General features: G+C 40.4%; 5 protein-coding genes and 1 long non-coding RNA gene across 13 annotated transcripts; 5 read left to right on the forward strand and 1 right to left on the reverse strand.

Moving 5' to 3' along the window:
* The first annotated feature begins 2,821 nt into the window (after positions 1-2,821).
* LOC106588382 (proteasome subunit beta type-7) lies at positions 2,822-7,294 on the forward strand. Its single transcript, XM_014177299.3, has 8 exons — positions 2,822-3,052; positions 4,869-4,962; positions 5,067-5,164; positions 5,331-5,471; positions 5,718-5,833; positions 6,077-6,135; positions 6,215-6,366; positions 6,487-7,294. Exons 1-8 carry the CDS (start codon positions 2,988-2,990, stop codon positions 6,596-6,598), a joined length of 837 nt encoding a protein of 278 aa, XP_014032774.2. The 5' UTR covers positions 2,822-2,987; the 3' UTR covers positions 6,599-7,294.
* LOC106588388 (uncharacterized) lies at positions 4,974-17,748 on the reverse strand. The gene is made up of 3 exons (XR_001324650.3): positions 17,491-17,748; positions 6,191-6,347; positions 4,974-5,491 (listed from the first exon to the last, which is right to left on the reverse strand). It is a non-coding gene; the product is annotated as an uncharacterized LOC106588388 (long non-coding RNA).
* LOC106588385 (histone H3-like centromeric protein A) lies at positions 7,375-15,284 on the forward strand. Of its 4 annotated transcripts, none has more exons than XM_014177302.3 (6): positions 7,375-7,473; positions 9,480-9,518; positions 9,737-9,917; positions 11,535-11,665; positions 12,144-12,218; positions 14,679-15,284. In XM_014177302.3, exons 3-6 carry the CDS (start codon positions 9,785-9,787, stop codon positions 14,805-14,807), a joined length of 468 nt encoding a protein of 155 aa, XP_014032777.1. In that variant the 5' UTR covers positions 7,375-7,473; positions 9,480-9,518; positions 9,737-9,784; the 3' UTR covers positions 14,808-15,284. The 4 variants fall into 4 exon arrangements, with proteins under 4 accessions (XP_014032777.1, XP_014032779.1, XP_014032780.1 ...); XM_014177304.3 differs by having other exon boundaries at positions 7,394-7,473; positions 9,776-9,917; XM_014177305.3 differs by lacking the exon at positions 7,375-7,473 and adding an exon at positions 7,485-7,719 and having other exon boundaries at positions 9,776-9,917.
* A 2,463-nt stretch (positions 17,749-20,211) lies between the features above and the next one.
* On the forward strand, positions 20,212-21,022 carry qrfp (pyroglutamylated RFamide peptide). The gene has a single exon (XM_045709640.2). It carries the CDS (start codon positions 20,247-20,249, stop codon positions 20,721-20,723), a length of 477 nt encoding a protein of 158 aa, XP_045565596.2. The 5' UTR covers positions 20,212-20,246; the 3' UTR covers positions 20,724-21,022.
* A 2,975-nt stretch (positions 21,023-23,997) lies between these two features.
* LOC106588378 (major histocompatibility complex class I-related protein 1) lies at positions 23,998-37,952 on the forward strand. Its single transcript, XM_014177293.3, has 9 exons — positions 23,998-24,224; positions 28,814-29,086; positions 29,217-29,510; positions 29,612-29,896; positions 30,094-30,213; positions 30,369-30,392; positions 32,565-32,600; positions 32,778-32,855; positions 33,453-37,952. Exons 1-9 carry the CDS (start codon positions 24,155-24,157, stop codon positions 33,458-33,460), a joined length of 1,188 nt encoding a protein of 395 aa, XP_014032768.3. The 5' UTR covers positions 23,998-24,154; the 3' UTR covers positions 33,461-37,952.
* Positions 37,953-41,826: 3,874 nt separating this feature from the next.
* On the forward strand, positions 41,827-49,360 carry LOC106588377 (class I histocompatibility antigen, F10 alpha chain). Of its 5 annotated transcripts, XM_082970024.1 has the most exons (12): positions 41,827-42,133; positions 42,840-43,115; positions 43,244-43,537; positions 43,900-44,184; positions 44,386-44,502; positions 44,790-44,843; positions 45,849-45,881; positions 45,989-46,039; positions 46,832-46,870; positions 47,803-47,835; positions 47,943-47,993; positions 48,948-49,360. In XM_082970024.1, exons 1-12 carry the CDS (start codon positions 42,064-42,066, stop codon positions 48,959-48,961), a joined length of 1,317 nt encoding a protein of 438 aa, XP_082826150.1. In that variant the 5' UTR covers positions 41,827-42,063; the 3' UTR covers positions 48,962-49,360. The 5 variants fall into 5 exon arrangements, with proteins under 5 accessions (XP_082826150.1, XP_082826151.1, XP_082826152.1 ...); XM_082970025.1 differs by lacking the exon at positions 47,803-47,835; XM_082970026.1 differs by lacking the exon at positions 46,832-46,870.
* The last annotated feature ends 18,960 nt before the right edge of the window (positions 49,361-68,320 follow it).

A 68,320-nucleotide genomic window follows, 5' to 3' on the forward strand; every position in this document is an offset into this window, starting at 1 on the left:
CCATTCTGACTCCTGAGATGTGGATGCCGAGAAACTGAAGCTTTCCGTCTCCGCTGGCCCAGTTGATGAGGATGGGGCGTGCCCAGCCTGATTCCTCCTGAAGTCCACAATCGGCTCCTTTTTGTTTTGCTGATGTTGAGGGAGAGGTTGTTTATGCCGTCACTGCCTACCTCTCTGTAGGCTCTAACATTGCTGGTAATCAGGACTACTACTGTTGTGGTGTTAACTTGGAGTTGGAACTGCGAGGCCACGCAGTCGTGGCTACACAGGAGGGGACTGAGGATGCCCCCTTGTGGGGGCCCCCGGTGTTGATGATCCGTGTGGAGGTGATGTTGCCTACCTTCACCACCTGGGGGTGGTCCATCAGGAAGTCCAGGACAGTTGTATATGGAGGGGTTCAGGGCTGTGAGCATAGTGGGTACTATGGTATTGACGACTGAGCTGTAGTTGAACAATATCCTCACATATGCTTTCCTTTTGTCCAGGTGGGTGAGGGCAGTGTAATGGCGATTGCGCCGTCCGTGGAGCTGTCGGGGCGGTAGGTGTACTGGAGGTAATGTGGTCTTTAGCTAGCCTTTTGATGCACAGGCAGCCCAATTCAGATTTGTTTTATTAATTGGTCGTTTGACCAATCAGATCAGCTCTGAAAAAGATCTGATGTGATTGGTCAAGACCAATAGTGGGAAATAGTGGGATCAGAATTTGGCTGCCTGTCTAAACGCAGCAAGAGGGACACAATTTTCCATTTGACCAGTGGTGGGGTACTGTCCTGGCCACACATAAATCAGAAACCACACCCTAGCTACACGTATACCTGCCATGTCTACAAGTCTCCTGAAATGAGGCTTTCAACTTGGTGGCAGACTTCTCCCTGCCGAGGATGTTTCTCATGTGTTTCTGCTACCAAAGCAGGAGACCTGACATCCATCCATCCCTGTGCAACATGAAGACAGAGAAAATATAAAAAAGTTCCCTTTAGCCTACATATAATTATGTTGAGAAAGTGTTGCATTTCAAACTAATATTAAACATACAGTACATTTACACAGACATTGTCACTTCCATAACATGCCCCACACTCCAAACTGGTACCTCACAAATAGCCTAGGCTATGCCATTGATACCATGACCGTAGATGGCATGTTAACTTTTTTAATCACGCTATAGACATGCATATAAAATGTAGTAGGCTTATTCACACTCCACCCCTTTTTCATTGCTGCTTTCATTTTGTTCTATAATTAACACCTTTGGAAAATGAACAGCTGCAGAATTGGTACAAACAGCAGGTTGTGAACCTATTTTAGGCCGCCTATCTGGTATCCTTGTGACATCCCTAACCCATGGACCCCAAACCGTCTGCACGCGTGCGCCATCGTGCATAAATGTATTTTGTCCCCAACACCAAACGCGATCACGACACGCAGGTTAAAATATCAAAACAAACTCAACCAATTATATAAATTTGGGGACAGGTCGAAAAGCATTAAACATTTATGGCAATTTAGCTAGCTTGCACTTGCTAGCTAATTTGTCCTTTTTAGCTAGCTTGCTGTTGCTAGCTAATTTGTCCTGGGATATAAACACTGAGTTATTTTACCTGAAATGCACAAGGTCCTCTACTTTGCCAATTAATCCACACATAAAACGGTCAACCGAATCGTTTCTAGTCATCTCTCCTCCTTCCAGGCCTTTTCTTCTCTTGGCTTTATATTGCGGTTGGCAACTTTCATAAATTAGGTGGTGATTGGCATCTAAACTTTCATAGTATTACCACTACGACTGGCAACAAAGTTCATCTTTCAATCACCCACGTGGGTATAACCAATGAGATGTCACGTGGGTACCTGCTTCTATAAACCAATGATATGGGAGAGGCAGGACTTGCAGCGCGATCTGCGCATTCGTTGGCAGTGTGGGTGCAATAATTGAACATAGATTTCTAAATTTATTTGCAGAGAATGGTGTTGTCAGGGAAATAGAAGTCAGAAATAGAAGTGACACAGATCGCACTGCAAGTCCTGCCTCTCCCATCTCCTTATTGGTTTATAGAAGCAGGTACCCACGTGCCATCATTGGTTATACCCAGTGGTTGACTGAGACGAACGAGGTCAGTGGCGGTAATGCACCTAATTTATGAAAGTTGCCAATCGCAATATAAAGCCATGAGAAGAAAAAGCCTGGAAGGAGGAGATATGACTAGAAACGTTTCGGTTGACTGTTTTATGTGTGGATTAATTGTCAGAGTAGAGGACCTTGTGCATTTCAGGTAAAATAACAACTCAATGTTTATATCCCAGAACAAATTAGCTAGCTAAAAAGGACAAATTAGCTAGCAAGTGCAAGCTAACTAGTTAAATAACCATATGTGTTTAATGCTTTTCGACCTGTCCCCAAATTAATGTCATTGGTTCAGAATTTGTTTTGATATTTTAACCTGCGTTTCGGTGATCGCGTTTTGTGTAGGGGCGCAAAATAATTGTATGCACGATGGCGCACGCGCGCAGCCGGTTTGGGTTCCGTGTTACCATTTTTCAGTTAATGGAGTAGGGACACCCAAGGATCCCATTCCTATCAACCAGCCATTGAGAATCCATTTTGTTCTGTTTTGACAAGATGGGATACAGTTTCAGATTGGACTTTTTGCAGCAAGTTAGAATTTACGTAGCAGGTTAGGAGGATTAGGTTAGAAGGCTTAGCTCAAATTAAAAACAAATCAACTTTTGAAGTTAATTTGACAAGCTGTAACCCTTCTAGCCATGACAATGTTGTGCTCCCTGTCCTATACTGTATTTTGATTCGTCTGAGGCGGTGTTAAAATTGAAAGTGAAAGTTCACCCCACGAAACGCTGACACATCCAACCGAGACAGTTTACCGTGTAAGCGTTTAACAAAGTAAAAGGGGTTGAAAAGTAAAGTGCAGTAGGCTCTCTCCTTTCACCTGAGGGTTCTCGAGTTGTGGATTCGTTCGCCCATCTTGATTGAAGATGCTCCATAATTCTCGACCTCCCCAACCTCAAAGCGCTGGTTTTTCCTTTGAGAACACTCGCAGGTGAGTTAATTTCTTAGTGGTCCACAGGGTAATTTGAGAAACATTTACTGCAATTCATTTTTTATGTATTGTGACTTGAGGTGGATGTCAGGGGTTCGAGTTAAGACCATAACATTGATCGAGACCCAATTTGCGCACAATTAAAGGGCAACTCCACCACTTTTCAACCTAATTTTCATTCTCTGCACAATACCAATGTCAACCAGAGGCTTTTGGGAGGAACTATACGAGGACTGGCTGATTGTAATGGCATTAAACATATGGCAACCACGTTTGACTCCGTTCCATTTTTTTCCATTCCACCAACTACAATGAGCCCACCCTCCTATAGTCCAAAGGAGGCTGGTTGGAGGAGCTAACATGTGTGAAAAGGGCACATTTTCTTTTTTGTAGTAAGAAATATATAAAGTTATACCAGATGACATCAAAAGTTAAAACATTTTCAAACAATGAGATTCACGGGGATGTGGAAAGCAAGAAAATACCTTCCCTTGTTGCAGGTTTTGAAAATCACTTTACTTTTAATCCTACCCTGTGATTAAACAATTTTCTAGCCTTTAACTTTTTAACCACAGATCATAGAAACAGTTTATACAAGCATTTCACTACACCTACAATAACATCTGCTAAATATGTGTGACCAATAACTTTTTTTTTTTAGACAGGTTTTGTGCTGGAGATGATTGAGGTTAAAAAGTGACAGAATTTTCCTTTTAATTTTCTGAATTTTATTCAATTTGTCTGGTTGTGTAAAATTGTGAACATACCGAAAAATAATGAACAACATTGCAGTTTAAAACAGGATAATCACTGTAGGCCTACATTGTTACCATGTAAATAGTTTTAGAGACAGTAGAGGAAGATTTCCTGAATTTCTGGTTTTAGTAGGCTTATGTTTATAGCCTGACAGTTTTTTTGGGGGGGCCTGATATCGTTTTTTGGGGGGGGGCAAAACTTACCGATATCTGCCAATACTGTTTTACAGTGGGGAAATAAAAGTGTAATTTTTCCACACTGAATGCTCATAAATTGCCATCCAAAAGAGTCCAATAACTATGCTTCACATTTTGATTTCATACATTGTGACAATGACACATGAGAATGCCCATAAGTGTTCAGATCAGCATGAGATTTACTTTTTTCATCCAATGAATTGAATGTCTTATTGGTGGCGTTATCGGCTGATACGGTAGTGTTATGGCCAATATCGGCAGATATCTAAAAATCTAATTGTATTTGTCACGTGCTGAAGACAACAGGTGTAGACCTTACCTTGAAATGCTTACTTAAAAGCCCTTAACCAACAAATTAAGAAAAAGTCATATTTACTACAAGTTTTAAAGTAACACAAAATAACCAGGCTATATACAGGGGGTACCGAGTCAATGTGCAGGGGTTAACAGGTTAGTCGAGGTAATTGAGCCAATATGTACATGTAGGTAGGGGTAAAGTGACTATGCATAGATAAAACAGCAAGTAGCAGTAGCGTAAAAAAAAAAAAAGGGAGGGGGGGGTTGCAAATAGTACAGCCATTTGATTAACTGTTTGATATTCTTATGGCTTGGGGGCAGAAGCTGTTAAGGAGCCTTTTGGACCTAGACTTGGCGCTAAGGTACCGCTTGCCGTGTGGTAGCAGAGAATTCTGAGTAGGGTGGCTGGAGTCTTTGACAAATTTTTAGGGCCTTCCTCTGACTTGTATAGAGGTGCTGGTGGCAGGAAGCATGGCCCCAGTGATCGGCCGGGCTCTGCTTAGGCCAACACAAAGCCAGCTTCTCTAAATATACCCAACATTGCATAATAAGTTCTCAATTTGCAGGAATGCTGTGTTGGAGGGGAATTTGTCAGAGCTTGGTTACAGTTCTCCTAAGGCAAGGAAGACTGGAACCACCATCGCTGGCATAGTATTCAAGGTGAGAATCAGTCATTATATATTTTCTGTTTACTGTGATGTAGTGGTCTCAGGATTGAGCTCAGCACAAAGTATGATTATAGTTTGCGTTTCCTCCTGCCACAGGATGGGGTGATACTTGGAGCTGACACAAGAGCCACTGATGACATGGTGGTAGCTGACAAGAATTGCATGAAGATCCACTACATTGCTCCCAACATCTAGTAAGTGCCACAAAGAATACACCTTGTACAGTATAATAGTGTAGCTTGTATAACCCATATGTAGTTGAGCATCAGCCCCTGTACAATGGTATGCACAGACTGGGGCTTTTGTTGATGTCTATTTGAACCACCATGTTTCACCCACTAATCTCAATTTTTATTGTAGCTGTTGTGGAGCAGGTGTGGCTGCAGATGCTGAAGTCACCACTCAGATAATGTCATCCAATGTGGAGCTGCACTCACTCAGCACAGGACGTCCTCCCCTTGTTGTCATGGTTACCCGACAACTGAAACAGATGCTCTTCAGGTGAGAGAGCATGAGTGAGTCTGTGACGATGGGAAAATAAGACATCTACAGTGGCCATTCTCATAACATTGTTTGCATGCTGACAATCTAGTTACTTTCCAGACCATAATAGAAAACTGCCACAATAGTGCCTTCATCAATATCAAATCCCGCATTTGATTACAATTTTATCACAAACATTGATGATGCTATTACATTGTAGCTCTCTACACCTAAATTGTGGCTTCTGCCATGCTTCCATTCCAGGTACCAGGGACATATTGGCTCCTCTCTGATTGTTGGAGGTGTGGATGTGACTGGCGCTCACCTCTACAGTGTCTACCCACACGGCTCCTATGACAAACTACCATTCCTTACTATGGGTATTGATCTCCATTTGTTTATCTAGTCAATGCTTGACTTTATCAGCGATGGAGACTTTTTTTTTTGCACCATGTCCTTGTGTTTCAGTCCAGCATAATCAGATGGATGCCTGTCTTGTTTGTCTTTGGTAATCATCTGCCATCAAATAATTAATCTGGGCCGTGGGAAGAGCTTCTAATGGTAAGTTGTATTGAATATTGAAACATTAGAAAAAGGTAACAGTACTGCCGTTGTATTTGCAGGTTCAGGAGCAGGTGCAGCTATTTCTATCTTTGAAGACAGATACAGACCAAACATGGAGGTGAGATGCAGTTATTTTTCATTGAACAGTTAATTTCATCCAATGTATTGCTCACCTGTCTTATCTGTCTCTTGCTCAGCTGGAAGAGGCTAAAAAGCTGGTGCGGGATGCCATTGCTGCTGGGATTTTCTGTGACTTGGGCTCTGGCAGTAACGTGGACCTGTGTGTCATCACTCAGGCAGGGGTTCAGTACCTTAGGAGCTATGACCAACCTGCCCAGAAGGGGAAAAAGTGAGCCATACAAGTTTCTACTGGGCTACAACCAACACAAATGTGTGATTATTACTTGATTATTCATAATGGGAATTACAATATACTGTAAATATTTCCTTTCTCTTTGCCCATTTCCAGAGAAGGACAGTACAAGTACAAGCCTGGCACCACTGCAGTTTTAACAAAGACCGTCACACCCCTGCCTCTGGACGTCGTTGATGAATCAATTCAGCTTATGGACGCTCAGTAAAATCTATGCTGCTGCAGGCGTTATCAAATCCACATGAATTCCAAAACTCATTAGTAAAAATGTCTACTTTAATTCTAAATCCTGACCGGTACTTACTACCAAAATACAACTAATGCATTTAGATGTTTTTATTAAACCTATTAGGACAGGGCTGCCCAACCTTCTTCCTGGAGATCTACAGTCCTGTGGGTTTTCAGTCCAATCCTACTTTAACAAGCCTGATTCTGCTAATTAGCTGCTCAACAAGACCTTAATTAGCTGAATCAGATATGCTAAATTAGGGTTGGACTGAACCTACAGGACAGATCTCCAGGAAGAGAGTTGGGCAGCCCTGCTTCTACCAGAACATGCATGCAATAGTACAGCACAGTCACTATGATAACTCCACACCTGAATCTGTTGAATATGCCTGTATAATTGTTCTTACACCAGCCTGCCCAGAGCTGCTGCCCAGAGCTACAACTGAGCTGCCCAGAGTTACAAAGCTACTTTGTTATATTACTAGAGTATGACATACTACTGCTAGATATGCTGTTACTAGTGTAACAAAGATTTTTATAGCCAACCGATGCTTCACATTTATACGTCAGGTGAAATTTCTGGCTCATTGTTGTATCTGTGATTGTACGTTAACGTCATGTTAAATCACATGCTCGAGCTGACTGATTTACCCAATAAACGAGCAGCTTCACTTTCTCTAACACCACCCATTGGAGTAACGGTAAACAAGGCGTTTTCATACGCCCATCGATACATCTCATTGGTTCTGCGACTAAGGAGCGTCGTTTGAATTTCTGTCACATTGGTTCAGGGAGAGGTTTAGTCTTTGGTGCATTGTTGACAAAAAGCTCTTTACATAAGATTTATATCGGCTGGTAAGTGTGGAATTTCGACACGTTCAAAAATGATGCTAGCTCTGTATGGTTTGCTTAGTTTGCGGTGGCATGCTTGCTCAATAGCTAGCTAATTAGTAGCTAACTAATTTATTAGATGCAAAGCTCTACGAAGAACTTGTTACTTAACGCTAGCTTTCTTACCTCCCGAAAATGAACGTGCTAGTTACCGTATTTTAATTCTTGATTTACAATTCTATGGGTTCAACCCGATGCTAACTAGATAATGTAAGTAGCTTGTGGCGAATTGGCTAACTATCTGCTTGTTACCTTTTGAGTAAATGCGGGTTTGCATTGTTTCCAGTTTGGCCCTGGTTGAGTTCAGAGGCATATCCAGGACGGTGCAACGTTACAGAACGTTCAGACACTTAACGTTAAGCTGTTTTCTAGCGGTAGGTCCATAAGAATGAGCTAATGATGCGCGATTTCGCATCTCTTGTCAGGATACTGTACTGAGGAGCTAGCCAACAACACAGCTACGACAATCATTTCAAACTGAAACTGGAAATACAGCCATCTAGCTGCCTTTTAGTTTGAACTGTTTTCTATAGACATTCCTTTGTCTATATCCTGAATAGTTATAACAGCTGATTAATGATTTGGACAGGCTAAGAAAAGCTGACTGTCTCATCCCAGCTTTTTCATTAGTGACAACTGAAGATCGAATTTCAATATTGAAACAGTTTTGCAAATGTCGGAGACACTGACAGCAAGGTTTATAAAACCTCTGCTGTTAAATCAAATGCTTGTCTAACAGAAATGGGAGATGTCTAGATGCTTTTTTTATAGTAGAGATCAAGTTTATAAATTGCCTGGCTGGGCTGATGAGACAGTGGATTGCACAGTGAGATGGAACAGATTAAATAGGCATTTAAATGTCAGCTTTAGTTGGTGGTACTTTGTGGAACTGACACTGGCTGGAATGCGGTTTTAACCAATCAGCATCCAGGATTAGACCCATCCGTTGTATTATGTTTTATGTATAACAGATTGCTTATCTTCCGAACGTTCAGATGTAGTGAAGAACGTTGCACCTATCAGAACACCCCCCTGAACGTGACCCCACAATGTCATGCCTAAGCCTAACATGACACAGCCAGAGTTAGCATCTACCATGGTCTGGTAAGTGGGACCCTTGAGACAATCCTACCCTGAACCCTAACCTTGTCACTGAGGGGGTTTGATTAACCTGGCCCGGGGTACACCGGGCTATGGCCTTTTTAAATCAACCTTCTTTGTTTTTGATAACTTGTTTTGGCTTGGCTAGCTAATATAGTGTGGTATTAATGATGCGGCAACACCAGATCAACAGCATCAGCTTTTTGGCCAACTGCCCCGGTTCTTAGAGGTGGACAGCGGTGTGAGGTGATGCAGAGGCTCGCCTCGTAGGGGGCTTTTCCGGACTGCTGCTGAGGAGTAGTGGTTATACTGCTGCTTTTACAGTCGCTGAAGCCTCGCCCAAGTGGTTGCTACAATTCAGTAGTGGACGATCCAGGAACTGTGAACATCAAAGACGACGAGGTGCCCGATGAAGAGCTCCGTGGCCTGTTTGTTAGATGTTTTTACCTACCTCCCTGGCTGCTCCATCTATGCTCCATCTGCTCAAGATACTACTTTTCCGAAATTGCCTATCATCTAATGCTGTTGAAGACCATCACCCAAGAACTGACACATGTTGTTTTTTAAGCGACTTTGAGATTCTACTTGTTTTTAATTATTATTTTTTTTAAATGTATTTAACTAGGCAAGTCAGTTAAGAACAAATTCTTATTTACAATGATGGCCTAGGAACAGTGGGTTAACTGCCTTGTTCAGGGGCAGAACGACAGATTTTTACCTTGTCAGCTCGGGGATTCGATCTAGCAACCTTTCAGTTACTGGCCCAACGCTCTAACCACTAGGCTACCTGCTTCCCCTTTTGTAATGAAAAGCGCTATATAAAATGTATTATTACACATGCATAATTATGTCACTTTTGTCTTGAACAGAATTCGCTGTCGGACAGAGGGGCACCTGGCTCACTCCTGGTAGGCAGCCCGGTTCCAAATCGATTTTTATTTTTTCAGTATGCATTTTGAGTCCAACCCTTTCGATTCTTCTTTTTCAATATACACCATATGGCTAACAGGGTTGTGTGTGTGTGATGACATGCAAGATTAATGACGAAGACCATGCAAACCTATATGGTCAATACTGGAGCAAGTCACAACGCATTTACTTTTCTCTATCTCCTCTTCACTATCAGGCAACAGTTTGGCTTCATTGACACTGTTTTGTGAACTAGTATTGGAGGATGCCCCGTCGCGATCCTGACGTTTCTTCTGCAAGCCGGCGCAAGGGTGCAGTACCCAAGCGTCGGCCTCCAGCCTCCACCGCGACTGCTTCAACATCAAAGGCAAAGGCACCACGGCTGAGCGGACCATCGGGTGAGGGGAATAGGGAGAAGGGGGAATGTGGGTTGGACTCATGGCTTCTCAATGCTTACACTGAAGCAAACTGTTTTTGTTTAGCTATGTACGGTGCATTCGGAAATTATTCAGACCTTGACTTTTTCCACATTTTGTTACGTTACAGCCTTATTCTAAAATTGAGTTTAAAAAAAAAATCCATGATCAATCTACACACAATACCCGATAATGACAAAGCAAAAACTGGTTTTTAGAAATTTTAGCAAATGTATTAAATAAAAAAAAAACTGAAATAATACATTTACACAAGTATTCACCCTTTACTCAGTACTTTGTGGATTCACCTTTGGCAGCGATTACAGCCTATGTTCAGGTCTCTCCAGAGATGTTCAAGTCTGGGCTCTGGCTGGGCCACTCAAGGACATTCAGAGACTTGTCCCGAAGCCACTCCTGTGTTGATTTGGCTGTGTGCTTAGAGTTGTTGTCCTGTTGGAAGGTGAACCTACTCCCCATTCTGGGGTCCTGAGCACTCTGGTGCAGGTTTTCATCAAGGATCTCTCTGTACTTTGCGCTGTTCATCTTTCCCTCGATCCAGACTAGTCTCCCAGTCCCTGCCGCTGAAAAACATCCCCACAGCATGATGCTGCCACCACCATGCTTCACCGTAGGGATGGTGCCAGGTTTCCTCCAGACGTGACACTTGGCATTCAGGTCAAAGAGTTCAATCTTGGTTTCATCAGACCAGAGTATCTTGTTTCTCATGGTCTGAGAGTCCTTTAGGTGCCTTTAGGCAAACTCCAAATGGACTGTCATGTGTCTTTTACTGAGGAGTGGCTTCCGTCTGGCCACTCTACCGTAAAGGCATGATTGGTGGAGTGCTGCAGACATTGTTGTACTTCTGGAAGGTTCTCCCATCTCCACAGAGGAACTCTGGAGCTCGTGTCATAGTGACCATCGGGTTCTTGGTCACCTCCCTGACCAAGGCCCTTCTCCCCCAATTGCTCAGTTTGGCCGGACGGCCAGCGTTAGGAAGAGTCTTGGTGGTTCCAAACTACTTCCATTTAAGAATGTTGGATCTTCAATTGCTGCAGAAATGTTTTGGTACCCTTCCTCAGATCTGCGCCTCGACACAATCCTGTCTCGGAGCTCTACACACAATTCCTTCAAGCTCATGGCTTGGTTTTTGCTCTGACATGCACTGTCAACTGTGGGGCCTTTTATATAGACAGGTGTGTACCTTTCCAAATCATGTCCAATCAATTGAATATACCACAGGTGGATTCCAATGAAGTTGTAGAAACATCTCAAGGATGATCAAAGGAAACCAGATGTACCTGAGCTGAATTTCGAGTCTCATAGCAAAGGGTCTGAATACTTGTGTAAATAAGGTATTTCTGTTTTTTATTTTTAATACATTTGCATGTATTAAAAAAACAGGTTTTGCTTTGACATTATAGGTATTGTGTGTAGATTTGAGGATAAAAAAAAAAAGCTGTGACATAACAAAATGTGGGAAAAGGGAAGGGCTCTGAATGCTTTATGAATGCACTGTATGTGACCACTAGTTGAAAGTGTTGCAATGAAGAATTATAAGGTTCTGTTATCATTGTTTAAAGATGATCTGGGTCCCTCTAGCCCCTGCAGGTCCAGCTCCCTCCCCGCAAAAAAAGAGAAGGTTTCGCCCTGGCAACCGAGCTCTGCTGGAAATTCGCAAGTACCAGAAAAGCACTGACTTGCTTTTGCGCAAGGGACCGTTTGCACGCCTGGTACGATGCCCCTGGTTCTGTCCTTTCTTGTCTGGTAGAGGTTGGTTAGCACATGGCTCCTGCGAACTGATTTTACAACCACCATTTTGTCTATAGTCACCTTACATTCTTAGATGGATGCTGCCACTGTTTGACAATACATTACTTGTTGATAATACATAGTTAGCCCAGTGAACTTGACCCTTTTTTTGGTTGCAAAATCAACAATTCTCCGCATATTATGCGAGAGCTTGCATATTTGACCAATCACCATACTATTACCGCATACAACAGTCAAATCATCGCAATATTATCTCACACAACTGACCAATCACCGTACTACAATAAGGGGGTTTGCAATTTTGACCAATTAAGCCACATGTCACCAAACATTCCCTTGTCAGTGCATTTTCTTGACAAGTTGGACAAAATCATTGCAAAATTACAGAATTGCCGCAGCAGTGAATTACAAGGTTGTTTACTCATGTTGACTACGCAGGTTCGGGAGGTGTGCCAGACTTATAGCAGGGACTTCATGAGATGGCAGGTGAACGCTCTTCTGGCCTTGCAGGAGGTATGTTGGTTCCCACTCCTGTGCTTATCTGAATAACTGTTATATCAATACTCAACCAGGGGTCTCCAACATTTTCTAGCATGAGAGCTACTTTATAAAAATGAAACAAGCTACACATTTTTCTCTAGCTTTCGAAAAAGCACATTCTTCTCTCCCCTGCCACTCTTCCCCAGCTCCTGAGTGTACAAGAGAAAATAGTGCGCTGTATTTTCTGTCAATATACTGTTTAAAAAAAAGAATGGTTAAATAAAACTCAAGAGGGGCACTATAAAATCGGATGAATTTTCTGTTTTAATTTGACTGTTTTTAGATTTATTTTTTAAATTGATGTGGTTTGTATGAATTGATTTGTGTGTAATTCCCCTTTAATTGCACATCTGGCCCTTTTAACCTCTCTCGGGTATGTGGGACGAAATCGTCCCACCTAGTCAACAGCCAGTGGAATCAAGTGGCACGATATTCAAAAACCTTAAAAATGCTATTATTTCAATTTCTCAAACATATGACTATTTTACACCATTTTAAAGACAAGACTCTCGTTAATCTAACCACATTGTCCGATTTCAAAAAGGCTTTACAACGAAAGCAAAACATTAGATTATGTCAGGAGAGTACCCAGCCAGAAATAATCACACACCCATTTTTCAAGCTAGCATATAATATCACAAAAACCAAAACCACAGCTAAATGCATCACTAACCTTTGATGATCTTCATCAGATGACACTCCTAGGACATTATGTTATACAATACATGCATGTTTTGTTCAATCAAGTTTATATTTATATCAAAAAACAGCTTTTTACATTAGCATGTGACGTTCAGAACTAGCAAACATACCGAAAACTTCTGGTGAATTTACTAAATTACTCACGATAAACATTCACAAAAAACATAATTATTTTAAGAATTATAGATACAGAACTCCTTTATGCAATCGCGGTGTCAGATTTTAAAATAGCTTTTCGGCAAAAGCACATTTTGCAATATTCTGAGTAGATAGCTCGCCATCACGGGCTAGCTAATTTGACACCCACCAAGTTTGGCGTTCACTAAACTCAGAATTACTATAAGAAAAATTGGATTACCTTTGCTGTTCGTCAGAATGCACTCCCAGGACTTCTACTTCATCCACAAATGTTGTTTTGGTTCAAAATAATCCATAGTTATGTTCAAATATCCTCTGTTTTGTTCTTGCGTTCAAGACACTATCCGAACGGTGACGCGCGGACGCATGTCGTGACAAAAAAATTCAAAATATTCCATTACCGTACTTCGAAGCATGTCAAACGCTGTTTAAAATCAAATTTTCTCGTAAAATAGCGATAATATTCCGACCGGGAGACGTCGTTTTCGTTCAAAGACTGAAAGAAGAAAATGGACTCTTCATGTGCACGCGCGCACCCGTGTCATTGTTCTCAGATCGACCACTATCCAAATGCGCTACTGTTTTTCAGCCAGGGACTGCAGAGTCATCAACGTTCTGGCGCCTTCTGAGAGCCTATGGGAGCCTTAGAAAATGTCACGTTACAGCAGAGATCCTCTGTTTTCGATAAAGAGGCTATAGAAGGCCAAGAAATGGTCAGAGAGGGCACTTCCTGTACAGAATCTTCTCAGGTTTTGGCCTGCCATATGAGTTCTGTTATACTCATAGACACCATTCAAACAGTTTTAGAAACTTTAGGGTGTTTTCTATCCAAATCAAACAGTTATATGCATATTCTAGTTTCTGGGCAGGAGTAATAACCAGATTAAATCGGGTACGTTTTTTATCCGGATGTGAAAATACTGCCCCCTACCCTAGAGAGGTTAAATGCGCATCTAGTGTGCCGGTCTAGTGATGTTTCTGTACTGCTGCTGCCTATTTCATGGCAAAGTTTGCAAATAAGCTTACTTTGCAGTTAACATTCAATTGAGAAGGTTTTGGGGAAAGTATTTCTGTCAACCCACAAGACTGTTATCACATCAACTGGCAGTGGCTACACATGGAGTGATAGACAAACGCCCGCACCACACCGGGGGAAAAAAGAGGCAATATTGCTGGAAATTAATTGGCATATATTGTGTTAAGTTTGGCTTTTTAAGCCAATAGTGGCTAACCAGCGGTGGGATGTCAATGTTGCATTGGTTAAATAATAGCTGGGAGTTTGCGGTGTCTGATACTTGTGAGATTTGTTTTTGACAGTTTGTGGTGGAACACGTGACAATTGCAGCTACTGGTAGCTCGCGATCGACATGTTGGAGACCTCTGCTCTAAACCCTTCTTACAGTTTAAAATGATTATAACATCATAGTACACAGTTTAAAATGATTATAACATCATAGTACACATTATTATTTGTATTTTTTCCATATTTGCATAAAAAAAAAAATCTCCTCTGCTTTTTTTGTATCCCTATTAATTGTGTTGTCAATATGAACGTTTGCTGGTCCTTGTTTGACACCATTATTTCTCTTCCAGGCTGCAGAGGCTTTCCTCGTTTTACTGTTTTCCGACGCCTACCTGTGTACCATCCACGCCAAGCGTGTAACGCTGTTCCCCCGTGACATTCAGCTTGCCCGGCGAATTCGAGGCGTGGATGATCTCTGAGAATGCTCAGATGAGCAGTTTGGCTTGGGATGGGGTCTGTTGTAGCCTCTTTTTTTTCACTCAAGCTCAGCCAAGGTGACCTTGGATCATGGACCATGGGGTGTTGAGGACCTAACAATGCTATGTTTTGATGCAAAGCATTAGTGGATCTAATTTGCCCCAAACATACATGCATTATGTTCATGCCAGTTATAACCTCTGTATATTCTATAACAAAATGCTAACTCAGGCAAAGACTATTGACCAATGTTTTGCATTTAGAAACACATATTTTCATTGTACATTGTGAAGGGACAACACTGTGTTGGGTATACTGCTTTAGTTCATCTGTGTTTTGGACCTCATGGTACCTAAGCCAAGTTAGTATACTGGTAAAATCTGTAAAATATTAGATTTTCTGTAAATAATTTTTAGATAAATTGTTTTCATGTTGGATTTTAAATAAATGTTTTTATTCAGTACGAAAACAATTAGAAATGGCTCACATTTGTATACCTCTGTTTCATATGTGCAGGGATAAAATCGTAGAATTACATGTAGTGGATTATATGATGTCTATGGACAACCTGCTAATGACACATTCTGTAATGAAGGGTGGTGACCCATACAGCTATTGTAGCACTACAGTTCCATTCCTTAGAACCTGGACATTAGTTTCTTTCATGTTAACCTGTTATTTGTCATGCCCAATTATAACATGTCTCTGGTGTTTGTGTGCATGTGGTTTCATCCACCACCTTTTGTCTCATTGTATTTTCATCTGACGGTGTGGTGTTGCCAGATGCCCCTTTAGGCTCTCCCTTTTTTAATTGGTCTCTTGGGACAGCTTTCTGCTGCCTCCTGGCCCCTGATCTGTCTGATTTCCCAGCAGGCAGCCAATCAGATATTTTCACACCTGCCTGGAACAGCTTCAGATGGTCCTGTTTACAGGTGTGCTAGGGCATCACCTGTGACCGCGAAACACACTGGGCAAAATTTTTTTTGAGTTAGATGTTTAAACAGCGCAGCATCCCTTTAATGGCGAGGATTTTTTTTGAGTCAAATAGAAGGCGTTCATGTATTCACATGGACAGAGAATAATACTGTTTATTCAAGTGCCATAATGTACATTAATGCATTTTAAAGGGGATATTATTCATGGATCCAAAATAAGTGCATTGAGTCCTATATCGACATAACCTGAAAGGCCGCTCAGCAAGGAAGAAGCCACTGCTCCAAAACCGCCATAAAAAAAGCCAGACTACAGTTTGCAACTGCACATGGGGACAAAGATAGTACTTTTTGGAGAAATGTCCTCTGGTCTGATGAAACAAAAATATAACTGTTTGGCCATAATGACTATCGTTATGTTTGGAGGAAAAAGAGGGAGGCTTGCAAGCCGAAGACCACCATCCCAACCGTGAAGCACGGGGGTGGCAGCATCATGTTGTGGGGGTGCTTTGCTGCAGGAGGGACTGGTGCACTTCACAAAATAGATGGCATCACGAGGAAGGAAAATTATGTGGATATATTGACGCAACATCTCAAGACATCAGTCAGGAAGTTAAAGCATGGTCGCAAATGGACAATGACCCCAAGCATACTTCCAAAGTTGTGGCAAAATGGCTTAAGGACAACAAATTCAAGGTATTGGAGTGGCCATCACAGCCCTGACCTCAATCCCATAGAAAATGTGTGCGAGCAAGGAGGCCTACAAACCTGACTCAGTTATACCAGCTCTGTCAGGAGGAATGGGCCAAAATTCACCCTACTTATTGTTGGAAGCTTGTGGAAGACTACCCGAACAGTTTGACCCAAGTTAAACAATTTAAAGGCAATGCTACCAAATACTAATTGAGTGTATGTAAACTTCTGACACACTGGGAATGTGATGAAAGAAATAAAATCTGAAAGAAATCATTCTCTCTGCTATTATTCTGACATTTCACATTCACAAATAAAGTGGTGATCCTAACTGACCTAAGACAGGGAATTTTTAATTGGATTAAATGTCAAGAATTGTGAAAAACTAAGTTTAAGTGTTTATGGATTAGGTGTATGTAAACTTCTGACTTCAACTGTAGGTTGTATTTTATTTACTCGTTGTCTAAAAGCATTTTTCAACAGATCAGATAGCTCAGTTAAATCTGAGAAGTCGTACCTTACTAGACTGCTTTTAGCAGACCAGGGGCCGGATTCACAAAACCTTCAGTATAAATTTCTTCTTAACTGCCATTTTTTACTTAACTGTAGACTTAAGAAGAAAGTTAAGCAAAGTTGCTATTCCTCAATAAAGTTCTTGGAAATGTTAAGGTTTTTCCTAAGTTTCTTCCTAAGAAAAAAGTTAAGAATTAATAGGATTCTTGAAAATAATGCTTTGGGATTTCTTCTTGGAAATTTACTTAACTTTAGGACAGCTAAACCCTTGTATTGAGACGAATGGGTACTTTTGTAATTGTTAATGTTTTCTTACGCCACACAAACAGTTGGCTACCGGATATTTAAATACAGCAAGAATACAAATTAAACACGCATTATCTAGCTAGCTAGTAATTAACAATATATTACAATATTCTAGAAGTGTTAAATAGGTAGCGCTATCTTGTCAATTTGCAAAGAAGAACTTGGCTAACTTTAGCATCGTTAGCTTTGTTGGCTATAATGTCTTTACACGTTAGATGGCTAACGTAGCTAATTAACTTACCGGTCACGCAGTACCTCTACCACCATATCTATGATGGACGACACCTTCTCCTCCAGCTGGTCCACATGAACGGTCTCTCAGCTCCCTTCTTCTTAGCAGCCGACTTGATGTCGGACCACTTCTTTTTTACGGCGTCACTGTCCCTTGCCATACCCCCGAAGGCAGAGACCGACTCGGCCACTCTCGCCCATCCTCTCTTTTTGGTCTCAAGTCTCCCCAACAGCAACCTTTTCCTGGCGGCTATTTCCTCCACCATCACTTCAAGCTCTTGTTTACTGGAGATTTTATTAAGCTTTCCTTGTTTATCCATTTTTGGTTTTGATGTACAGTAGCTAACGTTAGTCTGATGGCTATAATGTGTGAAAAAAATGTTTTTGTTTGTGTAAAGGGTTTGCGAGCCAACTAAAACATTTTTATTCTCGAGACATAAAGCAAAAAAATAAATGTAATAAAATTGAAATATCAACACTTTAGTGGGCCAAATCCTATCATCCCTGTCACATAAGATTATTTACTGGTTTCAAGCACGTCACTAATGTCAATGCCACATAAGAAGATATTTACGAAGTTCCTAAGAAAACGATGAATTCCTAAGAACATTTTTGATGAATTGCATTTACGAACTATCTTATGAACTTCTTATTTTTTTTCTTAAGCAGCTTAAGTTTTTTCGTAAGTAATGTTTTGTGAATCCAGCCCCAGGTTTAGTTCAGATCATACTACAATCCTCTTAGATATGCTCCGGAACTTTGGCAATTAGTATTTTTTTTAAACCTCCTTTGGGCTGGATGTTTCAATGTGTAGTTCATTCATGATCAATGAGCAGAATTTTTTTTTTTTTTTTTAATTTACCCATATTTTACCAGGTAAGTTGACTGAGAACACATTCTCATTTACAGCAACGACCTGGGGAACAGTTAAAGGGGATGAATGAGCCAATTGTAAACTAGGTATGATTAGGTGACTGTATGATGTCCAGATTGGGAATTTAGCCAGGACACTGGGGTTAACAGCCCGACTCTTACAATAAGTGCCATGAGATCTTTAGTGACCACAGAGAGTCAGGACACCCGTTTGACACCCCATCCAAAAGACAGCACCCTACACAGGGCAATGTCCCCAATCTCTGCCTTGGGGTATTTTTTTTGGAGTAGAGAGTGCCTCATACTGGCCCTCCAACACCACCTGGTCTCCCATCCAGGACCAACCCTGCTTAGCTTCAGAAACAAGCCAGCAGTGGGATGTAGGGTGGTATGCTGTTTCACCTCAACTGGTGACAAAATTCCTAGTTTGAAAGCGACTTTTTTCTGGAAGCTGCAGAGCAACATTTTCCTCAACATGGCCCATAACAGCCCCTAGCAATTTGAGTTTCAGCCAATGAGCTTCATCCCCTTGCCATTTGAGTAACAGCAAGTGAGATGCACACAGCAGAACGAGAGAGGGAGCGCATATCTGCACACACAGGACATAGGAAGCAATTTTCAGGGCCCACTTTTGGCTTGTAATTACTACTTTCAGAACTACTGGCTAAAAAGTATACAAAAGTACCAGAGAATTTCTTTGAAAGGAGAATTTACTAAGCACACAGGACTGTCCTCTGTGAGGATAACCGCTCTGTTAAATAATTAATAAAATGTATAGTGTAGGTGTGACCTCAATAAACCACTTACGATTGCATAATACCAATTACCCACTGCCCAGAATAGGATATTTTGTAGACACCCAACAACACCAGACAATGACATGAACTTGGGTACCAATATACTGATAAGAAAACAAACAAAAACATTTGACTACCCATATAAAAATGAGGATCTTTACATGGCAAACAGAAAGCAAAAGAGAAGTTATCTTTCGTGTTGGAATGACGTTTTTACTAGAATCGTTCAATTGGGAAAAGTGACTGATCCAGAGTATTTATGAACTATGTCTGTAATGATTGGGATTATGTCAGGAACCGGACAATGGAATTCTTTCAGGTGTGTCTGTGTCCTCCCTGTGAGATGACCTTAATGACTGAGACCTTAAGGAGGTTTCTTCAAATCCTAATGATTCACTTCACAATCAAGCACAATAATTGGGCACTTTAGAGTCCATCAGTTAAGTAAGACCTGTTTCCAAGCCAGAAGAATGTAGATGTCAGAGTTGCGTTACACTTGTGCGTCAAGGGCCCGATGAACCAATCAGGGACAGAGGACACGATGCTGTCAGCTGATAAACTCTTAATTTATGGGGTATTTAAAGGGTCAGGGGAATGTCAAGGCAGAAACACTGAAAACTCTACAAGGTAAGCCAATGGATATATCAATGCTTATGTGGTTGGTATTAGGTGTGGATGTTGATATTCTGTTTATTTCTGTGTAATAATATTGTCAACAGGTACATATGATTCAGTGCTTACATAGTAAATAGTTCTAACTAAATATCTGTAGAAATCTGCATGTTAGGTGTGCATTTTGTGTGCTGCTGTCCTATCTTATCTAACCCACTTAGTGCTATTTCAGGGTAAAATTACATTTTTGTGGGGGAAGGAGGAATGCTCTGTTATGAAGTTGAGGTTTCTTGCCCCACACAGTTCATTTTGTATCATTCTTTAACAGGGCCCTAAGAATCAGGGCTTGCAAATATCTGGATAGGTTTGCAATTTATGATGCATTGACTCTATTTACATTTTGTGATTTATTTCACAACTACTTTATCTTTCCAACAACCTATAGATGAGACTATCTTCGTTCCTTCTCTGTGCCTCTCAGCCGATGCTCACTCTTTTCTCACTGGCTCTGCTGGTTCCCATCCCTGGGGCACACGGGCACCCCCACTTCCCCCTTGCCATCCTGCCCACATTGGAGAACCCTGAGTGGGAGGCTGACTTACTCCAGCTCCAAGCCTCCCTCGATGTCCCAGGGGCTGTAGCTGCAGCGGGCCTCCGCTCTTGGGGGCAGCTGCTGGAGCTGGGACCAGAGGACCCACGCCTGGGCCTGCTCAGGGAGCTGGTGGCAGAGAACAGCTGGGGACAGAAGGGCTTGATGAGGGGCCAGAGGGGGGATCTGGAGAGGAGGCCGCTGGGTCCCTTCCCCGGTCACCCTATGGACACTCTGCACTACCAAGAGGGGGGAGAAGAGGAAGGAGAGGGGGGAGGAAAGAGGAACGAAGCTCTCACATCCATCGCCGGCGGGCTTCAGGCTTTCAACAGAGAGAAGGGAGGCTTCGGGTTCCGCTTCGGAAGGAAGTAAAAAAGGAGGGAGGGGTCAGGAAAAATAGGAGGCACTTGGACTTCTGGAGTGTGGGGAACTTGGAAACGGGTAAGGTAGAGGGCTGGAGGATGAAGATGATGAAGGGAGGGATGAGTTGACAGTAGAGATGTACTGATTGACACTTATGTCAGAGCAATCAATCAGTACATTATAATGAGATATGTATCATCAGAGAAAGATACTGACAAACTGATAAACAGAAAGTTTACCAAGTGGTCAGAAAATGTCTGTCAATGTATCATAATTGTTACATAATAAAATGATTGAGGGTATGTGAATGTTTATGTTATGTTGTCCATGATTTAAGACCTAAGGTGAAAAAGGTATTTTGATATCCTTTTTATTTTTTAAATTAAATGTCAAATTGCAATACAATAACAAATGAACATAGGACATCATTACACGTATATTTTCTCTTAAATTAAGAAACATAAAATATTATGAAAGCAAATAAACACCAAATAGAAATTACCACTCATGAATTGTCAGTTACAACATTTTCAAAAGTTTAAGTACGTCAAATAAAAATGAGAGTTGTAAGAATACATGTATTTATTTTTGTTCTTTACTTATTCTACAGACTTTATTAAATATTTAATTTCAAGTAAAACATATGCTATTATATCTTCATAGTCTATTTTTCTTCAGTATGACGCAATAGCATACATTCGCGGAAACCTCCTACACTCTATTTTACCTGACAACAGCTAGGTTAATTTCAGCCCTAGAAAATCATTGGCTAGTAGGGATGTGCATTCCGGCTCTTTTCAGTGAGTCGGCTCGTTCGGCTCAGCTCAACAAAAACAGCCGAATGTTTTGGCTCCCAAACGGCTATATATATGTTTTGTATTTTTTTGCAATAGTTTGACTGTGTGTTAAAACAATGTGTTAAAACAATTCTAATTAAATGATTAAATTAAATCATACTCTACCTTAACCACAATGTATTTAACAATGCATTGGTTTGTTATGAAAAATAATGTTATTTAACATTTGCATTTAAAGTGTTAAAGTTGCGTCCTGTTCGTTTCTGATATCAGAACAAAATAGTCAGCACATAGTAACTTCTGATTTAGCTGTACTTTAATTAATGCAAACACGTGTATGGTAAATATGTCGTTCGTATACGGTCTCTCTGTTATACCTCGCAGGGCAAACAGAAGAGGGCGTCACATTCTATTGTTCTCTCTTTTATACTCTGACAGAGATAGTTCCCGCTCAATGCTGGCCTGTCAGAGGGAGGAGGAGCGTGGTTTAAACTTGCTCATCCTAACATCGGCGTGCAGGCAGGTCCCAGCCTAGTGACGCACTTCCTGTCGCCGGGTGTCGTTCTTCCTGTCTTCAGCAGTTGATTTATCCGTAGTTTATATACTTAATATTGTATCATAGCTTCCCCGGTATATTATAAAGGTTATGCATACAAATAGCCAGTTCAACCCTAACAAAAGTATAACTTTTTAAATGTATATAAACAATGTGCAAATCTAACCATTCAAAACGAATACAATCTGAACAGCATAATAGAATATTGCACCATATCAAAGAAAAATAAATAATGTGCAAAACTGCAGCATCCCACTTAAAACATTCAACTGGATCGGACCTCCATTATGGCATCTGCTGAGAGATTCCTTCGTGCTGCATCCCCAGTTGCTCTCTCGCCAAACAGCATCCAAACAGTAGACGTTTGTGGCACCTCTGCTGGTGCTTCTACTCCATCTGATCCCTCTTCTTCCTGTTGCCCTGGTGCCTGAGCCAGCTGACTGCTGTGGCTGTCCCTCCCTGCTGCTGAGGTTATTCTTTGAAGAGCCTCATCAATTCCTCTGGCATCACTGAAGGCTAACTTCTTAAACCTGGGGTCAAGTGCAGCGGTTTCTGATAGCATGTGACTATATTCCATTTTGTGGAACTTTCTGTCCATTGATGAACATAGGGTGTCCATCAACTCTGTCACATGTCCTGTGGTTACATTTGCTTCTCTCTGGTGGCTGGCTGTGATTCGCTGCAGACCCTTACACAGGAGTATCATTTTTGAGGCTGTCACACAGCTGAAAAGAGAGAACAGTAACTTATTAGTTCAGGTTCATGTTTTGTCTACTGATACTACATTCTCATCTACTGCTCATATACATATATAATACTGGATTAAATAATGATGTAGTAATAGCTGCTTACTGTACCTCTTTCCACAGTGACCTGCTCAAAGGGTTCCAGGACTCTGCACACCTCCTCCACCACCTCCCATTCCTCTTGGCTCAGAGCATCAAGAAGTGTATTGACAATGGCCAGGGTAGATATGATGGCATCCTTTGACTCAAGAAACCGCTTCAACATATAAAATGTTGAATTCCATCTTGTAGTGCAGTCTTGTTTAGACCTCAGCTCAGGCATCCCCATCTGGCGTTGTGTAGACTTTAGTTTTCAGCACCTACTGTGCTCCTGTGGATATATTCCACAGCTGCTTTCACTTTGTCCACAGTGGGTTTCATCATCTTCAGAGCATCTCTTACAATCAGGTTGATTGTGTGGGCGAGACATGGATGATGGGTCCATTTAAACATTTTCATGGCTTTGGTTATGTTAGCTGCATTGTCGCTAACACAACAGACCACTTTTCCATCTACTTGCCATTCTCAACAGTTCCTCTGCCAAGTTCTCTGAGGTGTGTCTGTCGCTGAACTCAAAGCAGTCCAGAAGACAGCTAGACATCGACAAATCTTCAATGAAGTGACATGCAACATTTAAGAAGTGGTTACCCTTGATGTCCAGCAGTCAGTGGTAAGGCAAACTGCAGTAGCTTTTTGGACTCTTTCCCGCACTGAAGCCTGTGTGCTCTCATACAGTTGTGGAATAAGTGATTTTGAAAGGGTTTTCCTGCTTGGAATTGTGTACATCGGATTTAGACTATTGCTATAATTTCTAAAACCTCTGTCCTCCATGATCGAAAATGGCTGAAAATCGGTGGCAATCATTTTAGCCAATGCAATATCAATTTGGCCTTGTTTTGCTACAGACAGACTTTGGCATAAACTGGTCCATAGAAGACTGAGTGGCTGTGGGTCGCGGAGAAGGCTTACTTGAGTGAGTGGATGCTGGCTCCACCACTATCACTAGCAGGCCCGCTAGTTTCTCGAAGCTCTGCTACAGCTAGCTTCACAGTTGGGTGCACAGTTCGCATGCCGTTGTAGGTTGTGCGTAGAACCGGCTCCCAATGCGAGCCGGCTCCCAACGTTCACCTACAAGAGCCAGCTCTTAGAGCCGACTCGTTCGCGAACGACCCATCACTATTGGCTAGAAATTCTCAAAGGGCAAGGAACGCAACGCAACATACATTTGTGAAGGAGCTTTCCATCGACATATACTATAATAGGGATATAGCTGAAGAAAACGGCTGTAGTTTAATTAGCAAGATGTATAGACCTAATTTGATGTTTTTTGTTTTATATTTTTCTCTGGAATGTATTTGCCGGAGTCAAAGCGGTAAGTTGTGTACTCGATGTGAAAGTGAAAGTAAACGTTTACGGCCAGGCGTGGCAAAATAATAATAAAAAATATAACTTTTAAAATCGCTTACCATATATACTGCTTTGGTATATTAGCATAATAGTCTACTTGTTGTAATTGCATTGTAGCATTTGTAGTCGACCTTTATGCGCGTTCCTCCATCCATTGTATCGGTTACTGGAAAGCTGTTGCGCACTTACAGGCCAGGAACGGTGCAATAACAACACACATTTGTAAGGAAACATAATACATTAATGAGCTTTTTTACTTTGCTTAGACCAACAAGGCATAGCATTATCTACTTTTTTTAATCACAAAGTAGAACATGTGCAAATAAGTTTATATGTTTGTAATGTGTTTGCAATTATACGGTAGTCTATATACTGATAATGACTATTGGAATTGTACACACATTTGTTTATTTGTTTAGCAGCAGCTACTCTTCTTGCGGCCCACCCAAAAAAATATGACAACAACAAAACACGGGGGGGGGGGGGGGGGGGCGGCTCAAGATGGTGGCATGAGAGGGTGTGACATTTCTAGCTGAGAAAGAATTTTAGGGTTTTCTCACAAAGTTTGTAGTTTTAGACTGCAGTTGCAATTTGTTTTTTTTTCCACAAAAAAATGATATCTAACCATACACTGTAGCTATTTTGAATCATTTTGTAATTAAATCAAACCATTGAAATATATTTTTGACGATTTCCAACGAACAAGCTAGCTATCGAAAAGTTTCAGCTTGTGTAGTTAAGTTAGCCTGAAAAGAGGCATTGTTGTAACTCACTCATATGCTTGCAGTGTAAAAAAGGGGGGTGAATGTGATTCATACCCGAACACCCCAACCAAGGAGCAACTTCCAAAGAAGCTGAGAAGTTAACCATCAATGAGCCAGCTACAGGACAACATCGTCCGCATCCTCACGGCTAAAATCAAAGCGAGCGCAGATGACATCATGGATTTGGTGAAAAAGAACACTATCAGTATCGTTAGCCTGAAGAAATCAATTGATTTCAATGCTGAGGAAGTAAAAACTCTGAAGCAGCAGAACGCAACATTGAAAATTCAGGTTGCAAAGCAGGAGAAGAAACTCACTGAAATGGAGTCAAAGGTAAACGAGAATGACCGGTATGGTTGGAGATGGAATCTTCGAATTTATGGAATAGCAGAAATATCTGACGAGAACATTAAAGCAAGAGTGAAGGATATTTTCAGGGCAATAGTCCCGGAGGAGGAGTGAAATGTTGTTGTTCTCTGGGTGTAGTGCACCGCCTGGGTCGGCTGAGAGATGGGGAAAACAACCAGCCACCACGACCAGTGATCATGAGATTCATCTCCAGGACAGCGAGGGATGGCCTTTCCTGTGGCTCAGTTGGTAGAGCATGGTGTTTGCAACGCCAGCGTGGTGTGTGCAACGCCAGGGTTGTGGGTTCTTGTACTGGCCCCATGGGGGGCCAGTACAAGAAAACAAAAAAATGCATGAAATGTATGCATTCACTACTGTAAGTCGCTCTGGATAAGAGTGTCTGCTAAATGACTAAAATGGAAAATGGATATGACATGGAAAAGCGCAAAGAAAAATGACTATTTAAAGAAGATCAACCTGAGGTTCGAGGAGGATCTGACAGCATTTGACAAAAAAGCTCGGAATCGTCTGCGGCCGATGAATAAGAGAGCTAGAAAGGAAGGGAAAAGTTCATACTTTGCGGGAGCCTAGGCTTTTGTTAATGGAAGGGAAATTCACATAATTTTCAAGGTGTTTCAGCACTTGGCAATGAATTTATAGTATGTCAACTGGCTGATGATACCACCATATTTTTAAGAAACAGGAATGAGGTTTCTAAAGCGGTTAACTGTTTTGAAGACTTTTCCTTAGTTTCGGGTTTGAAAATTAATATCAATAAATTAGTCTTATTTCCACTCAGGGATTGTCACAACGTCCACAGAAGGTGGCGCCTCTCCCCGGTCGGGCGGTGCTCGGCGGTCTTTGTCGCCGGCCTACTAGCTGCCACCGATCTATGTTTCTGTGTCTTTTGGTTATGTCTGTCTAGGTCAGCACCTGTTCTGTGTTAGTTAATTAGTGGGGTATTTAGTTGGTCTGTTTCGTTTGGGGATTTGTGCGGGATTATTTTATGTCATTCCTTTTTGGCAAGAAGGGGAATTGTTTGTCCTCTCTACGCTGCGTATTTTTAGGCATTAGGGTTGCCGGGCTGTGTCCCGTACCACTGTATTTAGGAGATGTTCTCCTATTTTATTTGCGTGTGCGCCCTGCCTTGTTGTGGCATTTTTTGACTATTTATTAAACGTGTGTTTCACGGACCTCAGTCTCCTGTGCCTGACTTCACCCCTCCTGCTATTCAAGTGATACGTGACAGGGATTGTGTTTTACAGGAAGTAAATGGTATCCCAATTAAAGATAAGGTTACTTATCTTGGAATTGTTATATGTAAGGATGAAAAACACAGGAGTGAATTGAACTTTAACCCCATTATTGAGAAAACAAAGAAGAAATTGAACCTCTGGTTGCTGAGAGATATTTTGTTATATGGTCAGGTGTTAGGTTGTGCGCTACTGGTAAGAAGTCAGGTTTAGGAAAGAGGAGAGTTGTGATCAGGCGCACACTTTAATTGACAGAAGTAACAACGGACTGACGCAACTGCTCCAAAAACCTGTGCAAAGTGCGACGACAGTCACAATAATGCATAAGTTAAACAATTTAACACACTCGGGTACAACACGGTACCTGGGGAAAACCAGCCTGGCGCGTAACACGAAACGTAACAAAAACAATTCCACACAAAAACATGGGGGGAACAGAGGGAATATATATGTAGTGTGATTAGGGAATGTAAACCAGGTGTGGGGGGAAACAAGACAAAACAAATGGAACAATGAACAGTGGAGCGGCGATGGCTAGAAGACCGGTGACGTCGACCGCCGAATGCCGACCGCCGAACGCCGCCCGAACAAGGAGAGGAGCCGACTTCGGCGGAAGTCGTGACATCGGGTTTTATTGTCCAAAGCTGAAGGCTTATCCAGATCAGTTTATGTCTCCTTATTACTTTAATTATCCCCTAAAATTGTAAAGGACTTAGATAAGATTCTTTATATTTTTATTTGGAGGAACAAGCCTCACTATCTACGAAAAGATATTCTCACTAATACCCAAGAACAAGGAGGTCCTGACGTTTTAGATTTCAATACTCTATATAATACTTTTTAAATAAATTGGATTCTGAAGTATGTTAAGAACCAGAACAGTATTTGGAATGTCTTCCCTAAGTATTTATTTGACTCTGGTGGTGGTTTTACATTTTTGCTTCGATGTAATTTTGATGTTGATAAATTCCCAGTAAAGTTGGCCAAATTCCATAAGCAGGCAATTTTAGCTTGGATGTTAGCGTATAAACACAATTTTTTCCCTCACAGATACTTTATATGGAACAACAAAGATATACGATTTAAAAATAAGTCTCTTTTTTTCGTAACTGATTTGAGAATACAATTATTTTGGTTGGTCAGTTACTGAATGAGGATGGATATCTACTCTCATATGGGGAATTTCTTGGTAAGTTTAAAATTCCAATAACCCCAAAAGAATATGCAATTGTTTTTGATGCGATTCCAAGGGGGGGTTGTATCTCTTAAATTCCTCTGTGGTTGATGTAAGTAACATAGATTTACATTAAAATGTATTCATTGGCAATATTAACATCAAAGATAAATGTAGTAATAAACAGATTAGGAACATTGTTTGTGATACTACAATTCCCTCAGCAAGATTCTTTTGGTCTAATATCTATGGTGATATACAATGGGGGGAAAGCATGGAAAATTGCTAACAAATATTGTACAAGGTAAAGGAAGTTTCATTTAAAATGTTACATATCATTTATCCTGTGAAACATGTTTTGGAAAGATTCAAGCTGAATATTGACTATAAATGTGATTTCTGTGGAATGGAGGAGGAGACCATTTTGCATTTGTTTTTTGCCTGTATTTATAGCAGAATGTTTTGGATTGACATACAGAATTTTGTTACAAAAAAAATAGGACGGGTTGTACTATTTCATGGTTTTGCTATAATGATTTATTTCTGAAATTCTGACATAGATTAAGATGTAGTATATTTAATTCAACTGCTAATAATACTAGGTCAATTTCATATTCACAAATGCAAATGGTCTAATTCAAAACCAAAACCCATCTGACTGGGGAAGTAGATAAAGGGCCTCATTGCCAAAATCCAGAAGTATCTCTTTAATATATTAACATGAAATAGGTTGATTTATAAGTTGCAGAATGTGTCCCACTTCTCACTAATGCACTAGTGTGGGCTTATTTGTTATTTATGTCACCTACCATTTAGACAACATCATGCAGAGCCTCTTTGACACTATTAATTGAATACGTTATTTTGTTGGCCATTACAGACCTACAGTATGATAGAGATAAAAATTTGACATACAGTAATTTCCGTTTCAAGTTTTACAGCATTGTCTGAGTAACATGGAGAGAAGGCAGATTCAGACAAATTATCTCAAATGTTTAAATGTTTTTCCCTACAGACATCTACTCCCTGAATTACATCTACACTGCCCTGTCAAAGCCAGTAGACTTGCCTGGTATCCATGAGTTCAATGCCATGGGTCTGATGAACAACAAACAGATTGACTACTATGACAGTGTGTCGAAGAAGAAGATTCCCAAACAGAACTGGATGAGGGAGAAGCTGCCAGCAGACTACTGGGAAAAAGGCACTCAGTCACGCAAGAGCAAGGAGCAGTGGTTCAAAGTCAACGTCAACATCCTGATGGATCGCATGAGGCACAACAACACTAGTGAGGGAACCCCTGCAATCTGTCCTACGCTCACCGTTAATCTTTTAAAATTGTAGGTCATTAGTTATCCATGTATATTGTCATAGAGGCGTCATTCACCTTCTTTTTCATTATTGGTTTTTCCTCTCAGATCTGCATATTCTTCAGTGGAAACATGGCTGTGAGATTGACCAACAGCGTGACGGCACAGTGAAATTCATAAAGGGCATCGACCAATACAGCTACGATGGTGACGACTTCCTGGCCTTTGATGATGTCACTATGCAGTGGGTGGCCCCAGTTGATCAAGCTCTGCCGACGAAGAGGAAGTTGGATGATGTGCAGATCCTCAACACGTACACCAAGGGCTACCTGGAGAAGGAGTGTGTGGACTGGCTGTCCAAATTCATGGAATATGGGGACAAAGAATTCAGTAGGGCTGATTGTGAGTTCTTAAATAGTATAGCCTAACAAATGGTTAACAAAACGACCATTTGTACATGTGAGATCAGAAATAATAATGTTCTCTGTTTATTCCCTCTTTAGCCCCTCCAAAGGTCTATGCATTTGCTAAAAAGGCCAAAACTGCAGGACATGTCCGACTGACCTGCATGGCCACAGGTTTCTATCCCAAAGATGTAGAAATGAATATTAAGAAGAATGGTGTTCCATTGACCAAACATGATGGAGTGCAGTCTGCAGGAGTTCTACCCAATGATGATGAGACCTACCAGATCAGGATGAGTGTGCAGATCCCAGAGGCAGACAAGGAAACGTATGAATGTTATGTCCACCATAGAACATTGGAGGAGCCAATTGTGGTAAAATGGGGTAAAGTATGGTTAATTCGGTTTAGTGTTGTTATTGATGGTTAATATGGTTTAGTGTTATTGACACAGGAAGCAATCTTAATTTGAACTGAACAGCATACTAACAACAGCTTTGCAAGTGAAGCAGGAACGAAACTGATGTTAGCTTCTGGTTACATATTGTTGCTTTTTATATATACTATGGCTTTTGTTTTGCAGATGGAAAATGTTGTGATTGCAGTAGTTTCAATGCTGTAGTCATTGGGGCTGTAGTCATCACCTTTATTGTAGTTCTGATCTTGGTGGTCCTCTTTGTTCTGCACAGAAGAGGGACAATTGGTAGGTCTTGATTTATATCAATTAACAATTAAATGTTTTTGTCGTTAAATGTTAAGAAAAGTTTTATCTAAAGTACTACTATGAAAGGTGGGCACTACGGCCAAAATCTATATGAATTTAACATTTCTATTCATTTTTCTCTTTACACATTAAAGTGATTCATGGCTTGAGAACTAGAGGTTAGTATCACAGTCTCTCCCTCTGTCTGTATACAGTGCATTCGAAAAGTATTCAGACCCCTTGACTTTTTCAACATTTTGTTACGTTACAGCCTTATTCTAAAATGGATTACATTTTTTTTCCCTCCCTCTTCAATCTGGACACTGTTAGGTTCTAATTTTCAGAGTAAATAACTCACTGTCACAAGAGAAGCTTAACCAAGTTTAATTCCTCCCAAAGGGTCGATACAGCTGTAATTCAGACACAGACATGGCTTCCCCCGTGGTAGTATTCATACCCCACTTTGGGTGGAGTCTCCTCGTCCTCCATCATTCTTGCTAAGCAGGGAGCTAAGTGATATGAGCCTTCAACGGTTTATCAGTACTGCTACATGCGATGGTGTTCCCTGCACTCAACACATTCGAAGCTTAGTTGCACCCACTATATACCTTCCTCATATAACCCTTAACTTCTGGTGTTACCCTCTAAACCTTAGCACTTCATCAGTGACTTGAATTAGTATATTTCATATTCTCAAAACCCAACAACACAATACCCCATAATGACAAAGCAAAAACCGGTTTAGACATTTTTGCAAATTATGGAAAATGTGAAACTGAAATAAGACATTTAAACCTTTACTTAGTACTTTGTTGAAGCACCTTTGGCAGCGATTACAGCCTCAAGTCTTCTTGGGTATGACGCTATAAGCTTGGCATGCCTGTATTTGGGGAGTTTTTCCCATTTTTCTCTGCAGATCCTCTCAAGCACTGTCAGGTTGAATGGGGAGCATCGATTCACATTTATTTTCAGGTCTCCAGAGATGTTCGATCAGGTTCAAGTCTGGGCTCCTGTTGGGTCACTCAAGGACATTCAGAGCCTTGTCCCGAAGCCAATCCTGCGTTGTCTTGGCTGTGTGCTTAGGGTCGTTGGCCTGTTGGAAGGTGAACCTTTGCCCCAGTCTGAGGTCCTAAGGTTTTCTGTACTTTGCTCCACTCATCTTACCCTCGATTCTGACTAATCTCCCCAGTCCCTGCCGCTGAAAAACATCCCCACAGCATGATGCTGCCACCACCATGCTTCACCGTAGGGATGGTGCCAGGTTTCTTCCCGACGTGACACTTGGCATTCAGGCCAAAGAGTTCAATCTTGGTTTCATCAGAGCAAAGTATCTTGTTTCTCATGGTCTGAGAGTCCTTTTAGTGCCTTTCGGGAAACTCCAAGCAAGCTGTCATGTCCTTTAACTGAGGAGTGGCTTCCATCTGGCCACTACCATAAAGGCCTGATTGGTGGAGTGCTGCAAAGATGGTTGTCCTTCTGGAAGGTTCTCGCATCTCCGCATAGGATCTCTGGTGCTCTGTAAGAGTGACAGTTAGGTTCTTGGTCACGCCCTTCTCCAGGTGGCCAGCTCTAGGAAGAGTCTTGGTGGTTCCAAACTTCTTCCATTTAAGAATGATGGAGGCCACTGTTCTTTGGGAACTTCAATGCAGCAGACATTTTTTTGGTACCCTACCCCAGGACAATTCCTTCAACCTCATGGCTTGGTTTTTGCTCGAACATGCACTGTCACCTGTGGGACCTTATATAGACAGGCGTGTGCCTTCCCAAATCATGCCCAATCAATTGAATTTACCACCAGATGACCCCAATCAAGTTGTAGAAACATCTCAAGGATGATTAATGGAAATATGATGCACCTGAGCTCAATTTCGATTCTTATAGCAAAGGGTCTGAATACTTGGGTAAATAAGGTATTTCTGTTATTTTTTTTATCTTCATAAATTAGCTAAAAATGTATTGCTTTTTCATTATGGGGTATTGTGTGTAGATTGATGAGAAACAAATGTAATTTTATCAATTTTATAATAAGGCTGAAACTTAACAAAATGTGGTAAAAAGGGAAGGGGTCTGAATACTTTCCGAATGCACTGTACATGTCATTTATCAACACATTGAATGTTACATATAACATACTTTTGACATTAGTTATAAGGACAATATGATGCTTTAATATCAGAACAACAATCAAACTTAAAAAGGTGTTCTATGTAACAACCAATACTGTTTAGATTTCCCATTGGGTTTTGAATAAGGACCCATTTATCCTATTACAACATGATCTTCTTGTACTGAAACAGATATTTTAGTAATATCTGGAATGAAATGAGTGACTGTTTTCTCCCTTTTATTAGCCAAAGATGATGAAAGCAGAACCTCATCAGACTCTGGTAATCTAATATCCGTTGACCCATAATAAAAAATAAAATACATTAAGCAGACGCTTTTATCCAAAGTGACTTACAGTCATGTGTCCATACTTAATATCAATCCAAGACTTAGATTGTATTTGTTTACTAATTACTTTGAGACTGTAGAAAGACAGTTTCCCTCTGACACTATTTCAGGTAAAGGCAGTCAGAACGCAGGGTCCTCAGACAGTGGCAGTGGGGAGGACGTTAAGAAGTCAATGCTGCCTAAGGGAAGTAAGTCTAGATTGATATCAACCCTTCTGTCATCTCTTCAACTTGCAATTTGGATGGTTGAATAATTCAGTGATATCCAACTCAAGTCTCAAAGGGTTCTTCTGGTTCCTCTAATATTTAAATGTTGCTTGTTTATTACCAAAATAATTTCCTAACGAGTAATTATGGAGATAGCATAAAATGAGTATGAATTATATGCTGCTTTGGTTTGTCACTTAGAATTGGTTACTTTAATGTAATAAATACATTTCCTTTGTTGATCTTACAAAGTTTGCATTTGTCAATAAATAGACAGTTTAGAACATAAGGAATATCACTTTCAAAATGTCACAGATAACACTTGTTTTATCACCAAAAGATAAAGTTAAAGATCCAAACCACTGGTTGGTTAATTTAATAACATTTTTATTCAACCTTTATTTAACTAGGCAAGTCAGTTAAGAACAAATTCATAGGTGGTATTTGACACCATCCATTTGTAATTAGAGCTGAGTCATGTCAATTATTGTCATGGGTAATATTTTACAACATTGCACTGTAATGTATGTGTTCAATCTAATAATGCACATCTTTTCCATGTTGTCTATTTATGTGCAGGTGTCTAGATGACCGTTGGTGGCCAAACTTCCTGACCGGACCATGAAGGACAGTCAATTCATTTCATCATTTTATAGTATGGCTAGAGCTGTTTCGGTGTGGCCACGAGTCATGACGGCAGTCAAATTCCACATGACCATTTAGTCACGTTAATTAGACTTCTCCAAGGTCTGATGCTGCTGATGGTCATTAGTATCCTACCAAACTGGCTAACTCTATTGTCCCTTTAATCACTCTGAGATCAATGCAAATGTATTCAAAAATCGAATCAAACATTTCACGAGAGCCCTAGAGGTCATGATGCTCAAACATTTCTATAGGCTATGCAATTGCGTGAGGAAACAGAATGATGGTCATTATTAAAAATAGGATTCCATCAGCTTTCTATATGCTAGGTCTACTATATTTTATTTCTCAACTATCCTAGTATTAAGCACATTGCTTCACTTTAAAACAGGAGTATGGCCTACTGACGCATTTGTTTCAGCTGTCCCTGTTTCTATACAAGTGCATGATAATGGTCCATTCTAAATCAAAACAAATTTCACACATATATTATTTAATATATGTAAAGACAACATTAAATCAAGAATAGTCTGATGGGTGACAATATTAGCCTTGAATGATGACTATCACTTGAATGATATACAGTGGCTTGCGAAAGTATTCACTAGAGGTCGACCGATTAATCGGAATGGCCGATTAATTAGGGCCGATTTCAAGTTTTCATAACAATCGGTAATCGGTATTTTTGGCCACCGATTTGCCGATAAAAAAAACAACCTTTATTTAACTAGGCAAGTCAGTTAAGAACACATTCTTATTTTCAATGACGGCAGAACGACAGATTTTTACCTTGTCAGCTTGGGGATGCAACCTTACGTTAACTAGCCCAACGCTCTAACCACCTGCTTTACATTGCCAAGGTAAGTTGCTAGTTAGCATTAAACTTATCTTATAAAAAAAAACAATCAATCAATCATAAACACTAGTTAACTACACTTGGTTGATGATATTACTAGTTTATCTAGCCTGTCCTGCTTTGCATATAATCGATGTGGTGCGCATTCGCGAAAAAGGACTGTCTTTGCTCCGACGTGTACCTAACCATAAACATCAATGTCTTTCTTAAAATCAATACACTAGTATATATTTTTAAACCTGCATATTTAGTTAATATTGCCTGCTAACATGAATTTCTTTTAACTAGGGAAAATGTGTCACTTCTCTTGCAAACAGAGTCAGGGTATATGCAGCAGTTTGGGCCGCCTGGCTTGTTGCGAACTATGAAATAACATTGTAGGTTGTGCGATGTAACAGGAATATTTAGACTTATGGATGCCACCCATTAGATAAAATACGGAACGGTTCCGTATGTCACTGAAAGAATAATGTTTTCGAGATGATAGTTTCCGGATTTGACCATATTAATGACCTAAGGTTTATTATATTATAGTTAAGTCTATGATTTGATATTTGATAGAGCAGTCTGACTGAGCGGTGGTAGGCAGCAGCAGGCTCGTAATAGTCAAAGATATATGATTTAGAGAGAAATAGTCGACGCGTCATAATTCCTGTAATAACTTGCGGCTGAACTTGAAAGGGGTTCCTTCGTTATTTTACCGTTCATGTCTTCCATAGAGAATGTCTTGATCTACTTCTAATAAGGTCTGTGTTTTGTGCTTAAACCGCCTCGGCGTTTTGATACCCGTGTAAATCTCACTAGGTAACGTTTGTCAACATATTTTCATAAATCCCCTTTACAAAAAAAATGATCTTCGCTTATATTGATCAGAGTTATATCCTATGGATATCTACACAGTTATAAAATTGGCAAGGTGGTGTAAGCCTAAACCAAACACAGACCTTATTTTAAGTTAATCTAAAAATATCCTATGGAATAAATGAAGTCATGAATGTCATGGGAATTGTGACTCGCACTTTGGTAGTCAATTCTTACCATGCCCATTATTAAAATAGGATTTCCTGCATATAGAAATTACAGTTTTTGTTTTCAGCATTCATCACAGGTAACTTAAACTCTATTTTTATTGTTCAAACAGTTGAGAGTATTTGTCTCCTAAGCAGACTCTTCAGTATCGTTGTCACTTCAGAGCTGTGTGTGTGTGTGTGTATATATATATATATACACATATAAAAAGAAAATAAATCATAACAATAATCGGCCGAATAATCGGTAGCGGCTTTTTTTGGGCCTCCAATAATCGGTAGCGGCGGTGAAAAATCATAATCGGTCGTCCTCTAGTATTCACCCCCTTGACATTATTCCTATATTGTTGCCTTACAACATGGAATTAAAATAGATTTTGGGGGGGTTTGTATCATTGATTTACAACATGCCTACCACTTTGAAGATGCAAAATATTTTTCTTGTGGAACAAGCAAGAAATAAGACAAAAAAACGGAAAATTGGAGTGTGCGTAGCTATTCATCTCGGGGTGATGAGAGGTGTTGGGTTTGCGCCAGACATAGCGTTTATCTTGATGGCCGAAAAACTCAATTTTAGTCTCATCTGACCAGAGTACCTTCTTCCATATGTTTGGGGAGTCTCCCACATGTCTTTTGGCGAACACTTTAAGCAATGGCTTTTTTTCTGGCCACTCTTCTGTAAAGCCCAGCTCTGTGGAGTGTACGGCTTAAAGTGGTCCGATGGACAGATACTCCAATCTCCACTGTGGAGCTTTGCAGCTCCTTCTGGGTAATCTTTGGTCTCTTTATTGCCTCTGATTTATGCCCTCCTTGCCTGGTCTGTGAGTTTTGGTGGGTGGCCCTCTATTAGCAGGTTTGTTGAGGTGCCATATTCTTTCCATTTTTTAATAACGGATTTAATGGTGCTCTGTGGGATGTTCAAAGTTTCAGATATTTTTTTATAACCCAACCCTGATCTGTACTTCTCCACAACTTTGTCTCTGACCTGTTTGGAGAGCTCCTTGGTCTTCACAGAGTGTGTGAGTTTGAAGTTTGGGGAAGATCATTTTCACCATAAATATGCATCTTTATATACAAAAAGAAGCATTACATGCGTTATCGCATTTGTGGTCACTTTTGAGAATAGTGTTTTCCTGTTAATGGAACATTTGCATTTATAGCCTACTGCTATGTGCGCATTGCTGCGCTTATACTGTGAAGAAATAGCCTAATAGTTCATCAACATTTTAAATGTTCTCATCTATGGCTTCAGGCTCATTGCTTGAAACTGTTTTTTTATGCTAGTGGTTGTATTCATTTAGGATCTATCGCATCCCACAACTGTGCCAGACTGTTTGGAATATTTATTATTTGCACAGAATAGAATAGGTTAACTTTTGTACTATGGGGGATAATAGTGAATGTATTCTGTTGTGTATTTCATTATTTTACTGTTGCAATGGATGTTTCTTAGAGGCATCTTTAAGGTATTTGTATAATGCTTCAGGGTTATATAAGCCTAGAGGTATATGCTGATATGTTTTGATACCTCTGGCCAAACAATATCTTGTTTTACGTTTCTGCAAATTTATGTACAAATTATTATGTTGTTTAATATAGAGCATTGATAATACTTTGGGTATTTGCAATATCGTTTGTTATGATTGTTTATCCTGGCCAAGATAGGCAGCACCAAGTCATATACAATTACAGACAGACGACATGAAAAACTAAAAGTAAAAACCACTTATGGTAGTGGCCATAATGATATCATAAAATGGCAAATGAAAAACATTGACAGGTCAAGGAATCGGCAACAAAATCCTTCATCAATGATTTAAAAACACCAATCGGGACAAGTTCTTCCAGTTTAAAACTATTTTGGAAGGCGTTCCAAGCCGATGGTGCAGAGTACATAAAAGCCTTTTTACCAAATTCAGTTCGGACATTTGGAACAGTCAGCAGGATAAAGTCCTGCAAACAAAGAGAGTTCCCATCACATTTCTGAATAATAAAAATGCCCAAATTAAATGGTAGTAAACCCAAAATGGCTTTGTAAAGTATACCAGTGACTGAGCCTCCGAGTGACTAGAGAAGGCAAGCCAACCCTATTTCAATCTAGGGCCCATTTCAAAACCGTTCACTGGGTTTCCAAGCTAAGACAAAGCTACACTCTTGAATTCATTTGCAGTGGAGTTTCTTTTAATATCACCTTGTAAACATTTATTTATGGAGAACACAAATAATTCCAACATGCAGTCTTGAAGCTCGAGACAAAAATATATTTTTTTATCTTATGCCAGAAACTTTGTCAGCGTTTTTTATGAATGTGAAAGGTGTTATGAACTTTACCTGTGGACTAAATGCATTCACAAAATTATTTCATTAATTTCTCATGGCATTACTCTGTTACAATTCACTAAACCACTATGTTACATGACTTATTGCATACATACATGCCCACAGACGTACACACACACACACACACACACACACAATATATGTAACCTGTACTGCTTTTGAAACATTCTGTATGATTTGTTTTTCTGAATAAAAAAACGTATAAAAGCCCCTTTTTTGCACGTTCTATAATTGAAAATAGGGTCTACCAGGCATATTTTTTTAAAGATCCAAAAGTATAGCCTGTTGCACATGAATTTATCTACAGGAGGATATTATTGGCTAATGATAACAGAATTGTAAGCAACAACAAACAAAAATGTGCGTTCTGATTATGAATGGTGTGCAAAGACAAGGTATTGACTATTGCTTATGAAGTACAGTTTCATCAGAGAAGAGACTTTGGATTTTGTGCAACACCTGTTCAACTTAATGATCAGGATCAACACAGGAGTTTACTTGTTAGAGAAAGCTAAGAGCACACAGTCATAGCATCGTGGGGCGGACTTAAATTAGACAGAATTGTGTATACTTGTATATTTTCAGGACATACAATACATGTGAGGGTTGAAAACGTATTTTGTAAGAATAATTTTACTTCTAGAAAATGTATCATAAGTGAAAATAAAAGCGCTTGGCAGAGCCATATAAATACTGTATATATACATTGCTCAAAAAAATAAAGGGAACACTTAAACAACATAATGTAACTCCAAGTCAATCACACTTCTGTGAAATCAAACTGTCCACTTAGGAAGCAACACTGATTGACAATAAATTTCACATGCTGTTGTGCAAATGGAATAGACAACAGGTGGAAATTATAGGCAATTAGCAAGACACCCCCAATAAAGGAGTGGTTCTGCAGGTGGTGACCACAGACCACTTCTCAGTTCCTATGCTTCCTGGCTGATGTTTTGGTCACTTTTGAATGCTGGCGGTGCTTTCACTCTAGTGGTAGCATGAGACGGAGTCTACAACCCACACAAGTGGCTCAGGTAGTGCAGCTCATCCAGGATGGCACATCAATGTGAGCTGTGGCAAGAAGGTTTGCTGTGTCTGTCAGCGTAATGTCCAGAGCATGGAGGCGCTACCAGGAGACAGGCCAGTACATCAGGAGATGTGGAGGAGGCCGTAGGAGGGCAACAACCCAACAGCAGGACCGCTACCTCTGCCTTTGTGCAAGGAGGAGCAGGAGAAGCACTGCCAGAGCCCTGCAAAATGACCTCCAGCAGGCCACAAATGTGCATGTGTCTGCTCAAACGGTCAGAAACAGACTCCATGAGGGTGGTATGAGAGCCCGACGTCCACAGGTGGGGGTTGTGCTTACAGCCCAACACCGTGCAGGACGTTTGGCATTTGCCAGAGAACACCAAGATTGGCAAATTCGCCACTGGCGCCCTGTGCTCTTCGCAGATGAAAGCAGGTTCACACTGAGCACATGTGACAGATGTGACAGAGTCTGGAGACGCCGTGGAGAACGTTCTGCTGCCTGCAACATCCTCCAGCATGACCGGTTTGGCGGTGGGTCAGTCATGGTGTGGGGTGGCATTTCTTTGGGGGGGCCGCACAGCCCTCCATGTGTTCGCCAGAGGTAGCCTGACTGCCATTAGGTACCGAGATGAGATCCTCAGACCCCTTGTGAGACCATATGCTGTTGCGGTTGGCCCTGGGTTCCTCCTAATGCAAGACAATGCTAAACCTCATGTGGCTGGAGTGTGTCAGCAGTTCCTGCAAGAGGAAGACATTGATGCTATGGACTGGCCCGCCCGTTCCCCAGACCTGAATCCAATTGCGCACATCTGGGACATCATGTCTCGCTCCATCCACCAACGCCACGTTGCACCACAGACTGTCCAGGAGTTGGCGGATGCTTTAGTCCATGTCTGGGAGGAGATCCCTCAGGAGACCATCCGCAACCTCATCAGGAGCATGCCCAGGCGTTGTAGGGAGGTCATACAGGCACGTGGAGGCCACACACACTACTGAGCCTCATTCTGACTTGTTTTAAGACATTACATCAAAGTTGGATCAGCCTGTAGTTTGGTTTTCCACTTTAATTTTGAGTGTGACTCCAAATCTAGAACTCCATGGGTTGATAAATTGGATTTCCATTGATTATTTTTGTGTGATTTTGTTGTCATCACATTCAAATATGTAAAGAAAAAAGTATTTAATAAGATTATTTCATTCATTCAGGTCTAGGATGTGTTATTTTAGTGTTCCCTTAATTTTTTTGAGCAGTGTATATATCCTACATTATTTTTCAAGTCAATAATAAACTTAAAAAGCCATTTTCATTTACTGCCGAGGTGGTAACCTAGTGGTTAGAGCGTTGGGCTAGTCACTGAAAGGTTGCTAGATCAAATCCCCAAGCTGACGAGGTAAAAATTTGTCGTGGGGCCCCTGAACAAGGCAGTTAGTTAACCCACTGTTCCTAGGCTGTCATTGTAAATAAGAATTTGTTCTTTTCTGACTTGCTGAGTTAAAAAAATATATGTTTCTTAAATGAAATAGACTGTTTTGTTCATATTATTTAAATTGTAATGTTATGTTCATATTATTGATGACAACTCAAACTTTTTGTTTAATGGTAGGCTAGTTTTGAAGGTCCTTATATTGCGATGTTTCCTTGTTGCCGCTGGCAAGTTCCATTGACTACACACCTGAGAAAATAATTTTTACTTGGCAACATGATTAGATCGTTTGATTGGTTGGAACTGCCAGGTGTCAGGTGATAAGACTAGTATGACTGGCACATAAAAGTGCTTAGTCTCCGTTCTAGTATTATTTAGTCTCTTTCAGAACAACAAATTAGTCTAATACATCATTGAATTAAGAAAAGTTATAATGGATTGACTTATTAGATAGTTTAGATTTCATACCAAAATGATTACTATGACGTTACTATGCTAACTAGTATCTATTATCATATTTTTTTTCATAATCTCTACCTAACTTCTTTTACATCTCTACCCAGGAGTTGTGGCTAACTAATTTGCTTCTCTGTGTAACCATTAAAGACATGATTGCTGAGTTACATCTACACTGCCCTGTCAAAGCCAGTAGACTTGCCTGGTATCCATGAGTTCACTGCCATGGGTCTGATGAACAACCAACAGATCGATTACTATGACAGTGTGTCAAAGAAGAAGATTCCCAAACAGGACTGGATGAGGGAGAAGCTGCCAGCAGACTACTGGGAAAAAGGCACTCAGTCACGCAAGAGCAAGGAGCAGTGGATCAAAGTCAACGTCAACATCGTGTAGTTATTTTACTAAAACTCCCAAGATAATTAACTTGCAATGCGCAAAGACGACTGGACTTGACCATAGGTGTGTCATTGCCTCCTATAGAGTACCACAGTCATAATACCCATAAAACCTAGAGGTCAAATGGTTCCAATCGTTTTTCCACTATTAATTTTACCCATAGGGGATTTTATTAACACTTAACATATGGGCTGTTTTGTGTAGACTTAACCTGGCGTGACGTTTTGATAACTAAATCTCTCAGACAAGGTGACTTTTATCAAGATATTTGCCTGTGTTTACCCCCAACAAATTAAATTCTAATTAGCTGCTAACGTTGGTCCTGTGTGGCTCAGTTGGTAGAGCATGGTGTTTGCAACGCCAGGGTTCTGGGTTCGATACCCATGGGGGAAAAAAAAAAAAAGTATGATAATGTATGCACTCACTACTGTAAGTCGCTCTGGATAAGAGTGTCTGTTAAATGATTAAAATGTCAAATGTGGCTGTCATAAAGAACTACAAATGCCATGATGACCTGGACGAGACTGCCGATTTGAGTCAAAGGTAAGAATCTCTGGATACACAGACAGCACTTATTTAAATATATATTTTGTAAGTATAAATCACTGCTTTAATAAAGGACTACTTCGTGAACGCCTCAGTAGCCCTTACAGTAACTGTTCAACAATGCATGCCACGTTTTACTGTTCCAATAATTATTGGACCCCTGTTATGCGTTTGAGTCATTATAATAATGAAAGATGGCAATGAATAAACGTACGTCTATATATACTGCATGAAGTACACCTAGTTTCAGTTACGGATTACATAACCAACCAAACTTGTTTGACCTGTTTGACCACGTTCGGTGAGGATAGACTAGAGCTCTCCTGGTTGTGAAAGCCAAGGATAGACTAGAGCTCTCCTGGTTGTGAAAGCCAGTTGTCACACTATTCGGCTCACCTTGGAATTTGACGCAGACTTTATTTAGATGCATATTATTCTTACTATTTTCGGGGCATTTAACAATCATGTCTGCTTTTAAAATGTATGTAGTCGCACTGTTGCTCCTTTTTGCGACACTTTCGACGGAGGACACTGGTAAGAACATTTATTTCTCTGTCTTGTTGCTAAAGGTGAAAGTAAAATGTTTTTTTGGCTGAGTTGCTATAGACCTAGGAAAAATAATAATAATATGGCGAAATTATTATTATAGAGGCACATTTTGACGATTCATGTTCAATTATTGTATCGTGAAAATTATAGGTAAAGTTATTTATTGTTCTGTTGAAAATATTCGCAAACTGTCAAAAATAATAATTACTTACTTAATAACTACAACTTCCCAACATTTTATTTAGTTATTAAAACTGTATTGATAGTTAGGCTTCAGTGTTTATGTTTTGCCTCTTGCTGCCAAGTGCCATTGACTGTACCTGACTGTACACCTGTGAAAACTATCTCACCTGGCAACAGAAAAGGACAGTCTGATTGGTTGGAAATGCTATGGTGACGACAAGTCTAGTGTACAATTTTGTTGATACAGGATCCGTTTTTTTAGTGTGGTCTCTTTCAATAACCATTGTAGGTTAAGTGATGAACGAAAATTTTATGATTTTTTTAGATACAAATAATATAAAAAAATTTACAGATTGATTAAGGTACATTTTGTCACCATCATCCCTTCATTTAGTATTCCAATTAATTTGATATTCCTTTAAAAAATCATCCCCAAATCTTTTGGTCTTTGTAGAAGCATCTCTACTCAGGAGTCACGACTAACTCATGTTTCACTTTTTGTGACCAGTGGAGACATGGTCGCTGAATTACATCTACACTGCCCTGTCAAAGCCAGTAGAGTTGCCTGGTATCCATGAATTCACTGCCATGGGTCTGATGAATGACAAACAGATTGATTACTATGACAGTGTGGCAAAGAAGAAGATTCCCAAACAGGACTGGATGAGGAAGAAGATGCCAGCAGACTACTGGGAAAAAGGCACTCAGTCACGCAAGAGCAAGGAGCAGTGGTTCAAAGTCAACGTCAACATCCTGATGGATCGCATGAGGCACAACAACACTGGTGAGAAACAACACTTGCATTTGTGTCACTCTACATAGCCTACTGTAGATATTTTACCAAAACTCCAAGACTTGACCATAACATAGGTGAGTCATTCCCTCTCCTATTCTACTTGTTTTTCCTGTCAGATGTCCATATCCTTCAGTGGAAACATGGCTGTGAGATTGACCAACAGCGTGACGGCACAGTGAAATTCATAAAGGGCATCGACCAATACAGCTACGATGGTGACGACTTCCTGGCCTTTGATGATGTCACTATGCAGTGGGTGGCCCCAGTTGATCAAGCTCTGCCGACTAAGAGGAAGTGGGACGGGGTGCAGATCCTCAACCAGTACACCAAGGGCTACCTGGAGAAGGAGTGTGTGGACTGGCTGTCCAAATTCATGGAATATGGGGACAAAGAATTCAGTAGGGCTGATTGTGAGTACTTAAATAGTATAGCCTAACAAATGGTTAACAAAACGAAGAAGCATTTGAGAATGGATGATTGTGAGTACTTTTTGAAAGGTATTTTAAACCTCACATAGTGTAGCCTAACTATGGATAACATAAAAGGTCTATTTGTAACTCTGAGGATAGTTCAGAGAACTAGATAGATATTTGCTACTAAAGCAGTCTATAGACACGGATTGACTGCAATCCTGATTGTGAGTACTTATTGTGAGTACTTGTGAGTGCTTAGTACTTAAATAGCATAGCCTCACAAATGGTTAACAAAAACGACCATTTGTACATGTGAGATCAGAAATAATAGTAATGTTCTCTGTTTATTCCCTCTTTAGCTGCTCCAAAGGTCTATGCATTTGCTAAAAAAGCCAAAACTGCAGGACATGTCCGACTGACCTGCATGGCCACAGGTTTCTATCCCAAAGATGTGGTTATGCATATTAAGAAGAACGGTGTTCCATTGACCAAACATGATGGAGTGCAGTCTGCAGGAGTTCTACCCAATGATGATGAGAGCTACCAGATCAGGATGAGTGTGCAGATCCCAGAGGCAGACAAGGAAACGTATGAATGTTATGTCCACCATACAACATTGGAGGAGCCAATTGTGGAAAAATGGGGTAAAGTAGTCCTTATATTCAATATACCGGTACTGTATATATTTTCAACAAACCAGTTATTAGCATGGCTATCAATTGTGGTAAAATCAGACATTTCTGAGTCTGTTAACAGGTCATGATGTGACAACTGTTTTTCAAGCTCAATGTACAATATGTTGTTGTTAATGCTGAATATGTCCTCTTATATTGTCTTCCATGCAGATGGGAAATGCTGTGATTGTAACCAAGTAACAGGTGTTATCATTGCTGTTGTTGCGGTGGTCCTCCTGTTCATCGTGGTTACCCCACTGTTGGTTCTTTGGAAGAAAGGCAAAATATGTAAGTTTCTCACATTGTGAATGAATTTCATACAGTATGTTATTTTTCTTATTTGTATTGTTTTGTGAGATAAACTAAAGCGATTGTGGTTATTTAGGCATGTCGAAACCTTTTTTGACATCAGGGCATGACTTTAGTAAATCTCAAGTCAGGAGGTCAAAAAAAGTGAAGTATAGTATATATATTTTTCCTACCACTGTGTTTCCACTGTTTATCCCACAGTTTCAGATACTCATTTAATAAAAAGCTGTCATATTTGGCGTTAACATCTGGCTCCATTGTTTTAGTTGCTGGTAAAAAAGGAGCTCCACCACCTACTGGGATCCAGGAACCTCTAAATGGTACCGTTGATACAATGTCACGTTTTTTTATCCTTCCTGTAAACAATTACATGTACAGTAGCAGCACAGCAACACCAAAGATCTGGTAGGGATATGTATAATGGATGGGCCATCTTATCAGTGTTAATTGTTGTGATTTAATTATGTCTTGTGATGATTCAATTAATTAATGACAGCCCCCCCCCAATCCTTGTTTTTACACATCAATCATTTTTATTAATCACATACAGACGAATAGTTTGACTTCTTATTGTCTACTTATTGTTCTGGACAATACCGATTAGTATATAGCACAACATGAACCATGCACTTGCAAAGTTATTCTGTTCACATGACTCGATTACTTTCAGGAAATGGATTTGGAGCAGCTGTTCTGAACATGCCTGGTTAGACTTACAAAACTCATAGTTGTAGAGTGGAGGTCATGTTATGTTTTACAGTTGTTAAAAGCAGAGAAGGCTCCAATTTCATTCATGCAACGGAGTGCAGATTAGAATTGCAATTAAGAATGATTGACTGATACCATTGATTTCTGGTATTGTAAAAAAACGCCTTCATGTTTTCAAAAGTGACTTTAACAATACAACAAGGTCTGTCATGTTTGCTTTTTGCCGCAAAGGTTGCTTTAATCACCTTTATCACAAATCATGTGGTATATAGACTTGTAAAATGAGAGGACTGTGGAACAGTCTAAAGAATAACGAGCAATTAGACACTGAACATAGTGGGGGACAACATGACACATTAATATTAAGTCATGAATTATCTGTACTGAGTAGGATTATTATGACACTGACGTGAAATGTAAAGTCAAATCTTCTCTTCACTAGGTGGGTAGTTTTCGATTCAGTCAAATCAGAGAGTGAATTAAATTGCTATGATGATTTTTCCATTAATTCATAGAATTCTATTTGGGAATATGCATGCCTATAGAGGACCAATGATCATCACTGAATGCTGTATATCTGTATCTAATTAAAGAGTGAGTATATTATCTTTTCCCAGTGAAAAAGGATGACGCTAGCAGCACTGACTCTGGTAATGTTGTTAAAAAGTATTGGCTGTTATTGTATCTTATATTACTTACATAGACAGTTAATGCAGTTGAAACTATGGAAGTGCTGATGTTAGTTCTGCTGTTCCAGGTCAAGGCAGCAATGAACGTCTAGAGACTGAGGCAACGCTGACAACTGGAGGTAACATAATTTATCCGTGAAAAAATGTATTAAAAAATATATATAATGTAGTACAATCATGGCCTCCCAATCTCATTTTTGAAGTTACACATTTTGCTGGTGTTAGTTGTTGTTGAAAGTACTATTATGTAACAGCACTTAAAGAATTTGGTTCCTCCAGCCATACCACCCTGTATCCAACTAGGCAACTGGCACATGTCCATCAACAGTACAAACCATATATTAACTAACATCCCCAAACATCCCAACATCCTTTTACAAATATCAGCATCATGAGACAACATTGACATGTAATACTAACTGCACTATTACTATTTATTTACGTGTAATTCTGTCATGTTTGCTTTTTGATGCAAACTTTGCTTTAATAACCTTTATCATAAATCATGTGGTATATAGACTAGTAAAATGAGGGGACTGTGAATTGTAGTCAAGAAAATGTTTCTCAAGGAAGGGAACACCTAAAGAATAACGAGCAATTAGACACTGAACATAGTGGGGGACAACATGACACATGAATACTAAGTCATGAATTATCTGTACTGAGTAGGATTATTATGACACTGACGTGAAATGTAAAGTCACATCTATGTACTAGGCGGGTAGTTTTTGATTCAGTCAAATCAGGAAGTGAATTAAATGAATGTATTGGAAATTGCCCATTGTTTGCTATGAGGTTTTTTCAGTTAATGAATCACATTTTAAGTGGGAATATGCATCCCCTTTAGAGGACCGATTATCATCACTGAATGCTGTATCTAACTAAAGAGTGATTATATTCTCTTTTCACAGTGACAGAGGATGACACTAGCATCATTGACTCTGACTCTGGTAATGTTATTCAAAAGTATTCCCAGTTGTTGTATCTTATATTACTTACATAGACAGTTAATGCAGTTGAAACTATGGAAGTGCTGATGTTAGTTCTGCTGTTCCAGGTCAAGGCAGCAATGAACGTCTAGAGACTGAGGCAATGTTGACAAATGGAGATAATAATTTATCCATAAAATATAAATATATATATATATATATAATGTAAAACAATCATGGCCTCCCAATCTCATTTTTGAAGTTACACATTTTGCTGGTGTTAGTTGTTGTTGAAAGTACTATTATGTAACAGCACTTAAAGGATTTGGTTCCTCCAGCCATACCACCCTGTATCCAACTAGGCAACTGGCACATGTCCATCAACAGTACAAACCATATATTAACTAACATCCCCAAACATCCCAACATCCTTTTACAAATATCAGCATCATGAGACAACATTGACATGTAATACTAACTGCACTATTACTATTTATTTATGTGTAATTCTGTCATGTTTGCTTTTTGATGCAAACTTTGCTTTAATAACCTTTATCATAAATCATGTGGTATATAGACTTGTAAAATGAGGGGACTGTGAATCGTAGTCAAGAAAATGTTTCTCAAGGAAGGGAACACCTAAAGATTAACTAGCAATTAGACACTGAACATAGTGGGGGACAACATGACACATTAATACTAAGTCATGAATTATCTGTACTGAGTAGGATTATTATGACACTGACGTGAAATTAAAGTCAAATCTTCTCTTCACTAGGTGTGTAGTTTTCGATTCAGTCAAATCAGAGAGTGAATTAAATTGCTATGATTATTTTTCCATTAATTCATAAAATTCTATTTGGGAATATGCATGCCTATAGAGGACCAATGATCATCACTGAATGCTGTATATCTGTATCTAATTAAAGAGTGAGTATATTATCTTTTCCCAGTGAAAAAGGATGACGCTAGCAGCACTGACTCTGGTAATGTTGTTCAAAAGTATTGGCTGTTATTGTATCTTATATTACTTACATAGACAGTTAATGCAGTTGAAACTATGGAAGTGCTGATGTTAGTTCTGCTGTTCCAGGTCAAGGCAGCAATGAATATCTAGAGACTGAGCCAATGATGACAACTGGAGGTAACATAATTTATCCTTAAAATATATATCATGTAGTACAATCATGGCCTCCCAATCTCATTTTTGAAAGTTACACATTTTGCTGGTGTTAGTTGTTGTTGAAAGTACTATTATGTAACAGCACTTAAAGGATTTGGTTCCTCCAGCCATACCACCCTGTATCCAACTAGGCAACTGGCACATGTCCATCAACAGTACAAACCATATATTAACTAACATCCCCAAACATCCAGTGGTAGAAAAAGTACTCAATTGAGTAAAAGTTAATATACCTTAATAGAAAAGGACTCAAGTAAAAAGTGAAAGTCACCCAGTAAAATATTACTTGAGTAAAAGTCTTAAAGTATTTGGGTTTAAATATACTTAAGTATCAAAAGTAAATGGAATTGCTAAAACGTACTTAAGTATCAAAAGTAAAAGTATAAACCATTTCAAATTCCTTATATTAGGCAAACCAGACAGCACAATTTTCGTGTTATTGTGTTTAGTGAGTCCGCCAGATCAGAAGCAGTAGGGATGACCAGGGATGTTCTCTTGGTAAGAATGTGAATTGGACCATTTTCCTGTCAAAATGTAACGAGTACAAAAATATATATATATATATTTTCTTTAGGAATGTAGTGAATTAAAAGTAAAAGTTGGCAAAAATATAAATAGCAAAGTAATGTTCAGATACCCCAAAAAACTACTTAAGTAGTACTTTAAAGTATTTTTACTTAAGTACTTTACACCACTGCAAACATCCCAACATTCTTTTACAAATATCAGCATCATGAGTCTACATGGACATGTAATACTAACTGCACTATTATTATGTATTATTTAGGTGTAATTCTTAGTTATCTAAATTATTGTATTATCGTTACTGGAATTCCTACTGTTACTGCAGCTATAGCCTGAGTATAAAAAACAACTACCCATTCCCATAATGACTTTCTCTCTCTATTCTCTCAGCCGTTGGGGAGTGACTGACAACTCATCTAAATCTAGCAAACAACATGTGATTCTGTTTTGTCAACAAATTCTGTCAATCTGGATGTGTACATTCCCAAGAATTGACCGTTTTGATCGGCTTGGATATGAATACTTATTAATGAACGTTTTGATCTTTTGAATATCATAGTAGAATTCCTTTTCAACAAATTGATTTGTAAATCGCCTGTATTTTGGCCATTTTAATGTATTGGTATTGGAACCTTATTCTATTTCTATTGTAGATGGTTTATTTTAAACTAGAAACCAATCATTTAAATCATTGCACACATATAAACCCACATACACTGAACTGCTTTTTAAATATGTTTTGTTGACATTTTTCAGGGAAAGTATAAATCACTGCTTTAATAAATGACTCCTTTATGAACCAATGTGAACGCCTCAGTATCCCTTGTGTGTTCAACACTGCATGCCACATTTGACTGTTCCAAGAATTATTGGACCCTTGTTATGCTTTTGAGTCATTATAATAATGAAGGATACCAATGAATAAAGTTAAGACTATGCATATTGCATGATGCATATAGGCCTAGCTGCAGTTAACACAAGCAACCAAACTAGTTTGACCATGTTCCATGAGGAAAGATGGGAGTTCACCTGTCAGGAGAGGCCAGGTTCACTGTCGTCGCACTGTGTGGCTCACCTGCGAATTTGACACAGAAATTATTTAGGATATTTCGGGCAATTCATTCATGTGAGCATTCAAAATATATTTTGTCGTACTTTTGTTCCTTTTTGGGACACTTTGACAATGGACAGTGGTAGGCCCAAGATAATTTATCTGTAATGTTGCTAAAAGTCAAAGTAAAATGTTGTTTGATGGCGGACTGAACGTAGTTATGTAGAGCACCTCAAGATAAAAACGTAATATTCAATATCGGTAAATTAGACTAAATATTAGCACTACACAATCTGGTGGGTGATAACCTTCAATCTGGAGAACAACACAAAACAAATCTTAAGACTAGAGAAATGTATCGACAAATATTACAAAAACAAGCAACACCCAAACATCCATTTCCTGACTGATGTCTTATGATGTTGCTTCAATATATCCACATTATTTTACATCCTCATGATGCCATCTATTTTGTGAAGTGCACCAGGCCCTCCTGCAGCAAAGCACCACCACAACATGATGCTGCCACCCCTGTTCTTCATGGTTGGGATGGTGTTCTTCGGCTTGCAAGCCTCCCCCTTTTTCCTCCAAACATAACGATGGTCATTATGGCCAAACACTTATATTTTTGTTTCATCAGACCAGAGGACATTTCTCCAAAAAGTAATCTTTGTCCCCATGTGCAGTTGCAAACCGTAGTCTGGGTTTTTTATGGTGGTTTTGGAGCAGGGGCTTCTTCCTTGCTGAGCGGCCTTTCAGGTTATGTCGATATAGGACTCGTTTTACTGTGGATATAAATACTTTTGTACCTGTTTCCTCCAGCATCTTCACAAGGTCCTTTGCTGTTGTTCTGGGATTGATTTGCACTTTTCGCACCAAAGTACGTTCATCTCTAGGAGACAGAAGTGTCTCCTCCCTGAGCGGTATGATGGCTGCGTGGTCCCATGCTGTTTATACTTGCGTACTATTGTTTGTACAGATGAACATGGTACCTTCAGGTGTTTGGAAATTGCTCCCAAGGATGAACCAGACTTGTGGAGGTACACCATTTTTTTCTGAGGTCTTGGCTGATTTCTTTTCATTTCCCCATGATGTCAAGCAAAGAGGCACTGAGTTTGAAGGTGGGCCTTGAAATACATCCACAGGTACACCTCCAATTGACCCAAATGATGTCAATTAGCCTATCAGAAGCTTCTAAAGCTTTTAAAGGCACAGTCAACTTAGTGTATGTAATCTTCTGATCCACTGGAATTGTGATACAGTGAATTATAAGTGAAATAATCTGTCTGTAAACAATTGTTGAAAAAATGACTTGTGTCATGCACAAAGTAGATGTCCTAACCGACTTGCCAAAACTATAGTTTGTTAGCAAGAAATTTGTGGAGTGGTTGAAAAACGAGGTTTAATGACTCCAACCTAAGTGTATGTAAACTTCCGACTTCAACTGTAGGTATGTGTATGTATATATGTGTATATGTATGCATATGTGTATGCACGTTTATGTATATGGATATAAATATTTATCCAAAAAAGATATGGTGGATTGGAAATGATGCAGACAATTACAGTGATGGAAGCAACAATCTTTCTGCAATATTAAGCTGATCCACCCCTAAAAAATAAAAAAAATAATGTAAATAAATATATATATAGAGAGAGAGAGAGAGAGAGAGAGAGAGAGAGAGAGAGAGAGAGAGAGAGAGAGAGAGAGAGAGAGAGAGAGAGAGAGAGAGAGAGAGAGAGAGAGAGAGAGAGAGAGAGAGAGATAGATAGAGATAGATAGATAGATAGATAGATAGATAGATAGATAGATAGATAGATAGATAGATAGATAGATAGATAGATAGATAGATAGATAGATAGATAGATAGATAGATAGATAGATAGATAGATAGATAGATAGATAGATAGATAGATAGATAGATAGATAGAAATTAAAAAGTCAAATGTTGTTTTGGCCGAGCTGCTTATAGGAAAAATTGTGGAAAAATGGGGTAAAGTATTCTAGTGTTAGTATCAATGGAGGTAAAATCAGATGTTTCTTCGCTCTCACAGTTATGAGGTCATGAATATTGATTCTATTTTGGTTAGCTATCTATAAAAAATGTGACATAATAATATATTTGTCCCCTATTTATCACAAGTTAATATTATATTTAGTTAATTTCAATAATGAACATAAATTAAGTGGTTGACTGTTGAAAAATTATTATGCAAATGAGAACAGTTTCAAGCTCAATATATAGGATTATATTGTTAATGGTTAATATGTCCTCTTTTCTTCAATAAAGATGGAAAATGCTGTGACTGTAACCAAGTCACAGGTGGTGTCGTTGGTGCTGTTGTGGTCCTTCTGCTCATAATGATCTCAGTTCCCTTGATATTGTTTCTTTTGAAAAAAGGCATAATATGTAAGTTCATGCAGTTATTGTTCTATAACATAACGTGGTTATTTAATTCGAGACACATTGTTATTTTTGTATTGAGAACACATTTGTCTAGAACGTCTAAGCCCTTTCTTCTCCCAGCACTCTGGGCGCGGAACCTGCAATTCCCCAAAATCGACCACAGTTCTGCAATGTTCACCTGGGGGCCACCGCTCTTTAAGGCCAACCGCTACTGCTGCTATGCCATGACCAACGGGGTAAAGACCCAAGTTAAACGTTTACACCAACACTCAGCCAATAACATGGCTGGACTTTATGTCATAGTCTGGTCTCAATTCAATCCATAGCACTAAAGATCCGCTTTATAGCACAATTGACAATTAAAGGCAAATGTTCCTGCAGTTGCAGAGACTGCATTCTCACGGTAAACGCTGCGTATGTGGGCTCAACCGGCAGTTGAAACATTAGCAAAGCATTTTCCCCACCCGTTTCGTTAAAAAGCTGAAAGATGAGGCTGGTGAAATGTAGCTAACCACTCTCAAATTCATAATCAGAGCTACGGATGCAAGGATTAAGCATCCATGGTATCAAAATGATCGTTTTAACCTTGTTTTGAGGCTACATAGTGTTTGTTTACATTTACTTTGTTTACAAACCTTCGAGTAAAACAAACTATCATGGTCCAAGCACACCAAGGCAGTCGTGAAGATTCTCTTCTATTATCTATGCATAATCACTTTAACTCTACCTACATGTGCATATTTCCTCATTTACCTCAACTAACCAGTGCCCCCGCACATTGACTCTGTACCGGTACCCCTGTATATAGCCTCGCTATTGTTGTTTTACTGCTGCTCTTTAATTATTTGTTACTTTTATTTCTTATTTTTTACTTATCTATTTTTTACTTAACATGTATTTTTCTTAAAACTGCATTGCTGGTTAAAGGCTTGTAAGTAAGCATTTCACTGTAAGGTCTACATCTGTTGTATTCGGCGCATGTGACAAATAAAATTTGATTTTGAGCTTATATTTTGGGCTCTGATGAGGTACGACAACAACTAAGTTCATGAGGCATTTCTAAGTTATATTCTTGAAGTATCAATGGGTATATATCAATACACTTTCCAAAGAGATTTTCTTTGCCTCAGAACAAATCACATGGTAAACATGATAACATATTAATCTTAGTTCGTACATCAACACATGAAACAATGATTAGTTTACATGCACACTAATAATTCAATATTAAGGGCAAGGGGGCAGTATTTGCACGGCCGGATAAAAAAACGTACCCGATTTAATCTGGTTACTACTCCTGCCCAGAAACTAGAATATGCATATAATTTGTAGATTTGGATAGAAAACACTCTAAAGTTTTTAAAACTGTTTGAATGGTGTCTGTGAGTATAACAGAACTCATATGGCAGGCCAAAACCTGAGAAGATTCCATGCAGGAAGTGCCCTGTCTGACAATTTATTGTCCTTCTAGGTTATCTCTATCAAAAATACAGCATCTCTGCTGTAACGTGACATTTTCTAAGGCTTCCATTGACTCTCAGAAGGCGCCAGAAAGTGGAATGAGAGCTCTGCAGTCTCTGGGTTAAGTACAGCAGCTCTGTTTCTTACTGGCCTGCCTGGGGACAGTGACACTGGAGATGCGCGTTCATGTAAATTCTCCATTTTGTTCTTTCAGTCTTTGAACGAATACAACGTCGCCCGGTTGGAATATTATCGCTATTTTACGGGAAAAATCGCATAAAAATTGATTTTAAACAGCGTTTGACATGCTTCGAAGTACGGTAATGGAATATTTTGAATTTTTTTGTCACAAAATGCGCCCGCGTGTCACCCTTCGGATAGTTACCTGAACGCATGAACAAAACAGAGCTATTTCAATATAACTATGGATTATTTCGAACCAAAACAACATTTGTTGTTGAAGTAGAAGTCCTGGGAGTGCATTCTGACGAAGAACAGAAAAGGTAATCAAATTTTTCTTATAGTAAATCTGAGTTTGGTGAGGGCCAAACTTGGTGGGTGTCAAATTAGCTAGCCGTGATGGCCGGGCTATCTACTCAGAATATTGCAAAATGTGCTTTCGCCGAAAAGCTATTTTAAAATCTGACACCGCGATTGCATAAAGGAGTTCTGTATCTATAATTCTTTAAATAATTGTTATGTATTTTGTAAACGTTTATCGTGAGTAATTTAGTAAATTCACCGGAAGTTTGCGGTGGGTATGCTAGTTCTGAACATCACATGCTAATGTAAAAAGCTGGTTTTTGATATAAATATGAACTTGATTGAACAAAACATGCATGTATTGTATAACATAATGTCCTAGGAGTGTCATCTGATGAAGATCATCAAAGGTTAGTGCAGCATTTAGCTGTGGTTTTGTTTTTTGTGACAAAAATGCATGCTTTGAAAATGGCTGTGTGATTATTTTTGGGAGGGTACTCTCCTGACATAATCTAATGTTTTGTTTTCGCTGTAAAGCCTTTTTGAAATCTGACAGTGTGGTCAGATTAACGAGAGTCTTGTCTTTAAAATGGTGTAAAATAGTCATATGTTTGAGAAATTGAAGGTATAGCATTTATGAGGTATTTGTATTTCGCGCTACACGATTCCACGCAAGCGTCCCACCTTGCCCAGGGAGGTTAAACTGATTATGGCAGAAAGCCGAGTATGGCATTAGTCATGTAAACACCTTACTCTGCTTGTCTTAATCGGTGTAAGGTCATAATCGAAGTAAACATACGCTGATTAAAACACCTGATTTTCTGAGCAATCTTTCTAATTATTAGGACATGAAAACACTTTAATTCGCATTCCAGCTGTGTATTTGATCTGCGCATTGGCCAGAACCGGGTAGCACAAGCCGAGTTAAGTCAATTCTGAAAAACTGAAAGTATTCATCTTATAAATAGTTTTCACATGCAAACGTTATATGTCCGAACTCAGAATCAAATAGTCTTCGCAAAAATAACATGGTCACTGTGGTAGAACGTTTATTTTGATTGCCGATTTTCTGCATTTATCCAAGTCCCATCATTAGCCTGATTTCAGATGGTTAAACGTAAACAGGATTATTAGGGAAATCGTTCTTCTTGCAAACCATGTAAACGTTTTAAACAAACTATTATATTAACCTGACTCTCCACAATAATCTCATTATCGTGTGCATGTTCCCCCTTCTGAAATGTAAAGTGGAGATACAGTAGAAAAAAAGGCTAATCCAACAGGCACAGACATCCCAGTACCATTATTGTTATTATTCTTAAAATGAATGAATGCTTTCGATATTGGCCAGGATGTAAAGACTGTATCAGGACCAGAATGCCATCTACAGTACATATTATTTGAGATGAGATGAATTCGCACTCACCTTAAGCCTTACCTCTTCTTTGACCATAGGGCGTATGTGGATGCAACGAAACCCCAGTGTTGCTTAGTAACCTGATGCCACTGACAGAGTACACTGTGACCATCTTGGCTTTGTATGATGGGGGTCGCCAAGCCAAGCCCCTGACTGGCAGATTTACCACCAGTAAGACTGCCTCTCCCCTCCTCTCTATTCTCCCCAGCTGTTAGTTGTGGAGAGCTGTATAGTACCTGTGGTAGAGTGGTACTAAAGGAGATAGGCTGAAGGCCAGAGAGTTGCTAGTCCAAAATATTGCTCTACTCTACAGTAATTCTCTATTGCTCTACTGTAATTCTATGTTGCTCTGCTCTACTGTAATTCTCTGTTGCTCTACTCTACTGTAATTCTCTGTTGCTCTACTCTACTGTAATTCTCTGTTGCTCTACTCTAGTGTAATTCTCTGTTGCTCTACTCTACTGTTATTCTCTGTTGCTCTACTCTACTGTAATTCTCTGTTGCTCTACTCTACTGTAGTTCTCTGTTGCTCTACTCTACTGTAGTTCTCTGTTGCTCTACTCTACTGTAGTTCTCTGTTGCTCTACTCTACTGTAATTCTCTATTGCTCTACTCTACTGTAATTCTCTATTGCTCTTGTGTGTTGCCTGAGCTGCTTTTCTTTATCTTAGGAATTGAATGACAGGATGTAGTGTAAAAATATGATTGAATATTTCCACAGATGATAGGGTTGTGAGGTAACACATACATTTTTACCCAAAGTGAATGTGTCACTGTCAACATTGACTGTGACACATTTATTCATATGTAGCACGTGCAGAAATTGATCAAACAACCCTGGTGTTGCCAGCACCATGCTCTAACACACTCAGCCATTGGAACCACTTATCCTTTGCGTGAAATCCAGAGACAGTCCCAGAGCCTCTGAACCTAAAGACCAGTGAAGTCTCCACAGAGAGCTTCAGGGTCACCTGGGAACACTCAGCCCAAGACGTGGTCCTCTACAGACTCACCTGGACCCCAACCAGAGGAGGAGACACTAAAGAGGTCTGGCTGTCTGTCTGGCTGTCTGTCCATCTGCTTTTTTCTCCTGTTGCCTACTGAAATTGATCTCGTTCCCCCCATGCTGAAGACGCAGGTGAATGGTAACATGAACACCTACCTTCTGACTGGACTGATTCCCAACACTGAATACAAGGTGGGCGTGTCCGCCATCTTCAGAGACAAGTTTGAAAGTGACGCCGTGACCATCAACGAGTCAACAGGTAAACTACAGGATATGTAGCTAATCTAACCACTCTCAAGGACTTACACACCTACTGCAGACCCATAATTACAAAGTCGCATTCACTTTGTAATTGCACTGTTGAACTTTCAACATAACAACGTAGTTGATTATAGCTGAGTATGTATAGTGACACTATTAGGTAACGTTTAGGTGAAAAATGACTGTGAGGTTTACCAAACAATTATACAAAAAGACAGCAGGGTTTACCAAAAAATTATACAAAAAGACAGCAGGGTTTACCAAACAATTATACAAAAAGACAGCAGGGTTTACCAAACAATTATACAAAAAGACAGCAGGGTTTACCAAAAAAATACACAAGGAACCATTTAGAAATAACTAATGTTTGTTTTCATTGCAAAGGTTGCTTTCATCACTTATCGTAAATCACGTGGTACATCAGTCATAAACAGGACAGACAGAGGAGTTACTGTAGTTCTGATCCAGAACAGGTTTGTCAAGGAAGTAAAACACTGAAGAATAACAAGGATGCTGTTTGACACAATGAACCTAGGTGTACTTCACATACTTTCTAGGTGTACTTCACATACTTTCTAGGTATACTTCACATACTTTCAGCTTTAGTATGAAGATCGACAAGGATAAGATCCTCCTTCAAGACCAATGACAACCCCTCTCCTCTTGACTCAGGTAATGTTTAAAATGATTACCTCATTATGTTTTTTATAACATTGGTTTTGACTAGGTCTAACACGTAAACTGTGTAGGTGATGGGGTTGGACTGTTTTGCTGTTATTTTTTCACGTCAGGGTTCTAGTGAAGGTTCTAGTGAAGGTTCTAGTCAGGAGGGATCTCCAACTGGCAGCCGTGAAGATATTGATGTGAACCAACAACTGTTACCTGGTTAAGGTCGGTATATATCAACCTTCCTCTCTGCATCAATTGCACCCATTCAGGTTTGGTTCATCTAAATAATTAACTGATAAATAACTTTTCATTCAAAAGTAATTATCAATTGGATTTAGAATAAATGTATACATTAACGTCTCTAGTTAATCTGTAGCACAGATGCAGGGCCTCTTTGTGGCCTATTAATAGTGAAAGTATATGTATGTAAACTGATGGTTTTATACTGGAAACTCTAAAGCAGGGGTGTTTAACATATGGCGTGTCCAATCCTGCCCCTGGGTGGTTTGAGTAAAAACAACATTTGTATCAATAATTGTTTTGGGGGGGTGGGGAAACAAACTCAATATACAATGCTCCAAAAAATAAAGGGAACACTAAAATAACACATCCTAGATCTGAATGAATTAAATAATCTTATTAAATACTTTTTTCTTTACATAGTTGAATGTGCTGACAACAAAATCACACAAAAATAATCAATGGAAATCCAATTTATCAACCCATGGAGGTCTGGATTTGGAGTCACACTCAAAATTAAAGTGGAAAACCACACTACAGGCTGATCCAACTTTGATGTAATGTCCTTAAAACAAGTCAAAACGAGGCTCAGTAGTGTGTGTGGCCTCCACGTGCCTGTATGACCTCCCTACAATGCCTGGGCATACTCCTGATGAGGTGGTGGATGGTCTCCTGAGGGATCTCCTCCCAGACCTGGACTAAAGCATCCGCCAACTCCTGGACAGTCTGTGGTGCAACGTGGCGTTGGTGGATGGAGCGAGACATGATGTCCCAGATGTGCTCAATTGGATTCAGGTCTGGGGAACGGGTGGGCCAGTCCATAGCATCAATGCCTTCCTCTTGCAGGAACTGCTGACACATTCCAGCCACATGAGGTCTAGCATTGTCTTGCATTATAGGAGCAACCCAGGGCCAACCGCACCAGCATATGGTCTCACAAGGGGTCTGAGGATCTCATCTCGGGTACCTAATGGCAGTCAGGCTACCTCTGGCGAGCACATCAGGAGACGTGGAGGAGGCCATAGGAGGGCAACAACCCAGCGGCCCCCCCAAAGAAATGCCACCCCACACCATGACTGACCCACCGCCAAACCGGTCATGCTGGAGGATGTTGCAGGCAGCAGAACGTTCTCCACGGCGTCTCCAGACTCTGTCACGTCTGTCACATGTGCTCAGTGTGAACCTGCTTTTATCTGTGAAGAGCACAGGGCGCCAGTGGCGAATTTGCCAATCTTGGTGTTCTCTGGCAAATGCCAAACATCCTGCACGGTGTTGGGCTGTAAGCACAACCCCCACCTGTGGACATCGGGCTGTCATACCACCCTCGTGGAGTCTGTTTCTGACCATTTGAGCAGACACATGCACATTTGTGGCCTGCTGGAGGTCATTTTGCAGGGCTCTGGCAGTGCTCCTCCTGCTCCTCCTTGCACAAAGGCAGAGGTAGCGGTCCTGCTGCTGGGTTGTTGCCCTCCTATGGCCTCCTCCACGTCTCCTGATGTACTGGCCTGTCTCCTGGTAGCGCCTCCATGCTCTGGACACTACGCTGACAGACACAGCAAACCTTCTTGCCACAGCTCGCATTGATGTGCCATCCTGGATGAGCTGCACTACCTGAGCCACTTGTGTGGGTTGTAGACTCCGTCTCATGCTACCACTAGAGTGAAAGCACCGCCAGCATTCAAAAGTGACCAAAACATCAGTCAGGAAGCATAGGAACTGAGAAGTGGTCTGTGGTCTCCACCTGCAGAACCACTCCTTTATTGGGGGTGTCTTGCTAATTGCCTATAATTTCCACCTGTTGTCTATTCCATTTGCACAACAGCATGTGAAATGTATTGTCAATCAGTGTTGCTTCCTAAGTGGACAGTTTGATTTCACAGAAGTGTGATTGACTTGGAGTTACATTGTGTTGTTTAAGTGTTCCCTTTATTGTTTTGAGCAGTATACTTTAAAATAACTCAAACCAAATCGCTACTGTGTAGAAATGGTAATGGACCTACTTCTTGACTGTCCAGCTCACTAAGAACCACTGAAATGAAAGCTAGACAGTCAGGGAGCATTGAAAATTCAAAAAACAGTGGATAGGCTAATTTAGCACATTTTTACGGCGAGGAAATATAACACATTTTCGGTGCAACCCTCCGGATCTCGTTGAAGACCGAATGTGTTAGTTTCACACACAGTGGGTGGGGCTTATATTCAGGTGCGCTTAATAGTCCGGAAATTACGGTATTAGTAACATCATGAAGACCAGTGGGTTTAGAACACATGGTTTCAGTATTATTAACATCATGAAGACCAGTGGGTTTAGAACACATGGTTTCAGTATTATTAACATCATGAAGACCAGTGGGTTTAGAACACATGGTTTCAGTATTATTAACATCATGAAGACCAGTGGGTTTAGAACACATGACTTCAGTATTAGTAACATCATGAAGACCAGTGGGTTTAGAACACATGGTTTCAGTATTAGTAACATCATGAAGACCAGTGGGTTTAGAACACATGACTTCAGTATTAGTAACATCATGAAGACCAGTGGGTTTAGAACACATGGCTTCAGTATTAGTAACATCATGAAGACCAGTGGGTTTAGAACACATGGTTTCAGTATTAGTAACATCATGAAGACCAGTGGGTTTAGAACACATGGTTTCAGTATTAGTAACATCATGAAGACCAGTGGGTATATAATATGTCTTCAGTATTAGTAACATCATGAAGACCAGTGAGTTTAGAGCACATGGTTTCAGTATTAGTAACATCATGAAGACCAGTGGGTTTAGAGCACATGGTTTCAGTATTAGTAACATCATGAAGACCAGTGGGTTTAGAACACATGGTTTCAGTATTAGTAACATCATGAAGACCAGTGTGTTTAGAGCACATTGCTTCAGTATTAGTAACATCATGAAGACCAGTGAGTTTAGAGCACATGGTTTCAGTATTAGTAACATCATGAAGACCAGTGGGTTTATCACATGGTCTTCAGAATTAGTAACATCATGAAGACCAGTGGGTTTAGAACACATGGCTTCAGTATTAGTAACATCATGAAGACCAGTGAGTTTAGAGCACATGGTTTCAGTATGAGTGTCACGTCCTGACCAGTAAAGGGGTTATTTGTTATTGTAGTTTGGTCAGGACGTGACAGGGTTGTGTTTGTTTAGAGTGTTTCGGGGTTTGTTGGGCTATGTCCTTATTTAAGAGGGGTGTTTGTTTAGAGTGTTTCGGGGTTTGTTGGGTTATGTTCTTGTTAGTCTATTTCTATGTTAGTTCTGGTATGTCTATTTCTATGTGGTGTTTGTTGGGTTGACCTTCAATTGGACGCAGCTGCTCCTAGTTGCTTCTAATTGAAGGTCCTATTTAAGAGGGGTGTTTTTCTATGGGATTTTGTGGGTAGTTGTTCCTTGTTTAGTGTTTGTTGCACCTGACAGGACTGTTTTGTTTTGTTCTTTTTTGTATACGTATTTATTTGTTTCTCCTTCTTCAAAATAAAAAGAAGATGAGTATACATATTCCTGCTGCGTTTTGGTCCAATCCATAAGACAACCGTAACAATGAGTCATACTGTAGATATCCTTTTGACTGGTACCAAATTTGGCCCAATCAGCTAAGTGTTCATTGAGAGAGGTTCATTAACTGAAATGTTTCAGTAACATTATGTTTCATGGCAGAGCTCTCCATTCCTTATGACATCTAAACAAATCATAAAGAAAAATATCTCATGGTATAACTCATTAAAGAATGATATCCAAGCACACAATTTCAAATATTGACCATCTTAATTATCTCAACATGTCAGAACCAACAGCCTTACAGTAATAAGGTTCAGAACACATGTGATATGAAAGCCAAGCAGATCTATTTGACATCAGAACCAGACATATATTCTGGTGTTTGTTCCACTATGCTAAAAGCTCCAGCTGGAGGAAGGATTCCCACACAGGATCCAGCCCAGCATTAGACCAGTGTGCTGGTATTGCTGGAACAGTAAGAAGGAGAGGTGCAGAGTAAAAACAGTGGAGTCAGAGGGGGGAGCTCATTAATCAGAACACTGGTCTCTCCTCAGTGTCTCAGAGAGTGGAGACTGGGAGCCCTGGGTGGCCTCACAGACCACAGAGCCCACCTTCTTCCACTGGTCAACAGGGAGGGTCAGGGTGCTGCTCCAGCTGTAGTGGCCGTCCTTCTCCAGGTGTTTCCGTCATGCTGACATGCTCTCTGAGCTCCCTCGGGCATGGCTACTTACTGGGAAAAGTATCATCAAAACTATGTGATCCTGTTAGAAAACTTAACAACAAAATATTCTCTTCATCCCTGGTATTTCCTACACAACGTAAAGGATGGAAACCTGACATACACTGTGTGAAAACTCTTCAAGTTACAATATTTTCGTTACGTCATTTTTATACATCACAAAATAGACATTCATTTCCCATATTCCATCTCTCATCATCCCCTACATTCGGATGTAAAAAATATTGTCCCAGTATTCACTGTTGGACGTTAGAGTTTTTGTGGGGCAAAACATCTCTGTAACAAAGAGATTCCAATCTCAATACTAAAGGGTAGAGAGAGAAAGTTTCCCCCTCTAGAGATTTAAAAAATATATTTTTTTTTTCACCTTTATTTAACCATGTAGGCTAGTTGAGAACAAGTTCTCATTTACAACTGCGACCTGGCCAAGATAAAGCAAAGCAGTTCGACACATACAACAACACAGAGTTACACATGGAATAAAAAAACATACAGAGCTATATCTCCCATAACCTCTGACTGTTTTTTAAATGCACTGTTAACAAGTTTGGGTGCATTTCTGACCTTCGGGTGAGTTTGTTATTTTGTCAGTAGAAAAAAAAGTCTATATACAGTGTGTGCAAATGATAAGGGAGGTAAGGCAATAAATAGGCCATAGTAGCGAAGTAATTACAATATAACAATTAAACACTGGAATGGTAGATGTGCAGCAGATGAATGTGCAAGTAGAGATACTGGGGTGCAAAGGAGCAAGATAAATAAATAAATACAGTATTGGGATGAGATAGTTGGATGGGCTATTTACAGATGGGCTATGTACAGGTGCAGTGATCTGTGAGCTGCTCTGACAGCTGATGCTTAAAGCTAGTGAGGGAGATATGAGTCTCCAGCTTCAGTGATTTTTGCAGTTCGTTCCAATCATTGGCAGCAGAGAACTGGAAGGAAAGGCGGCCAAAGGAGGAATTGGCTTTGGGGGTGACCAGTGATATATACCTGCTGGAGTGCGTGCTACGGGTGGGTGTTGCTATGGTGACCAGTGAGCTGAGATAAGGTGGGGCTTTACCTAGCAAAGACTTGTAGATGACCTGGAGCCAATTTACCACCGGGCATGAGGTGTCATAAAACACCCACACCAATCCCTCCTCCCCTCTGCAGGTGAGAGGGGTCTGGTGGACGCTGATCCATTGTAACCTGATCTTTGGATCCTCACAGGAGAGTCATGACAGCCTTATTCCTCCTCCGCCAAACTTTACAGTTGGCACTATGCATTGGGGCAGGTAGCGTTCTCCTGGCATCCACCAAACCCAGATTCGTCCATCAGACTGCCAGATGGTGAAGCGTGATTCATCACTCCAGAGAACGCGTTTCCACAGCCCTCCAGCTGATGCTTGGCATTGCGCATGGTGATCTTAGGCTTATGTGCAGCTGCTCGGCCATGGAAACCCATTTCATGAAGCTCCCAACTAACAGGTATTGTGCTGATGTTGCTTCCTGAGGAGGTTTGTAGTGAACGCTTCAGCATTCGGCAGTCCCATTCTGTGAGCTTGTGTGGCCTACCACTTTGCGGCTGAACCGTTGTTGCTCCTAGTCGTTTCCACTTCGCAATAACAGCAGTTACAGTTGACCGAGGCAGCTCTTGCAGGGCAGACATTTTATGAACTTACTTGTTGGAAAGGTGGCATCCTATGACAGTGCCACCTTGAAAGTCACTGAGCTCTTCAGGAAGGCCATTCTACTGCCAATGTTTGTCTATGGAAATTGCATGGTTGTGTGCTTGATTTTATACACCTCTCAGCAACGCGTGTGGCTGAAATAGCCAAATCCACTAATTGGAAGGGGTGTCCACATATTTTTGTATATCATATATAGTGTATGTAGATATTATCTACTCGATACACTGTTTGGGGCAGGCTAACATCGATTAACTTTTCAGAAACTTTCAAGTTGAACTTTCACCATGCATGATTAAATAGCTAGCTAGTTGTCTCGCGGAAAACTTGTAGCTACTTAGGCATGTCTAAAGGCTTTAGCTAGCTAGCTTCTCTTCTTCCCTCATGACTCCCAGCAGCTCTCTCTCCCTGTCTCTGAAGAGGAGGTTCCCCATGAGCAGCTGCACTGTGAGCAGGAGTGGTGCTCCAGTCTGGGGCAGGAGGGCCCAGAGCCCACACAGATTACAGAGGAACAGAAGGAAGTCAAGACCAGCCCCGAGGAAGTGCAGCTTCAAGGGCAATAGGCTAATACCAAAGAGTTAATATGCATTTCTCGCTGTGTGAAAAGTGAATGGGTTCAGGAGGACCCACTTCAGTCCTTGTCTCTTCCCAAAACCCAGACTGTGGAGAACAGAGAGTGACTCTAAACTAGTGGATCTAAAATATTTTGGCGCTGTGACCCAGCTAAAGTGTTTAGACATTCCCTGTGACCCTCCAGATAATCAAAACAATGCCTCCAGCTACATCTCAGCTGGAAGCAGCGACTCAGTAGGACTTTACAGCAGTGCACGCACCATTGGATCCCGACCCACCAGCGGGAGAACACTGTTCAAAATGTAGCACCACGTCTAAAAAATGTCACTGTGGCGAAGCATTTGCTCATGAAAGCTGGCTTACAGAGACATGTCACTCTTGCCAGGGAGAGACCCAGCAAATGCCCCTTCTGCAAAAACTGCTACAACTGCACCTGTCAACTCAAGGCCCATGTCCCACTCTGTTAGACAGCAAAAACACGACCTGCTGCAGCTCCTCAGTACAACCAAGAAGAGAATGTACTTCACCTATCACTTAACACAGCAGGGCAGGACAAAACTAAACGGCGGGCACTGGTTGGACCACCTTTGATCATGCCAAATATCTGTAATAAAGACCTTTTGTGGGGGGGAAACTCATTCTGATTAGCTGGGCCTGCCTCCCCAGTGGGTGGGCCTGCCTCCCCAGTGGGTGGGCCTGCCTCCCCAGTGGGTGGGCCTGCCTCCCCAGTGGGTGGGCCTGCCTCCCCAGTGGGTGGGCCTGCCTCCCCAGTGGGTGGGCCAATGCCCTCCAAGATCCACCCATGGCTACATCCCTCCCGAGTCATGTGAAATCCATAGATTAGTGCCTCATTTATTTATTTAAAGTGTAACTCGGTCAAATCTTGAAAAAATTTTCATCTTGCGTTTATATTTTTGTTCAGTATATAATAATGCTATGGTAAATTTAAGCATTTTATGATTATTCCTCGTGACTACTTGTTTTGTTCCACAGTTTGCCATGGTTATAATATCAGTATGTGCATGAAGTTTAGAGTTTCAAGTTTTAATGTCATGTGCACAAGTACAGTGAAATGCCTTTCTTGCAAGCTCTAAACCCAACAATGCAGTAATCAATAACAAGATGTATAGATGTTTGTGATGATATTGTACACAGTAAGTGCCAGGAAATGTGTGTGTGCAATATCAAGTGACCCAATCCCACCCCTAATATGACAATATGAGGTCTTTGTATCTTTGTACTTTAATAAATGGTCTGTATTAACTAATGGAAGTATAGGTTGTCTTTTATTTACTCGTTGTCTAAAAACATTATTCTACAGATCAGATTGCTCAGTCAAATCGGAGAAGTCGTACCTTACTATTTAAAAAAAAAACTTTTTAACCTGTTTTTTCTCCCTCTCATCGCTGCAACTCCCGTATGGACTCGGGAGAGGTGAAGGACGAGAAACGTGAGTCCTCCGAAACACAACCCAACCAAGCCGCACTGCTTCTTGTCACAATGCCCACTTAACCTGGAAGCCAGCGGCACCAATGTGTCAGAGGAAACACTGTACACCTGGCGATCGTGTCAGCGTGCACTGCGCCCGGCCCACTAACAGGAGTCGCTAGTGCGCGATGGGACAAGGACATCCCTGCCGGCCAAACCCTCCACTAACCTGGATGACACTGGGCCAATTGAACGGCGCCCCATGGGTCTCCCGGTTGCGGCCGGCTGCGACAGAGCCTGGACTCGAACCCAGAATCTCTAGTGGCACAGCTAGCACTGCGATGCAGTGCCTTAGTAAGTCATGCCTTACTAGACTGCTTTTAACAGACCAGGTTTAGTTAGAATCATGCTACAATCCTCTTAGACACTCTCCAGAACTTTGGCAATTAAGAAGTATTTTTAAAACCTCCTGCTTTGGGCTGGATGTTTCAATGTGTAGTTCATACATGTGTAATCTATTAGCAGAATTACTGTTGTACCTCAATTGGCCACAAAGTCCCTAGTTTGAAAGCGACTGCTTTCTGTAAGATGTGCAGCACCATTTTCCCCCACATGGGCCAGCCCCCTAGCAATTAGAGTTTCAGCCAATGAGCTTCAGCCCATCGCCATTTGACTAACAGCCAGCAAGATGCACACACAGCAGAACAAGAGAGGGAGCATATATCTGCACATATGTGACATAGCAAGCAATTTTCAGGGCCCACTTTTGGCTCGTGAGCACTATTTTCAGAACTGCTGGCTAAAAAGTATACAAACGTACAGGAGAATCTCTTTAAAAGGAGAATTTACTAAGCACACAGGACTGTCCTCTGTGAGGATAACCTCTGTTTAGTCATTCATTTAATCTATAGTGTGGGAGTGACCTCAATAAACCACTTATGATTGTGTTGTGGAAATTCTTAAACAGTGTCGTGGAAATTTACACTTGGGACACTCAAAGTCAATCTTAAATTAATCATTGTTTATTGTCAGCGTACAGGAGAGGTTCCAAAAAAACGTAATGCACCATAGTGATTTTTACTTGGCAAACAGAAAGCAAAAGAGAAGTTATCTTTTGTGTTGGAAAATCAGACATAGTCTGTGTTGTATGATCATTATAGAAGTCTGGTTGAATGACGTTTTTACTTGAATCGTTCAATTGGGAAAAGTGACTGATCCAGAGTATTTATGAACTATGTCTGTAATGATTGGGATTATGTCAGGAACCGGACAATGGAATTCTTTCAGGTGTGTCTGTGTCCTCCCTGTGAGATGACCTTAATGACTGAGACCTTAAGGAGGTTTCTTCAAATCCTAATGATTCACTTCACAATCAAGCACAATAATTGGGCACTTTAGAGTCCATCAGTTAAGTAAGACCTGTTTCCAAGCCAGAAGAATGTAGATGTCAGAGTTGCGTTACATTTGTGCGTCGAGGGCCCGATGAACCAATCAGGGACAGAGGACACGATGCTGTCAGCTGATAACTCTTTTCATTTATGGGGTATTTAAAGGGTCAGGGGAATGTCAAGGCAGAAACACTGAAAACTCTACAAGGTAAGCCAATGGATATATCAATGCTTATGTGGTTGGTATTAGGTGTGGATGTTGATATTCTGTTTATTTCTGTGTAATAATATTGTCAACAGGTGCATATGATTCAGTGCTTACATAGTAAATGGTACTAAGTAAATACCTGTAGAAATCTGCATGTTGTGTGCTGCTAGACATGTCCTATCTTATCTAACACACTTAGTGCTATTTCAGGGTAAAATAATATTTTTGTGTGGGCAGGAGGAATGCTGTGTTATGACGTGAATCTTCTTTGTTGCACCACACTTCATTTTTTTTCAATTCTTGAACAGGGCCCTAAGAATCAGGGCTTGCAAATATCTGGATAGGTTTGCAATTTAAGATGCATTCTCTTTTTACATTTTGTGATTTATTTCACAACTACTTTATCTTTCCAACAACCTATAGATGAGATTATCTTCGTTCCTTCTCTGTGCCTCTCAGCCGATGATCACTCTTTTCTCACTGGCTCTGCTGGTTTCCATCCCTGGGGCACACGGGCACCCCCACTTCCCCCTTCGCATCCTACCCAGGTTGGAGAACCCTGAGTGGGAAGCTGACTTGCTCCAGGCCTCCCTCGATGTCCCAGGGGCTGTAGCTCCAGCGGGCCTCCGCTCTTGGGGGCCGCTGCTGGAGCTGGGACCAGAGGACCCACGTCTGGGCCTGCTCAGGGAGCTGGTGGAAGAGAATGGCTGGGGACAGAAGGGCATGATGAGGGGGGATCTGGAGAGGAGGCCGCTGGGTCCCTTCCCCAGCCACCCTATGGACACTCTGCACTACCAAGAGGGGGAAGAGGAAGGAGAGGAGGGAAGAAAGAGGAACGAGGCTATCAAGTCCATCATCGGCGGGCTGCAGGCTTTCAATAGAGAGAAGGGAGGCTTCGGGTTTCGCTTTGGACGGAAGTAACAAAGGAGGGAGGGGTCGGGAAAAATAGGAGGCACTTGGACTTCTGGAGTGTGGGGAACTTGGAAACGGGTAAGGTAGAGGGCTGGAGGATGAAGATGATGAAGGGAGGGATGAGGTGACAGTAGAGATGTACTGATTGACACCTATGTCAGAGCAATCAATCATTACATTATGATGAGATATGCATCATCAGAGAAAGTGACTGACAAACCAATAAAAATAAAGTTTGCCAAGTGGTCAGAAAATGTCTGTCTATGTAAAATAGAAAGTATCATAATTGTAACATAATACGATTATTGAGTGTATGTGAATGTTTATT

This window comes from Salmo salar, chromosome 27, assembly GCF_965601325.2.
Source record: "Salmo salar chromosome 27, fSalSal1, whole genome shotgun sequence".
Classification (NCBI taxonomy): Eukaryota; Metazoa; Chordata; class Actinopteri; order Salmoniformes; family Salmonidae; genus Salmo; species Salmo salar.

What these genes read in the sequence shown, in the direction of transcription:
- LOC106588382 (XM_014177299.3), top strand. Translation starts at nt 2,988, where the DNA reads ATGCTCCATAATTCTCGACCTCCCCAACCTCAAAGCGCTGGTTTTTCC. An exon ending in CTGAAACAGATGCTCTTCAG is followed by an intron (nt 5,472 to 5,717) that starts GTGAGAGAGCAT and finishes CTTCCATTCCAG; the next exon opens with GTACCAGGGACATATTGGCT. An exon ending in GATACAGACCAAACATGGAG is followed by an intron (nt 6,136 to 6,214) that starts GTGAGATGCAGT and finishes TCTCTTGCTCAG; the next exon opens with CTGGAAGAGGCTAAAAAGCT.
- LOC106588385 (XM_014177302.3), top strand. Translation starts at nt 9,785, where the DNA reads ATGCCCCGTCGCGATCCTGACGTTTCTTCTGCAAGCCGGCGCAAGGGT. An exon ending in ACGGCTGAGCGGACCATCGG is followed by an intron (nt 9,918 to 11,534) that starts GTGAGGGGAATA and finishes GGGTCCCTCTAG; the next exon opens with CCCCTGCAGGTCCAGCTCCC. An exon ending in AGGGACCGTTTGCACGCCTG is followed by an intron (nt 11,666 to 12,143) that starts GTACGATGCCCC and finishes TTGACTACGCAG; the next exon opens with GTTCGGGAGGTGTGCCAGAC.
- qrfp (XM_045709640.2), top strand. Translation starts at nt 20,247, where the DNA reads ATGCTCACTCTTTTCTCACTGGCTCTGCTGGTTCCCATCCCTGGGGCA.
- LOC106588378 (XM_014177293.3), top strand. Translation starts at nt 24,155, where the DNA reads ATGTATAGACCTAATTTGATGTTTTTTGTTTTATATTTTTCTCTGGAA. An exon ending in TCATGGCTTGAGAACTAGAG is followed by an intron (nt 30,393 to 32,564) that starts GTTAGTATCACA and finishes CCCTTTTATTAG; the next exon opens with CCAAAGATGATGAAAGCAGA. An exon ending in CAGAACCTCATCAGACTCTG is followed by an intron (nt 32,601 to 32,777) that starts GTAATCTAATAT and finishes ACACTATTTCAG; the next exon opens with GTAAAGGCAGTCAGAACGCA.
- LOC106588377 (XM_082970023.1), top strand. Translation starts at nt 42,064, where the DNA reads ATGTCTGCTTTTAAAATGTATGTAGTCGCACTGTTGCTCCTTTTTGCG. An exon ending in CATGAGGCACAACAACACTG is followed by an intron (nt 43,116 to 43,243) that starts GTGAGAAACAAC and finishes TTTTCCTGTCAG; the next exon opens with ATGTCCATATCCTTCAGTGG. An exon ending in GCCAATTGTGGAAAAATGGG is followed by an intron (nt 44,185 to 44,385) that starts GTAAAGTAGTCC and finishes TCTTCCATGCAG; the next exon opens with ATGGGAAATGCTGTGATTGT.